We start from the raw sequence: 72089 nt of genomic DNA, 5'->3' as shown, positions 1-72089 counted from the left end.
CCCCAGTGATGTTTCCCTCACTTCCCTTTATATTATGAGGACCTGTGGCAGGTGAGGTGTCTTTCTGATAGTAGGCAAAAGGCCATCACTCTGCCAAGGTATGCCTGAGAACCTCATCTAATGCAGCTTTGAGGACTAATGTTAAAATTTTCTACAAAGTAATGTAATAATTCCACGAGAAGCTCAACCAAGTAGACAGTGCATTGACTAGAGTTCTAATAAATCAACTTTTAGACAGAATAAATACAAAGCTGATTGATTGGATTTTGTTAGAAACGTATTCTTCTATTTAGAAAAAGTATACCTTGGCTATTAAAAATAAGAAGGGCTATAGAAAATGTTCATGTACCGAGTCTTCCATTCTTTTGAATGTATTCAATTTTATTGGTTAAACTGTGATTCTATCAGACTTGAGTCCAGAAACAAAGGTTATTTCTTATACTGGAAATCTAGGAATAGCTATGAACTAAAAAGAAAATAATCTTAGTAAATGTGGCAAAATAGGTGGAAATATTATCTAAGAATATGGAACCAATGTTGTTAGTTGCCCTTGGCAGACATGATAGCCTTTGAGTTTGTCATATTTAATTAAATGTACATAAAAGTGAAATTGATATCTTGAACACTTTTGTATTTTGAGATAGTATCTCCAGTGGTTAAACCTGAAGACTAGATGATTTTACTATTTTCTCATAGTCATGAAAGACATGATTCTTATATCTGATAACAGACCAAGTCAAACCAAATTATGGCATTTTCCCAGCATAAAACTCTCTAAAGCGGTCAAGTTTTAATTTTTAAAAATTAACAATGCTTTGCAAATAAGTTGGCACAGTAAATGCATATGCATAAACAATGGTGAATGGTTATCTTTCTTCCTTTAACTTACTTTTCAATAAACATGAATAAAGAAAATTCTTTATAACATGCCTTTTTATATATCATTATGCCTATAATAATTTGAAGTTATTCATTTTTATACCACATGAAGGTATTTACCATGTTATTATAAAACAGATGAGTAAGTAAAAACTAAAGTAACGAATAAAATACATTTTCAGAGGTTTCTTGAAGGTATTTTCATGGTGTTGATTGCCAATGGAAAGCAACCAAAGTCATGTAGACTTATGAATCAGTAAGTCATAATTATTGAGTATTCATGAAATGCCAAGACAGAGCTACTTCTGTTTAAAGATATTATAATCTCCCTTAGATGGCCACAGTAGTAAGGGACGCCAGGGTTATGCCACAAACTGAAGATCAATAGTAAGGTATTATTTGCCAAATTAAATAGCTTTAAAAAGCAGAAATGATTCTTAGTTAAATGCATGTTTAAATTATAAACATGTTAATATTAAAAATAAAATAGGATGATGCAAAAATGAATTATCTTTTAAAAGAGATAGGGAAAGGGGAATAGCAGATAGAATAGTAAAAAAGGAAACAGTGAAAGAAAGAGTATATTGTATAACTTGGAATTCGTTTTCTTTGTGTTTGCATTCTTTTAATTCTATTTCTATCCCTTGGTCTAACAAAGCAAGCCAAGGGCAGACTTTAAACAAATTCTGAAAAACCAGAAATGGAACAGGAAACCTGGTTTGATAAAGCAAAGGCAATTTGTTCAACATGTGGGAGAAGTGCTTCATCTTGTTAATAGATGGTCTGTGAGCTGAATTGTTACGAACAGATAAGCTATTAATTTGAAATAGAAATTGAATTTGTCTTATGGGATTTGCAGAAGTAATGGTTTTTCTTACATATTCCTTTCCGGATGTTCTTTTTATAACCACAGGCAATCTTAATTTTCAAATATTCCAAATATATAATTAAAGTTTCACCTCAAATTTAAAGTATTAAATCTTGAGTAAACTTGGATAGACTGTTGCTTTGGCAAAACGAGAAACGTGTCTTGAATTCTTCTGATTCCTCCTTCAGTCGTCCTGTCTGCCATCTGGATAACAGCCATTCTTCACATCTCAAAACACGCACACCTACCTCTTCCTGCCTGGCACCAGTACGACCCGACTTTTCAGAACATAATTTCCTTTATATAATATTGTTGAGGGCAGAGAGCCTTTGTACTTCATTTTCCCTTTTCCAATATCAAGAAATATGTCTTGCCTTGGATTTGAGCCTATACACTTCCTGTTGTTTATTTCTTCAGTAAATTGAATATACTTCTTGACCCTTCTAAACTCAACAGTCCTGCTCGGGATTGAACCAGTCTCCCAAGGCTGTTTTTCTATAATGTAGAAAAATATGATATTTAAAAAAATGTAACACTATTGTTTCTTAAAATATAACATTATCCTGGGATTGACTAAAACAAAAATTTGCCTAATAAATTTTCAAATCAAGAAATTCTTTAGAGGAGTAATACAGTTCTGCTAAAGAGGAGCAATCTCAAATTCTTGAAAATTGTGGAGTTTCATGATATGACCTTTCACCTACCATCTGCCTGTTACTCTTATCCATTAGATCACATCTATAGCACTACTTATACATAGCGTGATTTTGTTAAGATACATCAATCAGCATTTTGCCAAGGTTCACAAAAATATTCTCATATGTTAAAAGTCGCAAATGAGGGTATTTAGCCATGCACAAGATTTAGAAACTTCAAAACAAAATGTTTGGCACAGATATTCTCTATTAGTTTGCTACTCCTTATCTCCTGTTCCCTACTACCAATTTTTGCATTTTCAAAAGATTCTTTACTTGTACCTGAAAAAGAAAGGGGCAGAGGGGGCGGGGCAGGTGTGGTGACAGTAAGAGGGAGGTTGTGGTGAGCACATTGGTCTTGAGGAAAAGATTTATTATCATTCTGTGCAAGTCACTTAATCTTTCTGAACCTCAATAATATATATTTCACAGAATTGTTATTAATGTGGGTACATTAACTATGAAAGTATTTACAGCACACAACAAAACCCTAAGAGCTTTTAGAAATATTTACTTCTAAATAAATCTGACAGGTTGGCTCTGGTCTTGGCTGACCTCACTTGGACTAGGCTGGACTCCAAGGTTTAGGAACTAAAAAAGCAACAGCTACCTGGGGATGCCCTTCTCAAGACAGAAGGCAGAAGCTCCAAAGGGGTGGGTAGAAATTACCAAGCCCCCAAAGGTCTTAGCTTCTACCTGCATTCTACTGAGCAAAGCAATATGGACAAGACCAAAGTCAATGGCAAGAGAAAGATTTGTAGGCAAATAATTCAATCTAACACGAACTAAAATATGCTAGGTTTTCAATGAATGCTTTAAAAAAATGAGAGATGCTTCCTTAAAAATGTCACATTTTATACCTAAAATGTCACATTTTTCACCTAAATTCTAGCAGGTACATATTAAATTTCATTTTGCTTATTTTGAGTTTATTTTGACTTTAGATTTCTAAGTATTTCTTCTAAATAAAAGGGGTTTATATTTTAAAGATTCTAATATCTGGATCACCAGTGTAATGAACCCTTCCACTTAAAAAATAGGCCCTTTTCAGGTCTAAAAAGCATGTTTTTTACTATTAACACTGCCTTTCCTTTGATGTTTTCAGATATACAGAGATTTTAGAGTATAGATAGAATACTTCTATATGAGGACAATTAGGATGATTTCTTGGAAGAATTAGGATTCAAGACAAAACCTTGAAAGAAAGGGGCAGAGATATCCACGCAGTAATCGAGAACAATGCTATAATTTGGGGAAGAATTTGGGCAAAGGGCACGAAGGCAGTAATATTTAGGAGGCAGTGAGAACCAAGAATGGGTACCCAAGTTAAGGGCACAGCATGAAGCCAGACAGGAGCAGAACAAAAATCACTTTGTGTAAATGCAGTTACACAATATTGAGGTTACGAAAGTTTCAGATTTGTTTTTGAAAGCTGTTTATTTCAGCATATTTTTTATTTGCCCCTGTGCTCTATTATTTATAAAGTGATTATTTGCCAAAGCCTTCAGCTTGTTTAGTTATTTAATTGTTTCAGATCAAAGCATTTGTATAATCTATGTTAATTCTTAGCTTTATACTCAGGAGAATAGTCAGAGGTAACATATAGCAAATGAAAAGTTGCACATTTTCTTCCATATTTCCAGTGTTTTCCCCTACAACTTATCTACTTAAAATTAAATTTTCTTCATTTCTCCCATTATCTAGCAGAATAATGTGTTTAACATTCAGGTACTATATATATATATGTAAAATTTTATATATATATATAACATATATATAATATTTAGGTACTATATATATATACTTTATATGTGTAATTTTTGTATTTCATAATCATATATATAATTTTTTAATTATGGAGAGTATGTATTTGCAGAAAATACTAGACATTTCAATTGTTTCAATTTTCTTAAATGTGATTCTTTAAAATTACCATTAAAAGTGGACTGCAGGGTTTTTGTTAGCTAATGATAGTGGAGAATGTTTTCATTCTCCTTATATTAGGATGAAAAGCTTGTTTTTGACATTAATTCTGTAGATGAAAGTGTGAATACTTTTCCTTTTATAATGCTCACCTTTCAACAGCCCTTCCTGGTAAACCTGAAATACAACCTCTAGCCCAGGCACATAGTGAAGCACTTCTGTAGATCTAGAAAGAAAGGTGATTATTAAAAGATGAAGCTGCATCCCTTTGAATTAGTGTTTTTGTATTCTTTGGGTAACTACCTAGTGGCGCAATTGCTGGATCATAGGGTAGTTCTACAATGGCCAAATTATGGAAACAGCCCAAATGTCTGTTGACTGATGAATGGATAAAGAAGATGTAGTGTACACACACACACACAATGGAATATTACTCAGCCATAAAAGGAATGAAATCTTGTCATTGGCAATGACGTGGGTGGAGCTAGAGAGTATTATGTTAAGTGAAATAAGTCAGAGAAAGACTACCATATGATATCACTCAAATGTGGAATTTCAGAACAAAGCAAATGACCAAAGAGAGAAAAAAAAAAAGAGAGAGAGGGAGGGAGGCCAACCAAGAAACAGACTCTTAACTATAGAGAACAAACTGATGATTATGAGAGGGGAGATGGGTAAAATAGGTGATGGGGATTAAGGAGTGCACTTGTCATGATGAGCACTGGGTGCTGTATGGAAGTGTTGAATCACTATTGTACACCTGAAACTAATATAACATTGTATGTTAATTACTGGAATTAAAATAAAGATTTAAAATACAAAGATGAAGCTGCAGCATGATTTCTTAGGCTAAATGCACTTCAGAGACACTTCTTTATTTTTAAAAGTTTTTAGCATTACCTACTATTCTGGATATTCTAATTTAAAGAAATTAAAATATAATATTTCAACCAGGCTGGACAGTTTTATATCAATGAATAGCTCTTTCAGTTTCACATCTCTGGCTCCTGCTGTAATTTACAATGTTGCAGATGCTAACAATACACAGGTGCCAGGTCTTCATATAAGCTGTAAAGAGACCTATGGAAATATAAAAAAATCCATCAGTAGGTAAAACATACATAGTAGGACATCAGTTAAGTAGGGTATCATTCTGAAATATGGTTTTTAAAAAATATTTGACCTGCTTCTCTTTACCTTAGCAAACATCATTTTCCTATGGATGTTTAGAAATGATATATTGAAAAGAATGCATGGCTTAAATGTGCATTCTTTTTTAGAAAACGTTACACCATGCTTGGTTTTCATTTTAAAATTAATCTGAATTGCTCATCTGCTTTGTAATTCATTTGTGACATAAACACTTGTTTCAATATGTTTTCCCTCAAAAAAAAAAAAAAAAAAAAGAGCTCCAAGTGAAAATCATCTCTAGTATGATGTGCTTTGTTTTGTGAATTCTAGTTCTCCTGCCAACAGGCTTGTATGCCCAGGGATATGTGTGTACCATTCTGAGAAATACTGAATATTCCAAAAATCCAAATTCATTTGTTTATATAACATAAATTGTAAGTAACACAAAGTCACATAAATATGATCTCCCTTCTCTAGCACTGTTGGAGATAAGACAAGTACATTGATAAGAGTTTGAGGAAAACGAAACAACAGAGATAATGGTTGGCTGGATTAGTTAAAATCTTTGTGGAGAAGGATGGTTAGAGAGTGGGTACTCAAAAAGAATAAATGGAGGAGACTTCAAGCCATGAAAACAGGATCAAGAAAGGCACAGAAGTATTTATGGAAATTATTAAAATTTTGTTTTTTTCAGATAATGTAGGACAGCACTGGTGGTAAAAGAAGATATTTTAAAAATGAATCACTGTACTTAGTAACTGTAGATGAGTCAAATTTCAAATGGATGACAAAATAGGTTCTCTAAAAATCTAAAAATAAGCTTAAAATAATTACTTTCCTAGACCTCAAGAAACAGGTTAAAGAGTTTTCAGGTTATGGCATCAATATACATCTCGGCATTTATGTTTTAAATAGTCTGATCAAAGCATCATAGTGACTCCAGATTTCAAGAACAATGACATTTTTCTATCTTTTCATTCTGAAACTTACGCTTTTTTCCAGAACAAATTCATAGCTTTATAGCGATGACTACAAGAAATGCAGATTTGAATATAATCATTGCAATCTTTCTTTAAAAATTCAGTTATTCCCTTGACATAGCATAACACAAAAATCCATTCTGGGTGGATCAAAGAGTTTATTGTAAAGTGTAAAATAATAGAGGCAGAAGATAACATAAGAAAACTTTCTTCATGACTTTAGGATAGGCAAATATTTCTCCAACAGGTTACACACATCACTTACCAAAAGAAAAAGATCGATGAAATGAACTCCATTAAAATTAGGACATTATGTTCATCGAGAGACATGATTACAAGAGTGAAAAGGCAATGACAGGAGAGAAATAAGAAATGTATATTTTATATCTAAAAAAGACACACGCCCAACACTTACAAAAGATCAATAAGAAAAAGGTATACAATCCAATTTATCTACTGAAATTATACATAAATATGCATTAGGACTCACTAGTTCTACTCCTAGCTGTATAGCCAATAAAAAAAGTATAAATATGTGCATAAAAAGACATGTACAGGAATGTTCTTAGCAGCATTATTTTTACACTCCTAAACTGGAAACAACTCTAATATTGAACAACAGAATGGATAAATAAGTTGCGGTATGTTCACTAAAGAAAAAGAACAAATTATGGCTATCTACAACAACATGGATGACTCTTGCAGACATACTGAATTTGAAAGAAACAAGACACCAAAGAAGCCAGACAATGGAAGAATCTACTGTATGATTCCATTTATGTATAAATTAAAAATAGGCAAAGCTAATTGTAGATAAAAAGTAAGAATATTAGTTACCTTTAGGGGGGATGTATCATGAAAGAGGCACAAAATAGGCTTCTAGGGGATGATTATGTTCTCTATCTGGATCTGAGTGGTTTTCACACAGGTGTGTTAACTTTGTAAAATTCCATCAAGCTGAACACTTAAGATTTCTTCATTTTAATATATGTATATATGATTTTAATATATGTATATATGATTACATGCTTGCAGTTAGAGTAGAAAGGCTACGTATGGCATTCATTAAAAGTGTGTCATATATATATGAAAGACATATACATATATATATGAAAGACATATGCATATACATATATATATTCCAGATCTTGAGCAGAGACAAAGGGCTGCTTTGAATAAGAATGGAGACCGTTTCCTATGGTAAGCTGAATTAAATACTATATGAGCAGTGAGAAGAAAATTGGTTACACATTGCCAGAAATATTATAGATTGTCTTCATCATGTCTATGACTTGTCTTCGATTTAAAAGTTAAACCTCTAAACTGCACAGTACTTTGATTAAACCCCATTGAGTTTATAAAATAGCATATATAAAGTCTCTAGTTTAGTTCTTATAATAATATTTAACTCTTGTTGAGTACTTTCTATTTGTTACTGTTTTAAGTACTCCCAAGCATTAACTCTCTCTCTCTTTTTTTAAAAAGATTTACCTAGGGGCGCCTGGGTGGCTCAGCCGTTAAGCGTCTGCCTTCGGCTCAGGTCATGATCCCAGAGTCCTGGGATCGAGCCCCACATCGGGCTCCCTGCTCAGCAGGGAGCCTGCTTCTCCCTCTCCCGCAGTCCCCCTGCTTGTGTTCCTGCTCTCGCTATCTCTCTCTCTGTCAGATACATAAATAAAAAATTTAAAAAAAAAGATTTACCTATTTATTTTAGAGAGAGAGAGAGTGCACGGTCTGGGGGGGGGTGGGCAGAAGGAGAGGGAGAGAGAGTCTCAAGCAGACTCTGCACTGAGCATGGAGCCTAATGCTGGCTGGATCCCATGACCCCAAGATCATGACCCCAGCCAAAACCAAGAGTCTGATGCTTAATCAACTGTGCCACCCAGGCGCCCCCGTTAACTCATCTTAGTACACAAAGTGACAAAGTTTAAGATAGCTACTATTATTATTTCCTTTTAAAGAGGAAGGATCAAGGGCTCAGAGTGGCCAAGTAGCATAATCAAGGTCCCACAACTAGTAACAGGTCATGGCGCTCACTCCAGCATCTTAATTTAAAATTCCACACTTTAAAACATTGCACTACACTGATTCCACCTCTTAAAACAAGACAGGAATTCTATTCTTATATTCCCTAGTGGAGGATGGGTTTATCAATGATGTGCTACCAGAACAACCAGTGCCTTGCCCTGAGATCCAGGTTTGAGGGTCATGAAACCATACCCTGGATGAAATGTCTATAGGAGAATATGTACAGATGAATATACACAGGCATGCCTCATTTTTTTTCCTGCTTTGTTTTATTGCACTTTACAGATGCTGAAGTTTTTACGAATTGAAGTTTGTAGCAACCCTGTGTCAAGCAAGGCTATCGTGCCGTTTTTCCAGAAGCATTTGCTCACTTCTTATCTCTGCGTCACATTTTGGTAATTCTCAAAATATTTCAAACTTTTTCATTGTTACTGTGTTTGTTAATGATGATCTGTGATCAGTGATCTTTGATGTTACTACTGTAATTCTTTTAGGGTGCTATGAACCATGCCCATATAAGACTGTGAACTTAATAAATGTTGTGTGTGTTCTGACTGCACCACCTTCTAAATGTTCAAGTGAAAGAATAATCACCATCTCTCACTTTAAATAAAAAAACAAACAAACCAGAAATGATTAAGCTTAGTGAGGAAGGTATGTTGAAAACAGAGATAGATCAAAAGCCAGTCCTCTTGCGCCAGTTAGCCAAACTGTGAATATAAAGAGAAGAGGTCTTGAAGGAAATTAGAAGTGCCACTTCAGTGAACACACAAATGATAAGAAAGCAAAACAGCCTCGTTGCTGATATGTAGAATGTTTTCATGTTCTGAATAGGGGGTCAGATAAGCCACAACACTCTGTTAAGCATAAACCTCATCCAGAGCAAGGCCCTGACTCTCCTAAATTCTAAAGGCTGAGAGAGGCGAGGAAGCTGCAGGAAAAAAATTTGAAGCTAGAAGAGATTGCTTTAAGAGTTTTATGGAAGGAGCCATCTCCATAACATCAAAGTACAAGGTGAAGCAGCCAATGCTGATGTAGAAGCTGCAGCAAGTTCTCCAGAAGATCCAGCTAAGATAACTAATGAGGGTGGCTACACTAAATAACAGATCTTCAATGTAGACAAAACAGCCTTCTATTAGAAAAAAAGATGCCATCTAGGACTTTCATAGCTAGAGAGGAGAAATCAATGCCTGGCTTCAAAGCTTCAAAGGACAGGCTCACTTTCTAGTTAGGGGTTAATGCAACGGATGACTTTAGGTCAAAGCCTCTGCTCATTTCTCATTCTGAAAATCTTAGGGCTCTTAAGAATGATGCTAAATCTACTTTGCTTGTGCTCTATAAATGAAACAACACCTGTATGATAGCACATCTGTTTACAACATGGTTCACTGAATATTTTTAGCCCACTGTTATGACCTATTGCTAAGAGAAAAAGATTCCTTACAAAATATTATTGCTCATTGACAAGCATCTGGTCACCCAAGAGCTCTGATGGAGATGTACAATGAGATTAATCTTGTTTTCATGCCAGCTAACATAACATCCACTCTGCTGCTTATAGATCAAAGAGTAATTTTGACTTTTAAATCTTATTATTAAAAAATACATTTCATAAAGTTATAGCTGCCATAGATAATGATTTCTCTGATGGATTTGGGCAAAGTTAGTTGAAAACCTCTGGAAAGGTTTCACTATTCTAGATGCCCTTAAGAAAGTGTGTGATTTGTGGGAAAAGGTCAAAATATCAACATCAACAGGAATTTGGAAGAAGTTGATTCCAATCCTCATGGATGACTTTGAGGGGTTCAGGACTTCAGTGGAGGAAGTCACTGCAAATGTGGCGGAAACTGCAAGAGAACTAGAATTAGAAGTGGAGCCTGAAGATGTCTTTGAATTGCGGCAACATCATGATAAAACTGGAATGAATGAGGAGTTGCTTCTTATGGATGAGCAAAGAAAGTGGTTTCTTGAGATGGAATCTACTCCTGGTGAAGATGTTGTGAAGATTTTTTAAATGACAATAAAGATTTAGAATATCACATAAATTTAGTTGAAGGCAGTAGCAGGGTTTGAGAGGATTGACTCAATTTTGAAAGAAGTTCTACTATGGGTAAAATGCTCTCAAACAGCATCACATGCTACAGAGAAATCATTTGTGAAAGAAAGAGTCAATCAACATGGCAAACTTCATCATCGTTTTAAGAAATTGCCACAGCCACCCCAACCTTCCATAACAAGGTGTCAGCAGCCATCAATACTGAGGTAAGTCCCTCCACCAGCAAAAAGATTATGACTCACTGAAAGCTCAGATGGCCATTGGCATTTTTTAGAAATATTTTTAAATTAAGATATACATTGTTTTTTAGACACAATGTTATTGCACACTTAATAGACTACAGTATAGTATAAACATAGCTTTTATATGCACTGGGAAATTAAAAAATTCATTTGACTTGCTTTATTATGATATTTGCTTTATTGCAATGGTCTGGAAATGAAACCACAATATCTCTGAGGTATGCCCATACCTACTTTTGCAAGGGCAGGGATAGAAAAACACATAAGAATGTATTTAAAGATAGCACCTAAGTATGCACCATAGCAGAAAATGATAGCAGCATAGACAAAATGACATTGCCAGAGGAAGGTATCTTCTTTGTGGAATATGTCTGTTAGAATACTTTGAGCTGCAAGTAGCTGAATACCCAAGTCAATGTGGCCTACATAATACATTTATTATCTCTCGTAGGCAGGTGTACAATGACCGGCCAACGGCAAAGAGACTTAGCCACTATCTGTCCATCCATTCAGCCAAGCTGATAGGTCTCTGCTCTCAGGCTTACCCCTCTTCTTTGCACAATAACAGCTATATCTTTAAATTTCACAAACTTATCAGCACCTGCAGGGACATTTTCTTGTTTTGTATCTCTTTTTATCACAAAAGAAAACCTTGCCAACCCTTCTCCTCATACCTAAGATTTCTTCCATCCTTTCTGTAGCCAGGGTTGCATGTCATGTCCATGTGAAATCAATCACTGCCCAGGGATAAATTGTGATGATTGGCTTTAGTTAATCAACATTCATCTCAAGGATGCTAGCTGGACAGCATGTGAGAGGGTGACCACCCTCAGTAAACTGCAGGCTTGGGAGAAAAGGGTGGAAGGCTGGTTGTTGGTTAAGCAATCAACAGCGTCTGCCACAAGAAAGTAGTAATGCTAACATTATAAGTAACATCCTTACCCACAAACCAAAGTGCCATTTTTATATGAATTCAGCATGGAGAAGATGTTTGCTCTGTCTACATACAGATTTCTCAACCACAAATAAAAATGTGTAGAGTATCATCTTTAAGTATTCAAGAATATTGTCACTTCTCTTCAGAACATATATTCTGGCATATATATTATGCCAGGCATATATATTAGGCATAATATATAAGGCATATATATTAAATCAGATATGATAAGCTGTATTATCAAAATGTTAATATTTAATATAATGAATGTTTGAATCATTCTTTTACATAAAAATATGACCTGAAGTACCAAATTGGAGGCCAATTTAAATGCTGAGCCAAGGGATAAAAACTTTTTTTTTCTTGTCTGGAGAGTTTGGAAATAAAACCTTAAAGCCAAATCTTATTTTCTTTAATGTAAGCCTTTAGGTGTCTGATTTGTATATTGTGTAGGAAGGCTTATGACGGAAACATTCAAGAGTCAATGCATTTCACTTCAGTTCCTTATCATCTTACTTCCCTTCTTCCCAATTTAAATTCACTTTGAAAATGTTTCAAGTGATGTTATTACTTTTAAGATTTTTTTATTTGATACTCAGCATACTTACTTTTCAATACTACATTAAAATTGTAGTTTCCAAGAGGGAAAGCCAGTTTTCTGAACCCTGTGCAGAAGAGTTATAAATAACTGTTTGAAAAGTACAAAGCAACAGTCTTTTTGTGCTTAAACTGCTATGAAGTTGCAAAATTACACCTTCTATGGAAGTCGTATGTGCACCAAAACTTTTCACCTTCTGTGCCCTTCTGATAGGTGATGCTTTCCTTTTCTTTATTGTGAGAGGAAGCAAGGTCTCAAGTGCACTTGAGGCTTAAATGTCAGTTTTTAGGTTTGATAAAGTGTAACTGCATTGTGGAAAGAGACAGGTAGCAGCTTGGGATGATTTGGGAGTTACTATCAAAATGTTTTACTTCATTTGATTATATGCTATACACTGTAGCATTTAGAAATAAAGAATTAAAATCATGGCTCACTACAGAAGGGAAGCAAAGGTAAATGAATTAAATTAATTAATTAAAAAAAAAACCTATCTGTAGAAGCAGTACCACATTCAGTAGGGTGAGCCTTCCTGAATTTAAAGATAGTTATTTTCTTACTCCAGATTATAACATGGACTACAGGGAAACTGGTACTCATTTCACTATCAATTCTAGGGCTGGGTTTTGAATTCCTGTTAATATAGCACTGATGAATTAATTTAGGGCACCCTTTATATATCAACTCCAAAAATATATACATCATCATAAAAGAAAAAAAAAGTGCTCTCGTCCCCTTGGGAAGCGAATGCCACATATTTTACAGATGAAGTGAGACTGAACTGTCAGACAATCCCAAGTGACAGATCATTACATCATTCTATGAAACCCCTTGTCCATCTGGTCATCATAAAGTTTTAATGGAGCCAAAAAGAACAACTTCTCAATTCTAGACACTGGGTCCTGGAAACAGAAGTGATCTGGAGAAAATAAAAGAAAAAGCCTTTCCTTCCCCATCCCGTCCCCCAGTACCTCTTCTGCATCTCCAAGATGTGATGTGTTAACCCATCCCTACTCCCTCTGCATGCTCTCTGGGGCGCCTCCTTTTCTGTAAGGGTTGTTAAAGTCATTGTAGCATCTCGTCAGGAAGCAACTAGGAAGAAGACCTCTGGAAGCAGAGGAGCTGTGAGGGGCGGGAGGAGTTGGGGCCCTCCTTACACACGCCTCCCCCAGGGTCCTGACCGGCACGCCGGGCCTCTGAAGCCCAAATCACGCCCACAAAGGCCAAGCGTCCAGGCTTCGCGGGGCCGGGGGAGAAGCAGAGCGGCTGCTCCCTGCTCCGCAGCAGGCAGCGGGCCAGGCTGGGTAGAGGTGGGGGTGGGCGAGGAGGGGCGCTCACGTCACGTGCGCGCGCAGGGACCGCAATAAATGCCCGGGAGCTCGCGGGAGCGGCGGAAGCGCTCGGCGCCTGCTCTGCGCACCGCGGCTGCACCGAGCGGGAGCGCGAGGTCGCCGGCGGCCTTCGCTTCCCAGCCCCGCTCCTGTCCCCGCCCCTTGCTCCTGCGGAGAGCGCTTGCAGGAGCTCGGGCACCCACCCTGGCTAGCTAGCCGGGCCGCTCCCTTTCAGCCCGAATTTCAGGCTCTAACTTCGGAGCGCTTCGCCTGCTGCAGGACCTAACGAGCCGCGAAGGCCCAGGCTCGCGTCCACCCTCAGTCAGCGCCCTCGTCGCCCCAGGACGCGCCGCGTCCCGGTCTTTCCCGACCCGACTGTGTGTGTGCAGTCGCGTGCGGAGGCTGGGGCGGCTGCGGGAGGCCGGCCGTGGTGTTCTGCTCCGCTCTCGTAGGGAACTTCACGCTGGAGAGGTAAGGGCATTTCTAAAACTCATCGCCGAGTCGTCAGGCTCCCACCTTTTCCCATCTACTTTTTTCTTTTCCCAAAACCCCACTTAAAAAAAAAAAAAAGCCAACTTGTAGAGAATGGGCGGACACGGAGGGTGAGTGCGCTGCTTGGAAAGCTGCAGCGATGGAGATCTGCGGATGCTTGTGCTTTCAAGTGACTGTGGGTTTCACCTCCTCCTCCTCCTCCTGTCGCGCGCTTTCCGTTTGGGTTATGAAGAGTGTGCGCCTGCGGCGTGTGGGAGGAAAAGCTGAAGTTAGTGGTGAACTGTTAGCTCTATCGGGTGCGGGCCACAGGCTGGGCTCACACTTCCCAGGAAATAATGATTGAATTCTTCTTGCCCTGCGCCTGGTTAAGAGGAGACTTCCTCCCAGACCATTCTTTGGCATTAGTTCCGTGGGCCCTCTAGATGTACCCATGGATACATGAATGAATGACATTTTGTACTTTAAAACATGCACCTCAATTTCAGCATGTTGTGGACATTCTGACTGTCTGCGAACTGGATATAGGACACTGGTATAAAATAATACCTTAGTACAGAGAAACATGGACCTCTAGATTGGTAGAAAACCCTGTAGGTAGATAATACCCTTTGCAGGCTGTATGTAATATATAGCCATCTAAAGCCTTTCAATTCAGAAATTGATTTCAGACTTGGACTCTTCGGGGCTACTTTTGCCATTTATTTTGGCCTCATGCATGTTATCTTGGTACATATAGTTGCTTATTTTGTGAAAATAACGCAATGTGAAAAGTCCTCTGGAGGAAAAATGGATTGGAGATAGGTATTTCAAAAAGTGCATGTTCATTTGTTGGCATTATAGAAACAAATCAAACTGTCACACTTCCTTTGTAACTGTTATTTTACTTTTGTTATTAGAAAATTAGTATCTGCCTCGATTTTCGCCTTAATCACACTGCATGTCGTGATAGCCAAAAGGAGTGGAAGAGCCTGTCTTGGAGATTTTCCCGGGGAAATCCTGAGATCATTCATTATGAAGTGTACGGCGCAGGAGTGGCTCAGAGTAACCACAGTGCTATTCATGGCTAGAGCAATTCCAGCCATGGTAGTTCCTAATGCTACTTTATTGGAGAAACTTTTGGAAAAGTACATGGATGAGGATGGTGAGTGGTGGATGGCCAAGCAAAGAGGGAAAAGGGCCATCACAGACAATGACATGCAGAGTATCTTGGACCTTCATAACAAATTACGAAGTCAGGTGTATCCAACAGCATCTAATATGCAGTATATGGTAAGGAAATTTTTCGAATGGTATGTACAAAAAATGTTTATTAATGCTTTCAGTCTTCCTGGTTAAATTCCCTCATGCTATTATTTAATCTTGTCCTGTATGAAATTTTTAAAAAAAGAGATTTTCTTGGGGAGTATCTTCCTCTGCATATTTTTTTATCAGTGTTCCCTTTATTCTAAGAGCTCTTTGAATTTCAGAGTAGAATTAAATATCTTCAGATGCAATGTTCCTACTAAAAGTCCTAAATTCTACTCTTACCAGGAAGATTCCTATACTGAAAATGCTGAACAGCTGACACATTTGCTTTTAAGTGACTTAGTAGAACAATTGCTTCCTAATTCCTAACTGATGGAACTTACGAATGGTGGATCTGAAAAAATCAGGGACCAATAATTTAAAGCAGTTTTCTGGATTGTTGATAACTTTCCAGTGGGTCCTTGCTTCTTACCAATATGTAAATGACCCACTGTAAAGGGTATGTTTCTGTGGTTGCTTTATGTTAAGCAGTGCTTTGGCAATGACTTTTTTTTCTTGTGGGTTTATTTGTGCACTTTGACATGTGAAAACAAGCCTGGACAAAGATTAAAATAAATATGTGACTTATCCATAATAACCTCATATTTATTTTTAGAATAAAGTAACAAATTTGGGAAACAAACTTACATTATTATTATTATTTTTATTTATTATTATTTTTAGAGAGGTAGGGAGAGGGAGCAAGAGAATCTTAAGCAGGCTCCCTGCCCAAAGTGGAGTCGGACGCGGGGCTCGATCTCATGACCCTGAGATTATGACCTTAGCCGAAATCAAGAGTCAGACACTTAATCAACTGAGCCACCCAGCCATCCCACAAACTTATTCTTTAAAGGCTATTAGGATGTTACTCATTAATGTATTACTCTATACCTTAAATATGGAGAAAAATTTTCAAATATCTATTACACTAAAATTAGGAATGTACTAGCAAAAACTGATAAGTAATCATTGGTGATAGCAACGTTTATACAGTGAACCTTGGGAATCGCATTTCTCCTTTGGATACGTTGTAGGGTATAGTTAATTTTAATGCATTCTAGTTTTCTTCTTTCTGTATTCACATTAGTGCTGATGGATATTCTCTAGGCAACTTTTATGATATATGGAAGTTCTAAGTTCACATTACCCATTACAAAGTATAGCTTATTATTTTAGCTTTCACTAGAAAAATTTACCCTGAAGAAAGTAGGTAGCACTCAAGAGAACTCATCAGAGGTTAAGAATTAGGGCCTGGCAATCAGGCGGTCTGGGTTTAAATTCTGGCACTGATACCCATTAGCTGTGTGACTTAGGGCAACTTAATTTCTATTTCCGTTCCCTCATGTCTAGCATGTGTACTCACCTCAGAGGGTTGTTGTGGGGATTGAATGAGATGACCTATGTAAAGTTTAGCTCATTATCAGGCATATTGTAAGGTCTTAGTAAATGTGACTATGACCGATAGTTAATTTTACGTCTTCCCATAGTGTTTAAATAAAATACCTAAGGAAATTGTTAGCTCTTTTAAAAATTCTTTGCAGGCTGTGACATCTGTAATGTCTCACATTTCGGTTTTTTTTGTATTTTAAAGCATTTGTCCAAAGTAAAAAATTCTATGACTTCTTCATTTGTGAGCTTTCAAACAGCATGAGCTAATTACGGAGCCTTTCCAAGTAGGCCACCTTATGCTTATTCCATGTGGATAGGTATTCCATTGCTTTATTTAAAATAAGGAAGAACTTGGGAGTTTGAACCCACAAAAAGAAACCTGAGAATATTTGTGTGTTTTTTAAGTAATATGGAAATAATGAAAGAACAGTTCTGTGATTCGTTTTCATGTCTTACTTCCAAAGAAAATAACTGCCTATTGTATGATGTCTAGTCTGGGGTGTTTATAGGAGTTTCTTTTTAGTTTCACTGGTTTCATTCTATCCTTGAAATGTAGATTTAGAAACCAGCCAGGGTTTATGTTGTGTTGCCCTTAGATACTATTAGCACTGGAACTGTGTCTTGGCCATTAGCTGGGCTGCAAAGGACTTCATTGCCCAACTGTACTGGAACACGTTTTCTAGAATACACATTTAAGGGGAAGGTCTAAAAGAACAATACTATATTATGTGAAATATTGTTGACTTATGTATTACATAGCAGTAGAAGTATGGATGTTGATCAACCTTGTGAAAATGTTACTTATTCAAATAGTTATTTAAAAGTGTATTTATTCTGGGGCACCTGGGTGGCTCAGATGGTTAAGCATCTGCCTTCGGCTCAGGTCATGATCCCAGGGTCCTGGGATCGAGCCCCGCATCAGGCTCCCTGCTCAGCGGGGAGCTTGCTTCTCCCCCTCCCTCTGCTTCTCCCCCTGCTCATGTTCTCTCTCTCTCTCTCTCTCTGTATCTCTGTGTCTCAAATGAATAAATAAAAAAAAATCTTTAAAAAAAATAAAAGTGTATTTATTCTGAGACAGCAAAGTTAAAATTTGGCTTAAAGAGCTATTTCCTGTAAAATCTGCAATACCCTAGAAGTGCCACCACTTTGTCTACTTGTACACTGCATGTCACTAGCCAGTTACCTTATTTACGCTTGGTGCTCATGTTAGTGTACTCTTTGTACTTGAACCAATGGCAGCCAACCACATCCACATTTGTTAACATCACATCCCTACCCCTACTCTTATCATCATTTAACTAATAGGGTTAAAAATTGACTCTGGAACACCACATCTTCCCTTGAAGAGCTTATAGGTTGATTGAGAAGAAAGAATAGACACATTTGAAAATGTTCAAGTAAACAAGGGCATAAAATTCTCTGCTAAAGTGTGTGAATAATACCAAGGGAGCACAGAATAATGGAATATTCCTAATGGTGAGAGTTAATCAGTGGGGAGGATGGGGTTTATGTTATTCCTGGAAGGTGGTCAGGACCCTGAATTGTGGCAAAGAGTGGAGGGCGTATCTCAACTAGAGGAAGAGAAACAGGCAAGTGCTGCTTCCAGGGAAACTTCTAGAAGAAGAGCAGGTTGAGGAAAGCACAGACCTGGGGCAGAATCAGGAAGGGGAGAAATGAATTATTGATTATTGAAACCAGTGATGCTTGGAAAGGCTCCCTAATTGGCTTTCTTTTTGAAAGCTCATAAATGAAGAAGTCCTACAAATTTTTACTTTAGACAAGCCTTTAAAAAGAAAGATTACCCATATTTAATTTTGGGTAAGTTGAGAAACTAGAGCTCTTAGGTCACCAAGGGAAACTGTTGCTGAAAGAGGCAATGGATTTTTAAAGGAAAAACTAGCTTTGGCCCTCGATAGCAGCAGGTTCACCTTTGCCTCTGCTGCTTGCTGGTATGTGAACTCTGTCAGTCAGCAACCATTCTGGGCACTGCTTTTCTCAATGGTAAAATTGGTGTAAAGAATAAAACTACAAGCTGAAAGGAGATAAGACATTTGACTGTTGCACATACTTTCTTTTTTTCAGGTCTTTCCTTTCCATGGGTTTTCTTTCACCTTATCATTTGGTTGTTTTATTTTTCTGGTTATTTCATCAACGTGTTCTTGTTTCTAGCTCGTCTTGTAAAACTTTGTTTCCTAGGTTTTTCCTTTTGGCCTTCTCCTTTCCTACAGGATGTTATGTACTCCTTTGACTTTAAATACCATCCGTATATTGATGGTGTATAGTCCATAGCTAATCTATATCTCTATGTAACAATCTTCTCTTTGAGCTTCATTTTCATATTTCTTACTGGAAATATGGGTCATCTCCTTGTGGTATTACTCCACAGTTACTTCAAACTTAAGATGTCTGAAAAGAAAATGAACTGCCTTACCTTTTTCCCTCTACCCTTGCCCGTGATCCTACTTCTTTTCCTGGATTCTTAGTAGATCTCATCAACATCTGCTCAGTTTTCTGTAAGCAAAGCAAAACAAAACAAAACACCCCACAAAACAGAAAATTGGTCCCATCCCCCCAACTCTTGCCGTGCTCTCATTCTTTCTTCCCACTTTCATATAACATATGCACGCAAACATAAATACACAGTTACTTGCCAAATTCTGTAGCTCCTGTCTCAGAAATGTCTTTTGAATTCATCTCTTCCATTTCATCCTAACCTTTGCTCATTATCTCACCTCAAGATTGGTACTACAGCTTCTCACCCAACAGACTATACCAGTCTGTTCCTACTTTATTTTTACTTTAGTCCACCTTCCTCATTGTTACTAAATCTGTCTTTTTCCTCAAACAAATCTGTGGTTGTTACTCAGCTGTGCAAAACTTCTGTTAACTTCTGGAAGCTCACAAGTTGAAGCCCACCTTGATTAATGTATAAAAGGAGGCACATCATGTCAATTCTGCCCATGGCCCTCAACTCCCTTGTGTATATCCGGATCTGTGTTCACACTGAACTATTTTCACTGTTCTTCTTTTTTTTTTTTTTTTAAAGATTTTATTTATTTATTTATTTGACAGAGAGCGGGAGAGAGACAGCGAGAGAGGGAACACAAGCAGGGGGAGTGGGAGAGAGAGAAGCAGGCTTCCCGCCGAGCAGGGAGCCTGATGCGGGCCCGATCCCAGGACCCCGGGATCATGACCTGAGCCGAAGGCAGACGCCTAACGACTGAGCCACCCAGGCGCCCCTATTTTCACTGTTCTTAAAGATGGTTGTGCTTCCTCATGTCTCTTTGCCTCTTTGCTCATCAGTTTCTTCTGTGCCCAGAATATCTGTGCTTCCTGTCCCTTCCTCATAATCTCTTACTCAAGACTAAGCTCAAATGTTGTCTTTCTGCAGAGCTTCCTCTGGTGTACCCATTCCTCTGCTCTAAGGAAGGAGCACCGCTTCTGTGCTCCTCAAGTATTTTATTCAAACTTATTGAAAGTATAACCGTTTTGTTGCAATTAAATAGTTACATGTCTCTTTTCCTTTCCAAGATTTTAAATTTCTAGATAGGTAAGCATCCTACCTTATTGTTTACAACTCTGTGCCTGATGCCTAGAAGTGCTTAGTAAATATTTTTTTTGATTGAATATTGTTGATGGTTCAACAAATGTGTTGGATGAAGGGATGGGTGGAAAAATAAAGATTATATATGAGATAAACGTGAGGACAGGTAAGAAAGAGGAATTAAAATAATAAAATTTCTGGAAGGTAGGATATCAGCAACACTGGAGATATTGACATAGAAACTGGAAATGCTAGAGATGAAGGAATGAATGTTTCAAATAATTCAATATTTAAAATATTGATAGTACATTAAAAATTATCCTGTAATATGGAGCTACTGAGATAATTATAAATATATTCAAATATTCTGGAATTCAAATACTAAAATGAGTTAATGGGTATTTACCTCTTGCTACAAATTTTTAACATAGAGCCCCTAAAACACTATAGACTGAAATCCCAAGTAGTTCACTGTGATGCAAAGTGTACGTAAGTCTAGAATGTGCTTTAGCAGCCAGAACAATTTACCTGAAAAAGGACACATGGGCCAATTATATAAGCCATTTTCCGCTATTGTAACTATTTCCATGTCTTTTAGGGAACTGTTGACAGACACTCTGCTGGGAGGTTTGGTGGCTGTGCCGGCTTGTTCTCACCTGACATATGGGCGAGACTGTGGGCAGAACCTTGGCATAGCACTTTCCCGAATGTAGAACAAAATACATCTGAATACCTCTCCTTTTGCTAGGCAACCGGAGGCTCTGAGGCAAACAACCAGTGGTACTTTTGGTCCATGGTGCATGTTGCAATAACTTGGTTCCTGTTTGTCACTTAGATTTTTTCTGAGGCCATGTTTAACATGGGAAGTTAAGTTGTTAGTGGTCTTGTTTTTTCCTGTACTTTAGTATAGCAGATAATCATAGAAACTGGACATGAGACAACCTAGTTTGCTAAACAGGGTGAAGCTAGTCTGGTTTCTGCCCTATTTCTGTCTGTAGCCTGAATCCAAACCTGAAAGAGTGATCTTTGTCTTGTGAGTTGCTCTGTTTATTCTCATAAATCTATATTTTCTGGCATTATTTGCCACCTGTTACATATATCCAGAATAAATACAGGTAATGAAATGATGGCCTCATAACTCACTTACCCAAAGTTCCATGTTTGCATATTTTTTATCTTGCTAAAAGTGGCAGAAAGGAAAGAGAAGACAAGTAGTTTTAGGAGGAGAATGGAGCACTCAAAGCCAGAAAATGCCACAAAATTTTGAAATTGTTGTTGTTATTTATTCCTTCATTCAGCAGATACCAGAGGTTTACTCTATGGCAGGCACCACTAGGACCCAGAAGTAAACACAACAAACATTCTTCCTTGCCTGGAATAGGTGTGAAGACCCTGAATCACCATACTCGACAGATTGCCCATGTGGCTGACACAGAGTGAGGGTGGGAAGTAATGTAGGAAATGAGATCAGAAATTTAACTGAGAAGGACAGATTTAGATCATTGTAGAAACTCACTTTCAGTCTGAGCAGTAAGAAACCATTTGAACTGTTTAAACAGAGGAATAGTATGATCTTGAACTTACACAGAATCATCTGGCTTTGTTGAGAACAGAAATTAGGTGGTGCAAGGTGGGGCAAAAGTGTGAGCAGGGAGGCAAAGCTATTGCGATAATCCATCTAATACTGATAACTGGTAGCCACGAAGGTGGTGAGAAGTGGCAAGAGTGTGAATACACACTAAAACCCCTTTGTAATCATAACATCAATCTTGAAAAGTTCAAGGAAGCCTTGTTGCAAGATTACTGAAATTGCCTTGGTGAGCTAGGCAGCCAGTAGGCTGGGAGTTTCTGCATCTAATGCAAGATCTAAATCCAGTCAATTCCTGGCTGCAGTTTTTTGAAAATGGATGGTGTTTCTATTCTAGTTTAAAGATCAATGGGGAAGATTCTGTATCTTTCAACTTGTAGTGGCTTCCTAATGGTTACAGAGATCCCAGAAGTCACCCAGTTACTTGATACCCATTTTGCCAACAAATTCCAAGAGATTAGAGGAGGTGAAACCAACCTCTGCCTTCTCACTTCCCAGGATAAGGATGCCTGCTGTTTTCCCACATAGTTTTCTCTCCTCTCTTCTCCCAAAAAGCCAGTCTACTCTTTCACTCCCTCTATTAACAATGGAAGATGAGACCTTTAGCATGAGAAGCAGAACAGGACAGTGGCCTCGTTCTTGTCCAGTAATCACCAGTTTCTTTATAATGGGGTATATCATTAGGATTTTATTTCATTTTGGAGTTAACAGATTTTGGATGTGGTGTATGGCTGTATAGTTTTTGCCTGAGGAACTAGAAGTATTGGAGTTACCATATTTTTAAGACAGGGAAGAATGTAGATAGATCAACTTTTGGTAGAGAAAGCTTGGGCTCAATTTTGGACATATTAAACTTAAGATTTAGCTTAAATATCCAAGTGAATTTGTCATGTATGCAATTAGACAAATGTGGTATAGTCTAATATGGAACATAAAATTAGCATTTATCAGCATTTAGATAGTATTTAAAGCCATGAAGAGAGAGGAGATCATCAAGGAAGTGAGTATAGATAGAGATGTTTGAGAAGTGAGCCCTTGACACACTTTATGGTGTAGAGTTAGAGAGGTGGGAGAAACAGCAAAGGGAATTGAAAATTAGGAAAAAAAAAAACAATAACAACAACAAAAACACCTGGGAGCATGATGTCCTAGAAGCTAAATGAAGAAAGGCAGAAATGATGATCAGCTCTGTTAGATGACGCTTATAAAAATTAAGTAAAATGAGGAGCCTTGAATTTAACAATATGGAGGCGACATTGAAAGTCTGATAAAACAGTTTGGGTAAAGTCATAGTGGTCCAAGGGTAGCTGGGCAGAATGGGATGAAAAAAATGAGCACGCACGTTCATTCACTCATTCATCAAACACGTGTGTTTCATTTTCTATGGGCCAGGTGGTATCTGCAGTCTTAACTGTTTTCTAACCAAAAATTTTTAACTTAGTTTTAGAAGATGCAACTCAATAAACATGTCCCACACTTAAAATGATGGTCAATAGGAAAATGCAATTTCTTTGAGTATTTTTTTTTACCTTTACTAAATGCCTTCATTAAAAACAAAATAATCATTTATAATAATTTATAATCATAATTGAGTGACATTGAGTTCAAGAACATTCTTTGCTATCATTCAGCTGTGTCCTCTTACACAGTCCTTTTAGGAATTTATACAACCAAATAATTATACATGATTTAAAATTTAAATTCTCATTTTTTTTTTTAAAGATTTTATTTATTTATTTGACAGAGAGAGACACGGCAAGAGAGGGAACACAAGAGAGAGGGAACACAAGCAGGGAGAATGGGGGAGGTAGAAGCAGGCTTCCCACAGAGCAGGGAGCCCGAAACGGGGCCGATCCCAGAATCCTGGGATCATGACCTGAGCCAAAAGCAGACGCTTAATGACTGACCCACCCAGGTGCCCCTAAATTCTCATATTTTTAATGATTTTTACTAATTCAATTAAAGCCAGATATTTATAAAACTGACATATATGTCATATATTATTATGTACAATACATACATATAATATCTAGTTAATTGGAAGAAAATGTACAAATTCAAGTGGTAATGAATTGTCTGGTTCAGGTATTACAGTATGTCTAAGTAACCCTTTCCTTCTTTTCCTATGTATCTGTTGCCTTCAAAATTTTAAGAAGTTACAGGAAAGCTTTTATAATTGATTAAACCAATTTGTTATTGATAACCTTGTGTTTGAGAAAGCATTTAATTCAACAAATACTGATTGAGCATTTTTGTGTCAGGCACTGTTCTTGATGCTGGAGGATACATAAAGTTCAATAAGTTAATGAAAATAAGGAGAATGAGATGATTGAGAAGGATAGAGATGGAGCTAATCCTGTTGGATAGTTGGGGAAGACTTCTCTGAGTTGGTGTCTCTTGAGCTGAGAGCTAAGTTACAAGAAGGAGTCAGCTAAACAAAAATACAGAGATCTGGGCAGAAGGCATACTGGATACAAAGTCTCTAAGTCAGAAGTGAAGTGGGGTTTTCAGGGGTCATAAAGAAGGCTAGTGTGACTGAACTTTATTCAGTAATGAGGGAAGTGTTAGAAAATGAGGTAGACTTATAAGCATGGGCCAGAAGCCCTTTTGGGTTATAGGTGAGGAGAAATTTGGATTTTATGCTGAGTGAAATGGAAATCCATTGGAAAATTTCTTGCAAGGGATTGACCTGGTCAATTTCCATTTCAGAAATTATTCTGACTACATTATGGAGAGTGGTCTGAAGGATAGCTAAGGCTGAAAGCAGAGAGGCAGTTAGGAAGCCATTGCTATATTCTGGGTGTGAGAGAATGGTGACTGGGACCAGGGTGATCGTGGTAAAGATGGGGAGAGGTGGGTTGTTTCAAGGTATGATTTGATGGCATTTAATGTGAAGGGTGAAAGATAAGGAGAAATCTGGGATGTTCACAGATTTTACTTAAGCACATTGGTGGATAGTTGAAGCATTTTCTGAGAAGCAGACAGGAGTAGGTGAGGATGAAATCAGGAATCTTTTTGGCCAAGCTTCATTGTGATGCCAAATGTCATCTTCATTTGGGTTTTAATGGTCATTGGGGAGGTGGGACTCGAGATAAAAATGTGGAAATTACGTAGATGTTATTAGGAAACATCTTAACTGACCGAACAAAATCATCCAAGGAGAAGATTTTTATGGACAAGAGTCATAGGCCTTGGATTGAGCCCTGGGGTCCCGCAATATGTAGAGGTTGAACAGAGAGGAGCAATTAACAAAGAAAGCTGAGAAAAAGTGGTCAGCAGGATTGGAGGAAAAGACAGGGTAGACTGGTGTCCCAAGAGCAGAAGAGAGTTCAACAAGGGAGAAGTTAGTGTTTCAGTATTGTTGAGAGGCTGAGTAAAATGAAGAAGAAAAGCCAACAATGGTTTTGTTAACATGGAGGTTGTTGATGACCTTGATATGAGTAATTTCAGTGGTGGGATCTGACTGGAAGTCTTACTGAAGTGGGAAGAAGAGAATAGGAGAGGTAATAGGGAAGTTACTTCAAGTAACTCTTTAAGATGATGTTGCTGTGCAAGAGGTTAAAGAAAGGAAACTACCTATTGCTAGAGGGGAATATGGGCTTTTTTTCATTTTTTTAAAGGAGTATGTTTGTAGGTTAATGAGAATGAAGAAGTTGAGAAAGCACTTGGCAATGGGAGGGAGAAAATATAACTACAAAGTCACCTCATTTATTGTAACAGGAAAGACTGAGGCTGTAGGTTCAGAAGCAGACAGTTTGGTGTATTCGATGAGGAAGAGAGAAGAGAATTTTCATGTGGATGCTTCCAATTTTTTCCCAGTGAAATTATAAAGCAAGATCATCAGCAGAGATTGAGAAGGTGGGAATGAAGGGTATGAAGATAGGACATTACGAGGTGGTAATTTTGGACATACTGCATAAAGATCCATATGGAATCAAATGTATGGGATGTTTTGAGATGTTTTCAGCTCATTTCGTTCATAATGCTTTAAGTTTAAAAATCCAAGAGATATAGAGAAGATTTACTATATAGTATGTTAAGATGTTTCTAAAAAACAGGGAGATTTAAAGTAATGATTCCTGCTCTGACTTGCCATAGGTCACATTGCTCTTTTTCAGCCACTTTATGTGATGTCACCTGCTTGAACTTTGAAGACATTTGACTAGGCATCTTCTGGAGATGAGAAAGAGATGATTAAAGGCAAGTTAGTGGGGTTCAAGTTTTGAAATATTCAGATACTACATAATACGGATCAAGTACAGATACAGACCAAATAGTATATTTGGGGTTCAGATTGCAAACTGAATGCTAAATACAGATAGTTGTATGGGAAGTCCAAAAATTAAATTATGGGACCAATCCAAATATGTGACTTGGAATAGTGGGTAACTAAAACTTACCAAAGATAAGAACCCGGAACTATGATCTGGTGAAACTTACTTTTTTTCTTTTAAGTAGTTAACAGAATCAATAAGGTGTGGTTAAGTCAACTACTTACATCTAGCTTATTGGAGAAATGGCAGCATATTTTCTATATTGGTAGCTGATCAACCTCAAAAGCAAAATATGAATATGGACATAATCTATTTAGTAGGCTATGCTGCTTTATATTTTAAGTTTTTAATCGAAGAACATTTTGAAATCAATCATCAGGAAATTAAGGAGAGCAAGTGTTTTCATTAGAGAAAAGCCATTAGGTATGATTTTGGGAATAGGATGCTTTAGTCCAGCATTGCTGAAACTTTAATGTGCATATGAATCCCCTGGGAATCTTGTTAAAATACAGATTTTGATTCAGTAAGTCTATGTAGACCTCACTATTCTGCAGGCTCCCAGGTGATGTGGCAGCACTATCTGGGAACCCCAGTTTGAATAGACTCTAGGCTCCCTGAAGGACATGAAACATTGACTCTGGAATTCAGATTCTTTCTTTTTCCCCTCCTCAACTATTATATTCACCTTCTTCCTTTTTATAAGATAGCAGCTGTAACTACTAATGCAGGACAACAGAAACTTTTCACTCTCTTTCAAGAAGTACTTAGAAACCAAAAAGATAAAAGCATTTGAACAGTAAAATCCCCCAATGCCTAATGTTTAAATCAGTGTAATTGGAGGAGAAATGGAAAATGAAATCTTAAAATTAGCTAATGGCACAGTTTTGTGGGATAGTGACAGGAGAGGTGTAGTCAGTGATAGGATAAACAATAAAGGGCATGTGAGTGAGGAGGGAGGAAGTGGAATTTCAAATTGGGCAAGTATGGAGGGGCAACTAGGAAAAAAAGGGTAATGAGCTATTAGATAAGACCCAGGAATGAGCACGAGAGTTCCTGTTCATAGACTTTCCCATGTATGTTGTTGTACCTCAGACAATATAAAGTAATCCCACGAAGGGGGCAATCCCATAAAGTTTCTGGGAGTAAAACATAAAACTGTATCTTATATTTCCTCAAGACATGGCAGATCCATATCTGAAATACTGAATGATTGACTGTATATGGTGAGATCAGATGTTATCCAGAGAAGGGAAACCAAAGCGCTAGAAGTATGGGTTCCCGGGAGGGCGTGGCTCTGGATTGAGATGGAATAAGAGCATCAGAACTCCTGCCTAGAAAGAGAGAGCAGAGAGGTCTGTTCACCAAGAGTTCTGTGAACACAGAAAACTAAACAAATAAAAAGCATCACTAATTTCACGTGAGCATCTATGCCATGATTCCATATACCTTGGGTTTTTTTGATGCTGTACACATCTTGCCAAGCCTGATCACCTTTGCACATGTTGGAATGCCTTATGCCCTCCCGGTTTTCTCTCTAACAAATTTCTCCTCTTCCTTAAGAATCTGCTTTTGTCTGAACCCTTCCATACAGAGTTGGGTGCACGCCCATGCACTGCCCAAGCTCCCATAGCATTTCATATCTGCCTCTGACCCTGGTATTTGCATCCTGTCTCTTTCCCTAACCTTCCATTCATTTATGGGAAGGACCTGTTCTTTAGTAATTTTTGTATTCCCCAGCTGAGTGGCTGACAGATACTCCACGCTCAATTCATGCTAGTTGGAATGGGAAAAAATGTAATGAATAAAGGAAAAACGAAAAGATGATTAGGTCTTCAACAACAGTTCTAAAATGGGTAGAATGCAAAAGGATTTGATTAATTTTGTTCTGACAAGAAAGTGCTCTTAAAAATTGCAAAAACATTCTTTTTAATGAAGTATGGTGTTTATGTTTTATTTTATAATTTTAAGTGCAGTGCATTTTGGTTAGGTAAAATCATTCTTTAATAAGTATGACAGGTGGCTAAATTGGCACTGGATTTCAGTGACTTTGAGAGTTACATTGGTTTATGGACAACTCTATCTCATGAAGGGAGGATGTCTAGACCCCTCAGCAAGTATGGAGACTCTTTCAGGAGATATAGGGATCAGAGTGCGAAGACTTTTGCCAGAGCACTGTTTTTGAGATGTAAATCACAATGTGGTAATAAGTACAAATTAATATATTTTAAAGTGCATGTAAATCTTAAAGAATTTCAGAATAGGGCACCTGGGTGGCTCAGTTGGTTAAGCGACTGCCTTCGGCTCAGGTCATGATCCTGGAGTCCCTGGATCGAGTCCCGCATCGGGCTCCCTGCTCGGCAGGGAGTCTGCTTCTCCCTCTGACCCTCCCCGCTCTCATGTGCTCTCTCTCATTCTCTCTCTCTCAAATAAATAAATAAAATCTTTAAAAAAAAATTAAAAAAAATAAAAATAAAAATAAAAAAATAAGAATTTCAGAATAAAACAGTAATCAAGTAAGCCTTCTTAGAAGAGGTACATTTTGAAATAGTATTTGGAAGAAGTTATAGTTGTTGTGTGGTGGGGATTCTGGAAGAGAGCATTTGGATGATGAGAACCTTCTTAGTAAAGAGGTTGATATGAGAATATGTGTACAGTTGATTTGAAGGCAAGTACTTAGCAGCCACGATCCTATAAACTGAGGGTTGCAGAAGGGGAGGTGGGTGGGGAGATGGGGTAATTGCATGATGGGCATTAAGGAAAGCACGTGATGTGTGATGAGCACTGGGTGTTGTACACAACTAATGAATCATTGAACACTACATCAGAAACTAATGATGTACTATACGTTGGCTAATTGAATTAAAAAAAAAAAAAAAAGAACTGATCCAAGCCTCTATATGGAGATATTTGGGGATGTATTTTTTCTACATATAATGAAAAGAACCTTGTTCAAGTGCAAATCAGACAGACTAGAGCATCATAACCCTACTCATCTTTCTATTCATATCTCAAAAAGAAAAAAATGAAAAGAAACATTTCCTTTGACAAAATTTGACAGTATTCATTTGATTTTTGTAAGTGAAAGTTATTACAATGGATTTCTAAACTTGAGGTTTGTGAAAACTTTTTAAATTATTCCTCTATGTATTTGTGTGTGTGTCATATATATATATATATATATATATATATATATATATATATATATATAATAAATGATACACACACGTATCATCTTACCTAAACTTTGGAGGTAGTTGGGAGTTTCAGTGGAAATATTATCTTAGAAATTTAATAGGAAAAATGGTCTTTAGGTTTGAAAGTTTATTGCTAATAGACTCAAAGCAAAGCTAGGAATAACTTACTCTAAACTTTGTATAATTAATATTGTGTTGAATTTGAATTGTAAGGGGATTATTTACCTTTCCATTGGGACTTTAGGTGGCAATGATTGATTATCTTGTGTTTCAATCATTCAAAATTTTGGATTTGAATTTCTTCCTTAGTCACATGAATATCAGCAGTGTTCCATTAAAAGGCTATGCAAATCACAGCAAATTAAGCAGATTCTTAAAGGAACAATGAAATAAGAAAACATTTATTAAGATCTAATAGGTATCAGGTAATATGTTAGGCAGCTTGTAATATAAATTCTATGAGATATTTTTATTCTCAAATACTATTTTTTAGCAGGAAACAATGCCTCAATAATAGAGTTCACCAGGAAAAAAAAAATGAGGGTCTATATGCAGAGTTGTGGACAGGACTAAAGTGAGCCATAAGGGATGGGGGGCACCCAGGCTTGAATGGTGATGTCACAGCCTGGTGAGGACTATTGCCTGAAAGAAGGGCTGTGTGACAGGTTACTGTCACCATCACAACGAGGCAGAAGATTCAAAGGGAATGCATAGGGCTGGTGAGGGGGTAATACAGACACCTCACACCCTCTGACTTCCTGTTTGTGTCTCCCATTAGCCAAATCCAATTGGAATCCAGGGGCCAAGAGAGCCTGAAGTAACTTGGTATGTAGGATTGAGCCTTTTGGGACATAGAGAATGGTACTTAGGGACCAAGAATGGCTTTGTGGAAACAAAGAATATTGAACACAATAGTCTTTTGCAGATTTTCAAATAAGGACTTTTGAAAACCGTATTTCTTAAAATCATCATCTTAGTCATTGTTTAATTATTGAAGAAGAAAAAGTTAAAGGCATAGTACTAAAGGACACCTAAAAACCTGATTGCTGTGGTTATTAAACTAGCTTTAAGTTTCCTAGCAGCCAAGGAAAACAGGAAACCATGTTTACATAGCTCCAATTGACTGCTGGGAAGGAAAACAGTTTATCATTCTTGAGATAGGAATTCTTAGTGAAAAGTTAACACAGAATTCTCACTATAGGAACAATGAGCAACTTACTATAGCAGTTTCATTAAAACTGTGTAAACATAATCATTTAAATATTTCTGGTTTTAGCGTTTGGTTTAAATTGAAATTAGGGTTTTAAATTATAAGTTTTGGTTTCTATGTGTCCATCAACTTTTTCTATTACTAATTTGCCTAAGAAGAAGTTTTTCATTTGTTAACCCATCTCTTTCTTTCTGAAAACTAGAAAAGCATCCCTAAGTACAATAAATAAAAGCAATTAATATTTTATTTACTTTCAGGGTACCTGGGTGGCTCAGTCAGTTAAACGTCTGCCTTCAGCTCAGGTCATGATCCCAGGGTCCTGGGATCGAGTCCCATATCGGGCTCCTTGCTCTCTCTCTCTCAAATACATAAATAAAATCTTAAAAAAATAATAAAAATATTTACTTTCAAAACCCAAGTTATATTGAAATATAAATATAAACTAATACATAAGTAGATAATATAGAGTGACTTATTATGAGAGTTTAGCTTTCCTATCATATATTCTTCTAGGCTTGACTTAATGATCAATCTTGCATCTATCTAAATTGTATGAGCTATAAATAAATTAAAACCCGGGTGTTAATTCTTATAAATTGACCCAGTGCTATAAATGGAGACTTAAAGAACTGATAGATGGTACTTTTCAAGTTACTAAAGGATTTCCTTAAATACTGAATCTCCTCAAACATCTAGAACATAGTCTTGAAGATTATTAGCTACTCCTCTCTTAAATGACAATAAAAATAATGAAGGCGTCATCACCTTGGATTAATCACAAAGTTAATACAAAGATACGACATTTACAAAAGTAATCCAAGTTTAGCTTTTTAGAGGTTTACCTTTTGTTTAGCATAGGTACATTATGACTACCCTTTCATTTGAGTTTATATCACACATGTATGTTTGAGGCAGAGAACTTAGGTCCTGTATCTTCAATCCAAATTATTGATTGTTTCCAGGCCAGCTGTGAGACAAGCGATAACTGATTAGTACATACTGGTAATGTATGTTATGCTATGTTTTATATTAGATGCCATGGAAAACACAAAAAAGTGTGAGACACAATTTTTATTTTGAATTCTAGTTTGGGAATTAAGATGCAAAACAATGGATACAGATCAAGGGGAATATATAGTAATTGGTAAATTGCATGTTTAAGAAGATTCAGAGAAGAGTATGATAGATGGAATATTGTAGTTGGAATGACTTCCAAAAGGAGAGAGATTGTGAATAGGACTTTGGTGAAAGGATGAAGTTTAAGTAACTAAGTAGGAGAGCAGAAAAAGGACAGTTCCTTTTGGGGAAAATCTCTAATGGATTCAATTGACCAAGAAACTAGACAGGTGCTAGAACCTTGCAACTCTAAGTGTGGTTTTTCAATGAATGGTCCTAGCACCAGATCTTAGAAATATTATAGTTTAGATTTGTCTCCTAACCTGCCAAATCAGAATCTGCATTTTTTTAAAAAAAGATTTTTTAAATTTATTTTAGAGTGCGCATGCACAGTGAGAGGGGGTAGGGGCAGAGGGAGAGGGAGAGAGAATCTTCAAGCAGACTCCCTGCTGAGCAAGAAGCCCTTCTCAGGGCTCGATCTCAGGACCCCAAGATCATGACCTGAGCCAGAATCAAGAGTCGGCCACTTAGCTGACTGAGCCACGTGAGTGCCCCCAGAATCTGCATTTTAAAAAAGATCTTCTGGTGATTCATAAACTCTTTAAAGTTTCAGAGAGTCAGCTGTTGAGGGTCCCTGTTGAATAGAGGTGGGATATAAGTGAGCTAGTTAAGTTATGGTCAGACTGGGGAGGGCATTGGCAGTGAGATGAGAATGAGATCAATCAGTAGACATTTCTATGTAAGGATTGAGTTGAATTAATGGCTCTGCTGTCTCACAAGGGCAATCTTCCCTGCGTCATGCATTCAGTATCTCTGTATAATATTTAAACTGTGGGTTTATTGAAATCATCTTATGTGTTTATCTGCACGTTAAATTTCCATTTCAAAAATATTTCAATTTTAAGGAAATGAAGAGGCAATTCCCTAAATTACAGGTTGCTAGGGATTTAGTTTTTTTTTTAAGGTTTTAAGGCATTGTTTTAAAGTGTTTTAAGTAAAATACTGCCACATCTGCCTCATATCTCTGTAACTTGCAGGAGACCCTCAGAAGTGCATTGCCTGGAGGTAATGCTACTTTCTCAGTACCTGGCCTCTTTGTGCAGTAACACAGGTGTTCCCTTTGAAATCTGAGCCTTGTACATTTTCCTTGGTACTACAAAGTCTTTTCGAGACAGGTGAGGCACAGTAGTTAAACACCTGAGGAAATTTCTGAGTTGTAAGGAATGTGTTACTGCAGATTTCCATAGTGCTTTCTATACCAGATGACTTTATCACAAAAAACATCATACATTCTTTCAGCATTGATCGACTTGCTTCTTTATTTCACTGATGTCAGTTTCTTCATTGTAATTCTGAATAATACCACCAACAGGGAGCAAAGAAGGTGGCTTAAAAAATTTATAATGAGGCATTATATTCGGAATTTAAATCTGAAATCTTGTGAACTGTCAAATGTGTGACTTGCTTAGAATAACATTCTTTTTGGAAGGTCAGGTTATTGCTATCGAGAGGATCATGTTGACAGCTTATCCTGTCAGATTTTTGGATTGCACTTTCTGATTCAAATAGGACACAGCAGTGATTTGGGGAGGGATTTAGTTTTGACACATGATGGATAATTTATAAACCTGTTTTTCCAGAAGTGAAGGCACAGCAAGAATTATCTTTTATAGGTGGTATTTAGAAAGATGTAACTCTTCATGTCTTTGGTTTTCTTCAACAACTATGTTCATGAGCTGGCTAAAAATCCTTGTTCCTTTTAGCTGTGCAGAAAATTTACATGTACGTTATATTTTGGAAATCCATAAAACTATATCAGTTTTACAAAAATGTGTTAGCTGGCTAAAAAATCCTGTTCCTTTTGGCAGTGCAGAAAAATTACATGTAGAAGTCTATGTCTTATTTCAAAGGTTTTACCATTGTGTTTTCGGGATTAGTTGAAGGGAGCCTGGATTTAACTTCTTACTGAAAATATATTCTTGTCACATTCAGTTAAGTTTCAGTTTATCTGTCTTGGACAATATTAAAACTTTCTTTAGTAGGGATGATTCAGAAATAGTTGAGCTCTTCTCTAGACTCATGATTGGAAGATCTGAAACCTTTTTGGTTTTGCAATCTTGTAAGTTGCAATACAGCTTTAATTCTTTTTTTTAATTTAAGAGTAATTGGTATACAATGTTATATTAGTTTCAGGTGCACAACAGCGATTTGACAATTCTATATGTTAGGCAGTGCTCACTATGATAAGTATAGTTACCATCTGTTACTACACAATGTTATTATGGTTTTATTAACTGCATTCTCTATGCTGTACTTTTCATCTCTATAACTTCTTTATTCATAACTGGAAGTTTGTATCTTTTAATCCCTTTCAATTATTTTGCCCATCCCCCCTACCCCACCCCCCATCCCCTCTGGCAACCACCAGTTTGTTCTCTTTATTTGAGTCTGTTTCTGTTTCTGGTTGTTTGTTTAGATTCCACATATAGGTGAAATCATACGGTATTTTTCTTTGAGTTATTTCACTTAGCATAATATCCTCTAGGTTCATCCATGTTATTGCAAATGGCAAGATCTCATTCTTTTTTATGGCTAATATTCCATTGTATTCTAATAATGTATCTTTATTCATTTATTGATAGACACTTGAGTTGCTTCCATATCTTGAATATTGTAAATAATGCTGCAGTGAACATAGGGGTAGATATATCCTTTTGAATTTGTGTTTTTGTTTTCTTTGGTTAAATACTCAGTAGTGGAATTACTGGATTGTATGCTATTTCTGTTTCTATTTTTTTGAGGAATCTCATTGTTTTTCACAGTGGTAGCACCAATTTGTATTCCTACCAACAGTGTAGGAGGGTTCCTTTTTTTCCACACCCTCTCCAACACTTGTTATTTCTTTTTTTGTTTTTATGTGAACCATTCTGATTGGTGTGAGTGATATCTCATTTTTGTTTCAAGATGCATTCCCTGATGGTTAGTGATGTTGAGCATCTTTTCATGTTTCTGTTGCCCATCTGTATGTCTTCTTTGGAAAAATGCCTATTCAAGTCCTCTGCCCATCTTTTAATCACAAAATAGCTTTTGCTTCTTAGTTAGAAATGCCCTTAATTGTCATCAGAAAGATTATTTTACAGTTTGTAAGTTCTTATGGGGTTTTATAAACAATGCAGAGCATTCTATAAGAGACTATAAGTGCAAAATAATAGAATTTTAAAGCTGAAAGAAATTGAAGGACTTTATTCTAGCTTCCTGTTGTTACAGATAAGGAAACAGAAACCAAACTTGACATAATCAAGAGACAAATTTGAAAGTACATAATTTAAATAAGAAAGAAAACTCTTCCAGGGTATATCGTGTATTTTAATTACTCACTGAAGTACTTTGAACAAATGCAAGCTTATTTTTACTCTGTCTATACAAGAAAATGAGAGGAAAATTTATGACTAATAACCTTACTTGCATATGTCCAGAAGACATAGAACTAAGGAAAGGGTGTTTTCAATACCATTGAAAGCTATCATGCTGTTACTATTTCTGACAGCCATTGACTGCTCAGGACTGAGGTAGGTTTGGAGATATAAGGGTGGTATTCCAAGTTAGGTATGCAGATATATATGTCTCAAAACAAGAATGTTTGTGAAATTCATTTTGTCAAAGTTTATTGCAAATGCTAAGATAATTTTTAAAAATAATTTCATCATGCTATTTCTAGTTTTCAGTGGTAGGGAGTAGACCAGAGTTTCTAGCCTAGACTGGACTTTCAACACAATTGTCTTTTCAAACCACTGTGTGTTCATAATATTGTTACTTTGCCAGAAAGCAGTGCAGGTTTTAAAAGTCCATATTAAATTGCAAATTGTATCATGGACAGATGCTTGTCGTTTGATTAGGCTACCTAATAGTATGATAGTCAAAGACCAGTTTTGTCTTTTGCATTTATCTTGGAAGTCCATTAAAACTGTATCAATTTTGCAAAAAGGTGTAATGAATTAGTACATTATTTCTATATTATTTAGATATTCTTTTCATTTTTAGATAATTGCAACATTAATTATATTTCCCAGGTGTTTTGGAAAAAGTTTATCTTCTTTATTTAAAGACATTTTTCTCAGCATGTCTTTGAAAAGACCTATTGTAGCTTTATCACACTTAGGTAGAATTTCATAAAATTTTAGAAAATCTTACAATCCTATTTCTTTCTACTTAGAATGACATTTAACAATTATGAAATTAATTGAGTTTCTAGTCAATAATTTTCTTGTGCATTTAAAGGTGTCAGACCATTTAAAGCTGGTCAATTTAAAATGTCTTTAATCATTTATATATTTTCTTTGTTGGTGAATATAAGTCTGTAAAACTACTTTAGTTCAGTGTCACCTAGGGTATTCTCTTTGGTAGACTAATTATCATGATACAATTCCCAGGACATGAATTTTCAAATTTTATTAATCTGGAAAGAGTTGTAAATTTACTGTGGTCAAGAACATATATTTGAAAATACTTAATCATTCTTAAGAGACAAAACTATTCTCAGTATCAAAGAGAAAGGAAAAGTAATATCACTAATGACAAATTTTACCTAATGTACAGTGATAGAACTTACTGGTAGCCTACTAATATTAACTCTGTTAAAAACTACATCCTTAAGTGGTTTCTAGCTGTCATCACCTATTATTAGAGCAGGATTGCAGGTATTCTGGTAGGAATATGAATTGTATATGTTCACTCATGTTTCACAGAGGATAACAGTCAATGGAATTTTCTGTACATGTCTAGATAGCTACATACTTTCCAATTTCTACCACTATAATATTTTAGTACTAACATTACTTTGTATTTCTAGGCTTACTTTTGACAGTCCTTTGTCAACATTTAGGATTTCTCATACAGTCACACACATACACAGGAAATGATAAAGCCTCCCTGTTGAACTGGCTTTAAAAATATCATTGGAGACAAAGAATTTAGTAGTATTCTAAATGTTTCTTTGTAATAAAACTTCATTGAACACTTCACTGTGGTCTAAGAAGGAACAGCTTACAGATGTAATTGGAAAATAGAGTGGTTTTCATTTCTACACACCTCAAGTACCCATTTTATAAAGAAATGGTAATTTTAAGTGTGGTTTGGCTTTAAATTATTGCTGGGTGAATAGTTCAGAGAGGGAAAAAAAAGTCCATCAGGCCATCTTGATTTTATTTACAAACCTGAACTTAAAAAGAAATGTGTAGAGAGTGACTTACATTTAAATAGGATGGGTATGAATTATTGGTGGTCTTAAAACATGTAATATAATGTTGTGGCATAAAAATATACATTCCATGCTGTTTTCACAATAATATTTCTTCTAGGACAGCTATATTTTCATTAAGTTTTTTTAAAGATCCTCTCAATTCATATTGTTGAACTTCACCTAAACACCTATGCTTGATTACATTCTTTAAATAGATAATTACTTTAAAAACTATCACTAATTAATATTTGTTAAATATTAATAGTAAATTTTAGTTGCATGCTCCTTTGCTTCAGTTCTTATATTAAAATAATGTGTCCCTATTTTAGCCTTACTATCGTTCATTTGATATGGTTTCCCCCTTATTTTTAGTGCATTACATGGAAAACTTGCCATGCCATAAAAAACAGCTTATCCATAGTACATACTCAATAACTGAATTTTTTAGTTCTTGAAGGGACCTGAGTTATCTTCTATTTCTCATTTTGCAGATAAGAAAACTTAGCCTAAAGCATTTGAATGATACATTTTAAATTTTATTTCAATTTCTATACAACAGATATGTAAGCAGACTTTTGCAATATAACATATTTGTGAATTTGTGAATTTGGAGCTGATTGTTTATCCTCTTTAAAAAGCATCCATCTTGGGGCGCCTGGGTGGCTCAGTCGTTAAGCGGCTGCCTTTGGCTCAGGTCATGATCCCAGGGCCCTGGGATCGAGCCCCGCATCGGGCTCCCTGCTCCGCGGGAAGCCTGCTTCTCCCTCTCCCACTCCCACTGCTTGTGTTCCCTCTCTCGTGTCTCTCTGTCAAATAAATAAATAAAAAGCATCCATCTTCAATTTCATTAGAAAAACTAACATCTGAGATTGTAGAATCATGTATAAAACAAGAGATTGGCCTTGAATAAGGGTCCTATGATCTCTTTTAAGGGCTAAGTTTGGTGGGTCATACTTGGGTCTCTCACATATTTGCTTGCAGTGACCTGGACTTGCAAACTAACAGCCTCATGCCTGGGCTAGGAAAGCCCAAACAACCGAAATTCCTCCTGCATCTCTTGCTCTCTGTGTGATCTCTCTACAATATCTTTCCAGCTACGTCTTCAGGGCAGCCAGACTATAATTTCTTGGCTCAGGTTTGTTAAGATGTGTATGGAGGGGCAGAAGGAGAGGGAGAGAGAAACCCAAGGAAACTCCACGCTGAGCATGGAGCCTGGGGCTAGATCTCACAACCCTGAGATCATGATCCTGAGATCATGACCCTGACAAAGAGTTGGATGTTTAACTGACTGTGCCACCTAGGCGTCCCAAGATGTGTGTGTTAAAAGAGAAAGAACTGACTGAATAGAGGCTGTATTTCATAACCTTGCCTGAGAAATCTCACAGTGTCATTCTATGTATTAGAAGGGAGTTACTATATACTGGCTAATTGAACATAATAATTAAAAAAAAAAGGGAGTTACTATCCAGCTCAGATTGAAGGGAGGGGGAGAGAATTCAACTCCACCTTTGTGGGGAAGAGTGTTTTAAAATCACCACAATGGCTTCAAGCCATTATTTTATTTTACTTATTGTCTTCTATTATTTATTATTATTATTATTATTATTATTATTATTTTGGTGCTTCTTTTTCCCTAGTGTGCTTTCCTTTGGCCTATAGTCACGACTACAAATTCTCCCTAGAACCTGGCAGGTTACTTTTTTTTTTTTTTTTTAAGCTTCTGCATATCTCTTTTTCTTTTCTGAAGTCTTAACAAAGTAATGCACACTTGCCTTCTCCAATTTCTCCTTCCAGTCAAGTATGTGCCCATGTGTTCTGATTTTCTCCCTAGCATTGTTCTGAAACTGTTCTTGATCATGAATTAGCACTTAGCAGCTCTTGTCTTTCTGGACTTCTCTGTGGCATTTGATCTTTTGCCTGCTCTCTATGCCTAGAATCCTTGTCCCGTTGCTTTATAATTTAATCCTTTTACAGTTTTCCCTTTACATTTCTGATCCCATTTTCCCTGGTTTATTTTACTAATTCATTGTTTTTTTCTCCCTTTTAAGGTTGGTAGTCTTAGAATTTTGTTTTCATTCCTCTTCTCATTCTATATCATCTTCCTGAAGAAAGTCATCTCTGGGTGAATAACATCAAAATTCATATCTTCAGCACAGATTTCTTTCCCCAGAATCCCAGTCATCTATTTCCACCATCTCCTTGGCACACATGCTGCATAAATCACAGACATCTCATGCGGCACCCTAGAAATTTGCACTGAGATACATTAAACATATTTCCATGGCAACAATCTATTTCTCTTCCTGTATTTTCCTTCTCCCAATTTGGTAACCTTCATCATCTTCATCTTTTTTTTTTTTTCCCCCCTCATGACCTACATTCAGTCATCCATCAACTTCTAGGAATTTAAATTCTGAAACATGATTTCAGTCTGTCTGCTCTTCTCCAGCCTCATTGCTATCACCTTAGGTTGTATCCTTGTGTTCTGGTTCCAGGACTACTCTCCTATCCTCTGAACATGCCCGGAGTTCTGTGATTGTGCCAAGACTGAACCCAGCTCTGCCTAACTCTTATGTTTTTACAACCACACTTGCTACTACACTCCCTGTTTTTCAGATTAACAAATTGAACATTAAACCTAGGACATACAAGATAATTTCAGTAATAATTTTGTAATTTTAAATATTCCTTTGTAAATTATTTTAGAAGTACAAATTAATCACCCTCATTGAATGTTATATATAAAAATGCATATGTATTTTTATAGGAATCAGATTCATTCATCATTCGTATACTCAATAAGCATTTATTAATCATCTTGTCTATATGATAGACAGAAAACACAAAAAATAGGCCAAAGATACTGGTGTGAATTAAATGACTGCCTCCAAGCAATGCATAGTCTTGTGAAAGAGACAGACGTGTAGATGAATACTAACATTTCATTGTAATAGCTGCTAAATGAAAAAGTATTACAAAGTTTTAAGAGCCCCAAGGAGGGAATAGCCTACATCTGAGAGAAATGGAAAGGTTGTCTAAAATGTATTATCTAAAGCTGGGCTGTGAAAAAAGAGTAGGGGTCTGTGTGACAAATAACAGGTAGAAGGATGTTTTAGACAGAGGAAACAATGCCAGCAAGAGCAAGGAACAGCATGTTTTATGATAAGGAACAGTGAGACCAAGGCTCTTGGACTTTATGTATGTGGGAATTTGTTGGATGTGTTTAGATGGAGCAATCCGCTAAGCATATTTGTGCTCACTTAGGTAATTCTAAACACTTGTGGGGCAGATTGGAGGGATAAGAGATAGGGGCAAAGAGACTAGTTAGGAGACTAGTGCAAAAATCTAGGCGAGAGATGGTGAGAACCCAGACTAAGATGTTGACTTTGTAAAGCAGTTAAGAATGGAAGAAACTGAACTGAAGCATACTGTATTCTGAAGAAATGTCCAAACTCCAAACAAATACATTATCTGTATCTGTATGTTGTTTTTGTTTTAAACTATAGACATGGGATGTAGAGCTGGAAAGATCCGCAGAATCCTGGGCTGAAACTTGTTTGTGGGAACATGGACCTGCAAGTTTGCTTCCATCAATTGGACAGAACTTGGGAGCACACTGGGGAAGGTAGTGTAAAGTGTAACTTTTTTGTTTTTGGTAATATAAGTGCTTGAAATGCTAATTCAGCACTGAACATTTTCTAAGGGTTAGAGCCTAAAAGGAAAACAAATGGTCACACCAACACAAATAATAAAAAAACAAATGTCATAGCAGAATGACCAGCAATATTTTAGTCTTATTTTTTGTTTAAATCATTGACATAACATTACAAGTAACGTAATGGCCATAAGTATTTAACGTTAATAACTTACACAAGAATATTTCTCTACCAAACTTTACCAATCTATTTTGCAATATTTGGTGTTACATTTTCTCCCACTTTACTTACTCTTGGTGGTTATTGTCTTTCAAATAGATACAGGCCCCCAACATTTCATGTACAAGCATGGTATGATGAAGTGAGAGACTTTAGCTACCCGTATGAACATGAATGCAACCCATATTGTCCATTCAGATGTTCCGGTCCTGTGTGTACTCATTATACACAGGTATGTTTTGGGTACATTATACCTCATTTTTCTAAGTTGAGTTTGTGTAACTGTGGCAGAATTTAAGCTACTCAATGTGAGTCTTATGTAATTTGGTGTGGTTATTAAAAAACATATTGATTTATGTAGAATAGACTTACCAATTTCTATAAACAATAAAAGTAGTTACTAGGAAAAGTCCAAACATCAATTTAAAAAAGACATTATTTCAATTATTTTATATGTGAAACATTTTTAATCTGGCCCCAGGAAATGCACATGGGAGAAATTTACCATCTTCAAAGTCAGGTATCATTTTTTATTTTCCAAAGAATAAAAAATATAGTTTTATTTACCATGACACTCAGTATTTATATGTGTGCAGCATTTATATATACATATACATTTTATACATTATATATAAATACACTTTATACATTATATGTATTTTATTCAGTGTCCACAGTTGGTATTGGATAAATTGTAAACCTCTAAATCAAACCACTAAGGGTAAATACAACTAGATAAATCTCACCACAGATCTGAGTTACTAGAATCTCTATGGCTGATTATTAGTGAATATAAAGCAAATTGTTCTGTCTGCCTTTGCATGTGAGAAGATTAAGATCAGCACTGAATTCCCTAATAAGCAGTTATACTATGAAAATACACATTGTATAAGACATTTGAACCTCTACATTTTTGTTCCAGTACAGTTTAAGATGAGAAATTCTGTTCCTTTGTTAGGTAAGCCTCTTTATAGATACATTAACACAGCATTTAGGTTTGTGAGGATGTAACTTTTGAACTATTTAGTAAATGCATATTTTGAAGATGCTTACCTATTATAGCTAGATAGAGTTATTTACCTGTAGCACTCTTCTTTAAATTGAATCAAGCACTTCCCAAAGTCTCAGGAAAAATATCCTTTTGACATTGCTTTATTTCATCCTGGATGATAAAGGTTCATTTCTTAAGTTCAGTTTTATACATCTTTCTCTGAGATATGTTGTTGTCTTACTTTGTCTCAGCCTACTTTTTCTGAGCCTTTCTTTTCCTTTCTCTAACATAGGTGGTGTGGGCAACAAGTAGCAGAATAGGCTGTGCCATTAATTTGTGTCATAACATGAATATCTGGGGACAGATATGGCCCAAAGCTGTCTACTTGGTGTGCAATTATTCCCCAAAGTAAGTAGACAAAACATTACTTTTATATGTAAATTTTTCCTAACAACATGAAGAAACTTTATATTCCCAATTTTTTTCTCATTTTCAGTATGTATTATTGACTAAAGTGTATTGTTTTAATGCTATTTATTTAATATGGCAACAATTAAAATGGTTGCCTGATGCATAAAATCAGTGCTTAAGAGGAATATGAAAATTGAAAATATGATCTTTGTGAAGACAGGAATTACATTTTTATATCTTCAGTTTTACTCATTACATTATATTACATAGTTTTAATAATTTGGATTTATTAGAGATGAAAAACTATAGATTAACTGAGAAATGTATTTTCACCTGTGTAAAGACCATTGAATGATTATGTTGAAAATATTATGTATGTAGGGTCAAATCTAAGTCTAAAATCTCTCCATTAAAACAAATGGAATATGGATGAATATCCCATAACAGAGCTTAGTGTTCTGTGGAAGTTTAACTTTGTAATTTTTAACAATATACATAGCAAATTACTTAAAATATTTTCAAAAGAATGAGGCAGCAGTTCATATATAAACCTAGTAACTAAAAGGACTCTGCGATGAAAGATATAAATGTTTTATATCTACACACCAAAATCATTACTTAGAAAATAGTAATATTTCACAGTGTCTTATAAATTATGCTATATTAGACCAACTCTTAATAGAGTGGATCATCTCTTTAAGGGGAAACTGGTGGGGCCATGCTCCCTATAAACATGGACGGCCCTGTTCTGCTTGCCCACCTAGTTTTGGAGGCGGCTGTAGAGAGAATCTGTGCTACAAAGGTATGTGCTATTGTGTTATAATATTCAGTTTGATTTATATTTTAATCCAACTTCTACATTAATTTGTATTTAAAAGGCAAAAAAGCACATTTAATTATTACATTAAAATTCCCAGAACTCTATTTAAACTATTTTGAAGCCATTACAAATATTTTAAAAATATAGTATTAATAAGTCTGTTATACCAAATATGTATTTAAAGGAAAGTTTCATCATTATTTCAGATAACCACTTCTAATTCTACTTTGAAATTATCCCAGAATGATAAGTACATTTACATTTTTAAAAAGCCACCTTAATATATTATTAGACTAGAGTTATTTTTATGAGTCTTCATTTTTGAAGGATTTAGCAATTTAATAGTTTATTTTTAGCACTTTAAGAGTTTTTGCCAAAATACTTACTCATGAATCTTACTAAATGATGCTCAAAGAATTATACTAATTCTGTGCTCCTTATTGCAGAATATATAATTTCTCATGCCAAAATAACCCATAAAAAAGCTATCATATTATTGTAAAACTGTTGTAAAAGTAGTGCTCTGAAATGCATCTGATGTGCTAGAATGTACATATAAATGTGGTGTCCTGTTTACAGCACGTGAAGAGAAAACTTATATGACAAAGCTTTGTGAAAATCCTGCTCTTAATTGGGCATCCAAGTGAACATTTCTATTCTCTTGTACTTTTTTCTTAATGATGACCAAATGAAGATTAATGTAGACTAAGTGTTTTAGAAAACATGAATTAATGCAGCCCTTTTTCAGTACTCATAAAGAGATGTCTTTTTTCCCCTTGATGACTGAGTGCTCATTACTATAATGAGCAGACAAGAAGTAATGATTTATTTCACTCTGTTATATGAGCCATTTTCCATTCCTGGAAGCATTTTTCATTGTGTGTGAGTCTGTTTTCCATTTTCTCCATCCCTAAACCTCCACCCTACTTGCCCCTTCACCAGTGACCACTATTTTACTTAAAACTGACTCTCCTCTGAATTCATACTTCCCTTTTCTAGGTTCTGAGTTCTTGGACATACATGAAAATAACATACCGTTCCAAATTATGCCACTGTTAAGCCCTTGATATGCCAACCTGGAAAAAAATAAATTCTCCATTGTTAAGTTTAAATTTCTGCACATTGGATTTCCTTCTAAAAGAGAAAAACCTTTCCGTGGAAACTGACATTGTAGTAAATTAAAAGGGCATGGCAAGCCTTTAAGCTGAATTTCCTTTTGGGAGAATTTTAAATGTGACCCTTTTGAAAATTTTAAAAGCGATTTTCTTAAAAATATGATTTCATTTGGGAAAACAAACTCAGATACACTAAGCCCTTACTTCCTTAGATCACTGTGTAGACTTCATGGTACCATCATGAAAGGCAATCCCTGATACCACTCTCAAATATAAAGCAAGTTTAGAAATGACTCCATTTAATGTTAGCCAGATGGAAGCAAAGATGAATCAAGAGTTCAGAGCCTTATACATTTATTTTATTTACTCCAATGCATTACATAAGACGACCACCTTAAGCCAACACCTGTGCAAAAAACTACAGATTTTTCTAGTTTTCTAGTTTTAAGTGTTACCCAGGCATATAACGGTATATCGTTATTTGATGATTTGTGTACATTTAAGGTGGGCTCATGTTTCTTAAATCTATTCTCTCTAACAGAAGGATCAGACAGGTATTACCCTCCTCGAGAAGAAGAAACAAATGAAATTGAACGGCAGCAGTCACAAGTCCGTGATACCCACGTTCGGACAAGAGCAGACGATAGTAACAGAAATGAAGTCATAAGCACACAGCAAATGTGTAAGATTTACACAAATTTTAAGGTTTACATAGATGGCATATGCGACTGTATTTTATTAATTGGGACAGTTTTAAAATGGCAAAAGCTTGACATTAGAATATATGTTATGAACTACAGTAGCTTTTACATTATCTAAATTATTTTGGTATTTTTTTCTTTTTTCAGCCCAAATTGTTTCTTGTGAAGTAAGATTAAGAGATCAGTGCAAAGGAACAACCTGCAATAGGTAATATTTGTTATTATTCTCAAAATTACCTGACAAAATATGATGTATTTTCATTTTACACTGACATTCAGAGAAAATAAATTTGTTCCCAATTTCTTTCATTTAGATATGAATGCCCTGCTGGCTGTTTGGATAGTAAAGCTAAGGTTATTGGCAGTGTACATTATGAAATGGTAAGTACTATAAATATAATGATTTGGGACTAGGATCTTGTTACATATTGGATTTTTTAAATGCAAAAATAACAATTTATATAAGTATAGATATTTTGCTCAGATATGTTCGTTTAATTTAAAGTCATGTAAATAGTAATTAGATGTGTCCTATGGAGAACTCTTAATATTTTAATATCCTTTGCTCCCTTCTTTTTTCTCCAAGCAATCCAGCATCTGTAGAGCTGCAATTCATTATGGTATAATAGACAATGATGGTGGTTGGGTAGATATCACTAGACAAGGAAGAAAACATTATTTCATCAAATCCAATAGAAATGGTGTTCAAACAATTGGGTAAGTACACAAACGATCTTTTGGATGAGATGATTTTAAATTGTAATAATGAGTTGACAAATTCTTTCAGAGCCAAGCATAGAAGGATTTATATGGAAGTTGGTAATTGTCAAGGCTCATTTGAGCTCTGTAATTTCTGAAGACAAAAAGGAGCTGAAGTATGTGAATTCAAAGTTGAACAGTTTTACTTATAAAGAACATGCTAAAGCTCCACATTTTCTGGAGTTTCATTGAGAATGTACAAATTTACAGTTTTTCTTGATGTGAAAAAACAGATTTTTTTCAGCTATGAGAGAAAATACCCCAGAGAAAGCTAATTGATTTGCATATTCTCCCTGCCCTGCTTATGGATAAATGGTTTATTTCATGCAACAATAACTTTGTTAGTAAGATAAATTAGATTAATAGGTAAAATTACGAGCATTTTGAAAAGTTCTTTAAATATGTAATATATTATGTACCTTTGTCCATCTAAATGTAACTTAACATAAAAGCATTAACTTTTGAAATGTTTCTCATATTAAATATATGAAACATTATTTTAGAAGACTATATATTTTGATATATACTCTATAGAAATTAGAACAGTATGGCCTTTTGAAATAACTTTTTGTTAGTGTCTTTCTTCTATGTAAAAAAACAAACATTAGGCCTCATATGGAATGCTTCTTCTTAAGATATACGACATAGTTTCTTTTCTTTGTAACTATAGAATTGCATGAAACTCCACAGTAGAAGATTCATAATGATAAGAAAGAATTTATTAAAAACCCTTGCAAATTTGGTAGAATGACATTCTATGTATACAATTTTGTTCAAAGGCTTTGTGTGTGGTTTTCAGTCATTAGCAATTACTCTCTTAAGTAAAAGTTTATAGAAGCATTTATTGATTAACTTAGTAATTCTGCAGATATTTATTAATTACCTTTAATGAATAATAGAAGTCATTAGCTTTAGTAAGCCAAACACTGGGTGTTGGATTAAAGAACATTTATCCTATTTACTTTTTTGTTTGAACTTAGTTTTTGATTATGTCTATTACAAAAACTCTTTTGAAATGTGAAGGTGTGTCATTAAAATACTATCACAAATAAGCTTTATCTTTTGTAATAGATATTTTTCTGAAAATCTGGGTATAAATAAACCAATTAAAATTTTGATATATAATGGTATACCTATTCTTCTATTCCTGCTTTTTAATGATGCATGATGCATATAATAAGGAGGAATTCATTCATCACAGACACTTTATTAGATACTTGGGACAGAAAATGAATAACACACATTCCTTTAAGGTACTTATGATTTAGTAGTCTTTTTACAATACTACCTTGTATTTACTATTGTGAGAGATTAAATGGTTTGGTTCTATGGTGACAGGGGATTAGTATATTTAGAGTTTTAATTTTAATAGGAAACAAATATATAGATATAAATCTGTGTGGTTTTATGCTGTTATTTATATATTTTGAGATTGATCATGGGAAGAGACCATTTTCCAATATCAAGAATGATTAATTTGGTTGGTATTGATTTGGTTCATATTTGAAGGTAATATGGATTTAGAATAAAATAGATGATATATTCTTATACTACTACTTATTTAGATATGTAAGTAAGAATGTTTAAGAAGAAACAAAGTATTCATAGACCTAAATAATACCAGAAATTATGTTGATGATGATGCATCTAAAAAATGATTGACATGTTTATGTTTTTATCTTCAGCAAATATCAGTCTGCTAATTCCTTCACAGTCTCTAAAGTAACAGGTTAGCACTTTTTTAAATCTTATTTTCTTACAACCATGTTGCATGTTATTGTTGCCAAAGATTTGCTTATTGTTTTGTGTTTCAATTCTTCAGTCCAGGCTGTCACTTGTGAAACAACTGTGGAACAGCTCTGTCCATTTCATAAGCCTGCTTCACATTGCCCAAGGTAATGTTTTCTAAATTTTCTCATTCTTCTTGACCAGTGAACATACATGCATGGGGCTTTTACTCTGTGATAACTGTTCTTGCCTGGAATTCTGCTGTGTGAAGGCTTTGAAAGGTGTATGGTCTTGAGCTGCGAAGCGGAAAGGAGTGGTGGGTCATCACAAACTACCTGAACTCCAGGCACTCCCAGTGTGCTTTCTTCAAAGGCCAGGGTGCTTTTGGCTGTTCCATAATACCAGGGCTGTTGGGTGTATTCTGTATGTTCACATGTGCTGTGAAGACTTCTGTCTTAGTCTGCTCAGGCTGATATAACAACATACCACAGACTGGGTGGTGTAAAAAGTAGAAATTTATTTTCACCTAATTCTGGAAGATGGAAGACTAAGATCAAGGTGTGGACAGGTTTGGTTTCTTCTGAAGCCTGTCTCCTTGTTGCAGATGGCTGCCTTCTCTCTGTGTCCTCACAAGACAGGAGAGGTAGGGAGGGGGAGAGACAGAGACAGAGAGAGAAGATTCTCCTTTCCTGGGATCAGGGCTGAACCCTGATAATCTCATTTAACCTTATTTAACTCCATAAAGGCCCATCTCCAAATACAGTCACACTGGGAGTTGGGCTTCAACATATGAATTTGGAGGTACACAAACAGTCTATAACAAGTTGTTACCACAAAAACTATAATGATGTAACATATTTTTAAGCATTTCCATCCAGTTCCTAAATTGGATAAATCTAATTGCGATTGGTAAGTCAAAAAGCCCATCTTCTGCCTTCCTTTTACTTTTGTTTTTAAACTATCTTTTTAAAAATTATAATGGAGTTTATCTACTATACAATAAAGAAAAAATAGTTCATTTATCTTGACCACACTAAGGTGAAAACTGTTAGAAGTATTATGGCCATACATCATAACCATACATAGGAAAAATGAAATATGTCTTTTCACATCCATTCTTACTTCTATCCACACTTCCTCCATTAATGCAAAGAAATCACATGTTAATTCTAAGAACCAGTAGTAAGATTTAGAGGTAGAATTGTAATTGATAACCTGTAATTACTAAAAATTGAGGGAGCTTTTTATGGAAAAGTTTATTTTGGAAAAGCTTCATCACTTAGCCTTTTAAAACTAAAGCAGTGTTTCACTTAAAGAATGAGACTGGTTCAAGGTACTAAAAGACTATGATAATATAAGAAGTAGCTACTTCTTAAGGTAGGTGAAGCTAAAAAATTTTACCATTATGATATAATGAAAAAAATTTTTAGAATTATCCATGAATATTTATTAAATACCCCCTATGTACAGTATTATGCTAGGCCCTATCTCAGCCATGTGACTAGGCTTGTGAAGACCAAATAATAAGGATAATCTCTGTAGAGCACCCCAGGATAAAGCTTCCCTCTAGTAGATGCTCAGTAAATGGTTATTTTAATATCTGTGGAATAATTTATAGCAATATTGTTCCAAAAGAAATAAAAATCACTGAAGTGAAATATTAATAAATGTTTCCTATTTATTTGGTTACTCCAGGAAGGAAAATATTCCTCCAAGAGAGAAATTTTTAAAATTAAATTTAACTGGGGTGCCTGGGTGGGCTTCAGTTAAGCATCCGACTCTTGATTTTAGCACAGGTCATGATCTTAGGGTCGTGGGATTGAGCCCCATGCTCAGCATGGAGTCTGCTTGGGATTCTCTCTCTCCTTCTCCCTCTGCCCTTCCCCCTGTTTGTGCGTACACTTTCTCTCTAAATAAATAAAGAAAGAAAATCTTAAAAAAAATTAATTTTACCTTTTACTGTTACCAACATAACAAATTGGTAGAAGTAATGATTTATAAATAATTTTGACCTTAAGTAGTCTGGAACCACCCCCCCCCATTTTCTTTTAAAGACTAGTGAAACAAAGGGTTGTCTTTTCTCATACAAAATTTTTAATAGTTTCCTAAATTATGCTATAATGGTATGATTTATATAGCAGTTTATAACTTTTAAAGAACCATGTGGTTGGTACATCTGTTTCAGAATTTCATGTGACTTAAATAAGTTGAGACATAAATCTATTCCGGAGAAAATGCCAAGAACAAGTAAATGAAAGGAAATTAGCTCAAGACGAGCATGAATAAAAACAATATTTCCCTGTACAGTTGTGTCCTTAAGAGGTTCCCTAGCAGGCAGAATAGCCCCAAATAAGCAGTCTCTATTATTTAGTTCCATAACCTTGTAAATATCATGTGTTTGTGTTACTAGAGAATTTTTTTTTCCTGACCTGGGGATGGGGCATGAGGTGGAGGGCAGAAATCATACCCTGATTTACATATAATCTATAAATAACTTGATCTTTGAAACTTACTGAATGTTCAAGATGTAAAAGCAGGTATCATTAAAATGTGTCAACATTTTTATTAAAAACTTACAACTAAATTATATATAAAGGAATGCTTACCAGGTCACTATCTACATTCTCAGTAATACATAACAAGGTATTAAAACCAGAGATTAGAACACAAGCAAGTAAAAACCTCCTTCAGTCTTTCTTTGACCTGAACTTGCCTGAGTAGAAACTCAGTTTGAAGCAACCGACCTTGGCCTTCCACAAACCAAGTGCTAAATATAGTCAAGGTAGAGCCTGCAGTGTGATCCTAAGAGTAGAGCAGATGATTTTACTACCATAGGATGGGCAGTGAATGCCCAACTGCTCTCAAACACATGGGGAAAGTTTCACAGTCAATGGGGACAACTTTCCTCCTATAGAAATCCCCAATAGCATCTTTTATAAAAATCAGCTCTTTAAAGTTATAAAAACTCGGACTCATTTATTATTTATATTTAAATGGTTCTAGTTTAGATGTTATAAGTAACAGATAAGCTGTACAACATTATATAAGTTTTAGAAATAAGAAATGCAGCTATTTCTTAAGAGCTATCTTAAGGAATTTTTTCAATTGGTAAAGGTAGTTGTGATTAAAGTTTTTTTCGAATACTTTTGGGAAAATCATTGATTCCTTCATCACACAATGATTTTCATGTAGTCATTTTGTTGAGACTCTGGTGTACTATTTACTAAAATGAATTCTGTTTTTTTCCAGTTTTAGTTTTTAATTTCCTTTTAGTGCACGAGTGTCTGTGTGTGTGTGACTTGAAGAGCCCATTGCTTAAAAAAAGGTGCCACTTTATAGTTTCTTAAACTCTCAGAGTGGAGTTTTTAAACATGTGATTAAACAGTGATAATTGGACCCCATGTTTAAATAAAGGGCTTTTGGATATGTTCTTTAAATGAGCTAAGCCAATCAGATATCAGTAAGGCAATAGGCTATCTGGAGAAAGAATATTCCAGGCACAGAGAAAGATAAGTGCAAAGGCCCTAAGGAAGAGCCTATTTTTTGTATGTTTGAGAAATAACTATTAGGTGAGTATCACTGGAGCTGGGGGAGAAAGCGGAAGAGGAGGATATAGGGTCAGAAAGGTAATGGGGGGGAGGGAACAACATATGAAGGGCTTACTGGCCATTGTAAGGATCTTGTCATTTATTCTGAATGAGATGGAAAGCCCCTGGAGTATTTGGAGCAGAGAAATGTTATGATTGGATTGGCATGCTTTTATATAAATGGGGAAAAACAGGAGTGGAGGGAGCAATGTTGGAAGCAGGGAGATCACAGGGGAACCTATAGCTAGATACCATAAAGTCTAGGGTTATAGTAACTGAGGTGTTTAGGAATGCTCTGATTTTATTTTAACGTATGAGAAAGAGAAATTGCTGGCTGACTGAATGTAAGGTGTGAGAGATAAAGAGAAGGATTGAGGCTAGAATAAAGGTTTTTGGCCTGAGCAACTGGAGTAATGGAGTTGCCCTTTATTGTAGGAAGCCTACAGAAAGAACAGATTTGGGGGCCGGAGGAAGAGATTAGGAATTTGGTTTTAAACACGCTAAGTTTGAAATGATTATTAGAGTTAAGTAGAGATATTGAATAAGCAATAGGACATACAAATTTGGAATTAAGAAGTCTTAACTGGAGATATTAATTTGGAAATCAATAATTTATAGTCATGATTAAAACCATGAAATTAGAGGAGATACCAAAGATGTGAACACAGAAGAAAGAAACTGTGAGATGTGTGAGGCAATGCGTCACATTTTTCAAGTTATCGGTTTACTAAATTCTACAGACACATTGGGTACCAATTCCCAGATACTCAGAAATGCACCCTGATGTTTCTTTCTGCTTAATCCAGAAACTAGAAAGCTTCCTGATTAAGTTAAAAAAGAAAAGAACTCATTTGTGCCAAAAGCTGGAAGTGGGTAAATTAAGCAGAAGCAATTGCATCTACTGCCTGGCTTGTACCTTGACCTATTTCAGAAGAAAAAAAGATGAGTAGGATTGAGAATGCTGTTAACTTTTTTGTGTGCCTGTCTGTGGTCTTATTAGTGAGAATGACTAAAGTAACCAGCTACTTAATATTTATATATATATATTTTTTCAGAGTCTACTGTCCTCGTAACTGTATGCAGGCAAATCCTCATTATGCTCGTGTAATTGGGACTCGAGTTTATTCTGATGTAAGTATCTTAATTTATTTAGCTCTCAGTATTCATGTATATATATGTATACACACATTTAAATGTATGTACATTTATATATAGAAATAGGGAACAGATTCTATGTGGATATACATATTCTCAGAGAAGCTAGTCAGCAATAACACTACAAAATGACTATCCTTATGCAAATATGAGTGCAAATTAATTTATTTTTACTAAATTTTTCTTTATGTCCTGCCCATACATTGTACATCAGACCCCTATGAAATAGTCCAGTGTCATCTTTCTGAAGGAAAATTCATTTTGCTTTTTTAAAATCTTCCTTTTGTTTCTTCAGTAATTTATAGTGTAAACTTGATAATTAAGAAATTATCAAATGTATGAACAATATCTTTCATATTGTGGCAAAGGAGCACTTAAAAAGTAGCATAGAATCAAGGACAGATAATACATTAAAATATGTACAAAAGGACACCACTTGAGGGGATGTTATAATGGACAACGTTACTGGGTTGGACAAGGACTATTAGCTGGGAGGGCTTCCATATGGACAAGTGCTCTTTGAGCCAGGTTTCAAGTGTGGGTTGATAAATTGGATTAGGGACACATTCTAGGTGGGATGAACAGCATCTACAAAGACAGGGAGGTGACAGCAGGTGAGATGCACACATAACACATAGGTTTGCTTGCTCGGAACAGGTGAGCATTGAATCTCAAAGGGACTGCAGCCAATTTTGTGCGAGGGATGGAGGGATCCGGCTCTTGAAACATGTAAATGGAGAGTCTAAATGGATGCTGATGAGTTTAGATTTTATGTGGCAGACATTTAGAAACCATTACAAATTTCTAAGCCAGAGAGATGCAAAAACAAATTCAGGAAATACACTCTTGAAACACATATTCAATAGAATACTATGGAAATAGGTTTGTGAAAAGAGGTCTAAAATAGTATTTACCATCTTATTTCCATTGGTGAGTTCATTGAGGTCCAGGGTTTTGTTTTGTTTTGTTTTTGTTTTTAGTTCAGTGTTAGCTCTGAAATTTTCTCCACATCTGAGTCCTTCCCAGGCTTCAGCTTTGCACTATACGTATCTGCAGCTTAAATGTCTTACTGGTATCCTAATTTATTAGTTCTCATGTTTGTGCTTATCTTCTTATCCTCCTGTCTGTTAAAATCATGGTCATTCTTCACATCCTAAATTATTGCCACTTTCTCTGTGGAGTGTATTGCGGGATCTCCTAATACATGTATAACGTCGTCCTTCTTTCAACCCCTATAACTTTATTTTTTTCCTTTTAGCATGTAGCTGATTCTGTTAGTGTCATGATTGTTTCTCCACCTCTTTTATTATTTTGAAGTTCCCTGAGGGCGACAGCTGGGCTATTCATGCATCATTTTTTCATCAACAATTTGATGTGTGCCAGCCTGTGAACAAGACAGAATTACATCCTGCCTTAACAAACTTAGAGCACACAGTGACATCAGAAATTAAGCAGATAATCTTGCACATAAATATTTGTCGAAAAAATAAGTTAATAAGTGTACATGAATAAGCCTAGCTAAAATTATCAGAGATTTCAAAAGAAATTATTCTTTTTAGATTGTCCCTTTAAACACCAAACTTTTCATTTTAGTCATGCCTGGTGAAAAATCTTTCAAAATATCCTATACACTTCTATACCTGTCAGCCATCTATTTTTCTAGAGTTAATGTTTTATTAGAACTTATATCCTGAGGTCATTTTATATTCCTTAGGGCAATAAATATAGGTGATTATGTATTATTATGTAGATCCTTTTAAAAGTAAGTTGGAAATATAAGGATCACTATTATGAGGTCAGTACAGAGTCAGAGATTCAAGAATTAACTGTCAATCTTCCCACCCCCTACAAAATACATTATCTTTTTGAATACAAGATATGGAAAGATATCTTCTCTCCCTCCCTCCCCACATTTCCTTCTGTCTCTCTCTTTCTGTTTATACAGCTACAACTTGTACATTCTATTGCTTTGAACTTTTCTCATTTGTTACAAATAAAGTTAATTTCTGCATTCATTAAAAATGTTTCACTGTTTTCACAGATAAATTCTTTTTCTTTTCGTGATATATTAATTCTTACAAAGTGCGGGTATAAAAAGAAAATCTCTTCTGACCTTTGAGCTCAAATAGGAATGCCTGCTGACTGCATAGTTATGGGCAAAACAATAGTTTCAAAACATATTAAGTGCTTGGATTTAGTGAATGTTATATCTAAGCACTTTTATTGCCTTGGGGAAAATGCTGATAATACTCTTTTAACAGAGCAAGATAAATACTGAAATGTGTACAGAATTATTTTTAATTTCATCTGTTATGTACCATATTGGATACAAACATTAATTCAATGAGGGACTTTAAACTGAATAAAATTCCTCTTTAGAGTAAGGATTCAAGACTTTAGATATATGGTATTTTGTGATATAACAAAAACATGAAAAGGATTAAACAGCTTGGCATTCAGGCTCTCTGATCTAATAAGTTCTGACTGATGCCACAAAGTTCAGAGCACAGTAATAAAGCAAGGTCATGTAAGATGCACATGCTTATGTGAACTTAAAAAAAGCACATTAAGTCACGCACATGTGCATAGAGATAAAAAAAAGAACACACCAGTGGGATCAGAAGAGACCCCTCGGATATGAGGGGGATTGTTTTATACTGAAACAGTTCAAGTGTTTCATTTTGTGGGATTTCCTCAGGCTGTATTCAGCTATTGACAAATTTTGGTAGAACATTAGGATTAAAGCGCAAACATCAAAGTCTGGAGAAGACTTTAATGGGACAAAGGAAAAGAGTTGACTTCTAGAAATCCAGTTAATAATTTTAAAGTGTTGGACCTGAAAATAATTTTCTCTTCCATAGAAATACAATTCAATGCAGACTGTGTAACTGGTACAATGTAATCATAGCACTTTCCTAGTACTATGTCAGACCATTCAAACCAAAGTGATAGCCATTGCCAATATAGGTAAGAAGCTATGATTGTTCTTTATATTTTTCTCCTTGGGCAGATTTTCTCTGCATAGATTACATTATTTAATAGAAGAAAACTCCCCATTTAATACTTGTATTTTGGAAAAGGGACTGTAAAGATATACAGAACTATGATTTGTTTGTAAGTCAAAACTGAACATAAATGAGGTGCAGATAATAAGCCTGTGAACATTTGGTCAGAGTGACTCCAGTAGGGACTAGCAAAGGCTGAAATTTAAGAATGATAAATAGGCCCTTCAAGAGATAGAAGGAGCAAGTTTGCATCTGATTGCTTCACTATAGCAAAAGCCTGCTATTTGGAAAGGCAAATGTTTGTTAGGTTAAATGGTGAAGGGATTTTACCATTGTAGCTACCCTTAGGATCTGCCTCAGACTCCCTCAGAGTGGGCTTTGACTTTGTGACTTTTGAAACATTCCTTTATGCACAAAACATCCACCTGTAACTGCTGAATATCAGTCCAATGGAAGAGTAGACTGGACAAGTTCAGCAGGAATTTCCTAATAACGATGGGTTTTTCCTCGTCCCCTCAGCTGTCCAGTATCTGCAGAGCAGCAGTACACGCTGGCGTGGTGCGAAATCATGGTGGTTATGTTGACGTCATGCCTGTGGACAAAAGAAAGACTTACACTGCTTCTTTTCAAAATGGAATCTTCTCAGAAAGGTAAATTTAAAAATGTATACATATATATTTTGTATTTTATATATTTATAGTCTCTATCTTCCCCCCTCTCTCTTCCCCTCTCTCTCTCTACACCCCCCCCCCACACACACACCCCTTTATGCTTACTTTACAACCAACTCACTTTAGTATGGGTTTGGAGTTACATGGCTGCTCCAGTATGTTTCCTTTAAACCCTGTGTAATATTGGTCCTCTAGGGATGGGAGAAGCTGTGGTACCAGAGGAGCCTGTCTCCTACAGGGTTATAAAAATCAACATGAAAATCGGATTATGAGTCAGAACCACTCTTGGTTAATTGATTTTATAGTAAGGAAATTTCTTTCATCCTCTTTTGGACTTTCTAGATTAGTTCTTATATTCTTATATGTAATTCTCTCTAGGTGAGCAGGGCACTGAATATTTCTCTAATCCAGTTATATGACGAAGTATTTGCAAAAAACGAGTCTGATTTTTCCCAGAACCAAATTCTCTTTTTGATTAGAAGTTGGATACCTAGTATGACATAAATGAATGCCTTCTGGTCATCTCATACTATTCAGTCCATTATTATTATATATTTCAGTGGTTTGGGAAAATGCATATGACTTACTTTATCAAGTATTAAAAAAAGGTAAGAGCAAAGAACCTATAGTGATTTTTCAAATCATTTGTACTTGGGGAAGTAGCATTAACTCTCATGTATGTTGTATAGATACAGAAAAGTTCCTAACTTTTAGACATTTACTGGGTTCTTCAAATTGCCAATGCAAATTTCGTACATACAGTAAAGTTTCTATAAAGGACACCAAGGGATGGTCCTATGTAAGGTATCTAGATTGCCTTTCACATAACCATCTGAGTGCCATCTTTATAAAAAGACAGCTTTGCATTTAGCATCTGTTATGCATCTGGGAAATTCATAGTAGGTGCTCAAAAATAATAGTACTCTAGAGTATTGCATAAGTATCACTATCTTCTTAACTTGCAGCTAACTTTTAACCATATTGGTCAGTTGTAAACCTAGGTCTTAATATTCCCCCAGTAAAACGGAATAACGGCTGCCTAACTCTGCTTTATTAAAATCAAAGGTGGTAATACAGGAAAACATGATCTGGAATCTCTTAAGTTATATATAAAATACTATTATTACCACTGTGCACCTTAAATTTTAGTAAACTTGCAGCCCAGCATACAACCAAGATTTAAAGAATTACGTCATCCTCACTCAAGCTTTCCAATAACTATAAATTATAGTAGCCTAAGAGAGTTGGCCATCTGGATTCATAGAGCTGCTTTCTTGACTGTCATAAGTAAGCATGATTTATTTGGAGGATTATATGTGGAGATGACATCAATATACTTTCTGTATTTTTTTGCAGTTTACAGAATCCTCCAGGAGGAAAGGCATTCAGAGTATTTGCTGTTGTGTGAAGTGGAACACTTGGAAGACGATCGTAAAGACTATTCCAAATGCCATACTTCTGAAGTTTGTATAAAATTGTAACATTACTGTACAGAAGATATCAACTATTTTCAGCCCCCCAAAAAGTGCCAAATGCATATAAATCTTGATAGATAAATTCTGTAAAAATTAAACATGGGACATTATTAACTTTGGGAAAAGTAATGAATATGTAATGGTTTTAGAAATCCTGTGTTAAATATTGCTATATTTTCTTAGCAGTTATTTCTATAGTTAATTACATAGTCATGATTGTTCTACATTTCACATGTTATTTTATATGGTGCTTTGTATATGCCACTAATAAAATGAATCTAAACATTGAATGTGAATGGCCTTCAGAAAATCATCTGGTGCATTTAAAAATAATCAATTCTTAAAAAATGAAAGGAACCATAGTATCACATTTCCCCCAGCTCAATACTGTGCCATTACCTACTCCAAATAATCTGAAATTGTTTTCCGCTTAATACCTGTATAGTTTTTCTCTTCTGTTAAGTTTAGGCATATCAAATATTATGTCCTGATATTGCACTTCTTATTTTGTATAAACTAATTCCTTAATATCCAAATGAATCTATTAAAATGTTTGATTCCTTGGGAATGGCTTTAATAGTAAGTGGAATGAACTATTGTTCCATGGTAGAATAGTGGTATGAAAACATTCCTAGTGATAATATAGTAAATATAGGGTTAAGCACAGGCAGCCAGAGCTTTCTATGTATTGTTCAAAGTGAGGTCACACATTTTTCTTTTGTATCCTGGCAAATACTCCTGCAGGCCAGGAAGTATGATAGCAAAAATTTTAACAAAGATAAACTAACGTATTGCATCACCATTGCCACTGATTTTATTAATGGTAAATGGCCTTGTGTATAAATGTTGCCATATTATTGTACCTGTGATGGTGATATACTTGTTTCTATGAAAAATGTATTGTGCTTTGAGACTAAAAACCTGTAAAATGTTAATTTTGGTATTTTTTTTCCTGCTGGTGAATTTACTCTTTCCCTGTAAACGTATTAAAATTAATCATGTTTCAAAATATTTTTAGTCCCTTCTTCCTTATTTTGATTTAGAAATCATTTTACATTAACGAAATTATTGTAAGTCTTTTAAATTTGGGTTATTGACAATATAAATAACATCCTTAATACCAGAAGTCTGTAAAGTCAACTTGACTAGATATTTGTATATGAAAGAGAAGACAATCATATATTTAGGAGCATTGTATCAAGAGAAAATTTGAATAAAATGAAGAAAGAATCTGAAGGGTATAAAGTAATTATAAAAGAATTGACAAGACAGTAAATACTTCATATATTTTCAGAAAATAAATGATTACGTGTTTAGGAGCAGATAAAGGGGAGATAAATCATATGCAGAGATCTGGAAAAGCAAGAGAGCTGGATAATAGAAAAACAAGAAAGGAGAGGCTCATATAGACCATTGCTGGAGAACAAATGGTAAAGAAAATGATACCTTGATCACTTATCAAGCACTGGCCAGAAATTAAGCGATTCAAAATATGGGTAGTCAAAACTTAAGCATTTGTAGATTAAAAATATCAAAATTTAATCAGATTTGTGAGAACATTTTTTTTCCCAAAAGACACATTACACCTTCTTAAATAGCATGATTGAAATGAAAACTTTACCCAGATTCATCTTCTGCTGTCCATTGCTCCCCCCCGCCCCCGCAGTAGGGAAGCCCCATCTTTTCTTGTCAGTATAAAGATTCTCATATTTGTCCCTAGTTTAGGTATTCACCGTCAATTTTCCTGTACTATTACAGGGTCTCCACCTGGAGCCTTATTTTGTTTCTTTCCATGCCTTTTCAATCCATCTTTAAAGTTTTCACTGGAATTACTCTTTTCCATAAGTTTCCATTATTTAAGAAAACCTAATCATCTTATAAAAACATTTAAGAACCTCCATAGTCTTGCTCCATATTGCTTACCTATGCTTTTCTATACAAGGTGTGGCCTTGAGTAAGCTTCTTAACTTTCCAAACTTTAATTACCTCGCCTGAAAAATGGGATGAATAATACTTCATAGGGATTGCTCTAAGAATTAATTGAGATATTATGTATAACATACTTAAACACATAGTATGTGGTAAATATGTTAGTTCTTATTATTAATATAATCATTCCTGTTACTTACCTTGGAGAAACTATGTATCTGCCATGCTAGACTACTGATCCTTCAGCACTTAATATGAAATCCTCTAGGAATTTTCTTGCAATTCTCTTGGTAAGAATTAAATAATGCTCTCTAATATGTCCTTTTAATTTGACCATACTAATTTTTAGATTTTGCCTTGTATTATATTTAGTTCTTTAAACTTAAGGATAAGCTCCTTGAGAATTGTAACATTCTTACCTCTTTACCGCAGAGATACAATGATTTTTACATTCTATAAATGGTTGGTCAGTACTGCTAAATGAATATTCCAACAATTTTAAATTTTATTCTTGAGGACAAATGAATATTGTTGCGTACTATCAGCAGAAGATACTATAGCTAATGAAACTAGATCATTGATAAACATTCTAAATGTGGATCTAAAATAGAGGTTAATGCTTATAAAATGGTATTAACATTATTATTGCAACTTTGAAAGTTTACCAGACCATGTGTTAATTATTTCTTTAATGTTCCGCATCTAATAAAAGTGATCTGTGTATTTCAAGCAAAGCCGAATTCTCCAGAAAGATTTCTCTCCTAATCTGTTAGATAATTGGCTCATTATAATGTATGCTTTTCTATTCAGTATTGTATTTTGAAATATTGACTTCTCTAGCATTTCTAAAATGTTTTTAAAAGAACTGTAAACTCTTGAAGAACATAGCGAGCTTAACAAACAGCTATCATTTCTGCAAACATACCAAACTTCAGATTTGGGGCTTAAACTAACTTACTGCACAAAGAGTCATATTGTTTACGTTGATTTAAAACACTTATCTTAGGTGGTATTTCAACCCTGGCACCATAATTTTCAGGAGCTGAAGAAACAGTTTAGCCAAATAATGTGATCCTTTCACTAATTTGTTAGAATTCAAGGCTAAATTAGATCAGTTAGAATTTTTGAAAGGCACCAGGGGACGCCCACTTTCTTGTGGATTCAGAGTCTGGAAAGGTGATTACATCATACTGGGTAAGGTCCTGCTGACGTAAGCAATTGTAATTCACAGGTGCCGCCCATCTCCTTTAGCCCCGGTCGCCGCACTGGCTTCTGAGATCACGGGAGGTTTGGCTCTGAGGTATCGCGAGATCTGGTTTTCGCGGTTTTAACTATCCTGTTGTGGAAGAGAAGGGACCCTAGTAGCAACGGGTATTCTGGACAGGCTCTCTCCTTTGGCTTGTCTTAGCTCTATGCTCCCCAGATTCCGGAAGATCTCAGGAAGCCTGGATGCCAAGTCAGCACGAACCGCGCGTGCAGAGTTCCCTATTCCGGTGCCTTCCTTCAGGCATCCTGGAACTCTAGGCCTGAGTTAACAGGGGCCACCGCAGCCTAGCCAGCCATCCTCCTGGGGCCAGAGGTTCCTCCTACTGCGTTCCCCATGCCTAGCGTGGAAGGCCACGTGAGCCGGAGGTGCCGGGCTGGCGCATAGGGCCTTGTGGGAGTCAGGTCTCCAAGGTTCCTCATCAGCAGACATGCCGACAGTGCCTTGGATGGCAAGACTAAGGAGCTCCTGTGAGATCTGGCTGCAGGGGAACAGGCATCTCTGTTTTGGGGCATTCTGGACCTTGGCAGCTTGGTGTGTTCCCCACAAGTCCCTGCCTGTGGCCTGCTCTATCCACTGCCCAGACCCAGATTGGGGGCAGACTGGACCTTGCAGTAATAAAAATAGGCCAGATCCTGTTTTACACTTAGCTGAGAGGTGAGTGTTCATTTATAGCTGTTAAGTATAAGTGACCTTTATTTAATTCAAGGAATTCCACCAGAAGTATTTAATTGACTTCGGTTATCGTACATTAGAGGAAGAAAATTGGAGACCGTTATTACTGCCTAATAATAAGATTTTTGCTTCTACTTGGCTTATTGCTTTGGTACTGCTGAGATGTTCAATGAAAGGAAATAATTATGGTAATATTATCCAGAACAGATGTGCTGGAAATTGTCCCATAACTTTGATAGGGTTTTAATCGACAAAACAAAACCAAAAATCTTAGGCTCCTTTGAGAACTGTAGTTGGATAACCTCTGCCTATGTTGTATGTGAGTTTATGTGTGTGTATAAATTTATATTTGTCACAGATTGATGCTGTGTTAGATAAATGTCTTCGAGTTCATCTAACTACCATTTATTATCTCAGTTTGCTGATGGAAAAAAAATGGAATATGTACTACCTTGGCCAAAGTCACATAGAGCTGTGACTAATTTCAAATAAATTCTTTATATTTCCAATCATATTTTCTATATTTCCCTGAGATACAGCCAGGAATAAGAGCACAAACCAAATGTTAGAGTCCTGATGCCTAAATACTTTAAATACTTGCTCACAAATTTAAGAAAATACCAAGTCATTGCAATGTAATCCAATACTGTACATGTAAGGGTGAGTGCCACACTAATAAGAAATAAACCTAATTGGGTATTTAGATGTGTCAATTTAGGAGCATATTTATTTGTTGCATGAGAACTTATTTTTTAAAAAGTAAAATACATCTTCTACCGCATATGCACTCTCAAAGACATTATAAAGCAACAAGACAAGTAGTATTTCTGTATGAACTAGAAGCCTATTGAATGCTTTTTTTCTTTTTTTTTTTTTAAGATTATTTATTTATTTATTTATTTATTTAACAGAGATAGCACAAGTAGGCAGAGCGGCAGGCAGAGGGAGAGGGAGAAGCAGGCTCTCCGCTCCGCAGGGAGCCCGATGCGGGGCTCGATCCCAGGACCCTGGGATCATGACCGGAGCCGAAGGCAGCAGCTTAACCAACTGACCCATCCAGGAGCCCCCTATTGAATGCTTTTTAAAAATAGTACTAATAATAGCCATTTTCACATAGTGCTTATTTGTGCCAGGCACTGTCCTAAGTAGTTTTTACCTAAATTCACACATTCCACACTGTAATCCAGTGAGGAGAGTACTATTATTATCATGTTCATTTTATGGATGACAAGAGAAGTTCAGTAACTTCCTCAAAATCACCCAGAAAATAAATATTGGAGCCAGGATTCAAACTCTTAAAATATGGCTCTGGATTCTGTGCTCTAAGTAATTATTTCCCCTCCCATAGCCAGCATCTTTTATGTTAGGTGTATAGACAGTCTAATCTCTTTATGTAAATATCTTTTTTCAGAATAAGTACAAAGTGTGAAGATATTTTTGTCATAAACAAATGCCCTGAAGAAGTCATTTACTGCAGAGGAGGCTTCCAGTAACCAGACAAATGCCCCGCTGGACTCCTAAGGGACATCACTTAGACATGTAAGTCCCTTATGCAATCCCTTGGCCCCTTGATTATATTCCCTTGTCTTCTCCTCTCCCCCTGCTTTGCTTCTGATCAGTGTCATGTTGTGAGGGCTATCCCCCCACATGCAAACAAGTCAAAGCATTCATTGTTCAGTAAGTTTGTGTGTGCTCTTTCCACCTGTGGTTATATATTTTTCCTTGAAATATATTTACCCCCTATGGTTGGTATATATTTTCCATTTGCACATCTGTTTTTTTATTCATTTATTCCTCCTTTCTTGTCTACTTTTGGATGAGTCAGGTTTAATTTAATTATTCTGTTAATCTTAAAAATAAAACTGCCAGTTGGGGTGCCCAGGCGGTGCAGTTGGTTGAGCTTCCGACTCTTGTTTTTTGGCCCAGGTCCTGATCTCAGGGTGTGAGATAGAGCCCAAGTAGGGCTCTACACTCAGCGGGGTGTCTGCTTGAGACTTTACCTCCCTCTCCCTTTTTCCCTCCCCACAGCTCTCTCTAAATGAATAAATCTCTTAAAAAGTCAAAATAAATAAATAAAACTGCCAGTTATTTTACCAGAAAAAAATAGATTTTTTTTTTGGGAATAGCAGAGAATTGCAATCTGGGACAAGCAAGCTAAAAAACCATAGGCAAGTCCGCAGAACAAAGGACGTTCATAGAAGAAAGGGGGATATTGTGAGGGCTGTTATAAACAAAAAGTCCACTGGAGTAAACTGGGAGTTCCGACTACAGGGGCTTTTCATTGTCAGAGCTGGGACTGTCTCTCATTGGCTGGGCTGTGGTAGGGAGGAGAGAAGAATTTTTTCCTCCTGCTGGTGTAGTGAAGTAGTAACTCAAATAGTATGAACTTGCAACTTTCCTATTGGGTTTGCAATTAAATAGTAGGGCAGAGGAGCTCCATGCTGGTCCCTTGACTCCCTTCTAAAGTTTTTTAAAATTGATTTTCACAGATCCATTTTTTCCTTCTCCATTAACAGTTTAACTCTCTTATTTTTCTTACAGTGGTAATTTCTAGAGAACATAATATGCATTTTTTTATGTATTACTGTCTACCTTTAAATTAGCACATTTGTCACTTCTCAATGCAAGCACCTTCAAACAATTTCACTCTGTTTACCCCACTCCTGCCTTTTGTGCTTCTGTTGTACTAAATTTTACTTCTATGTTTGTGATCTGCCTTACAAGACATTATTATTTTTCACTGAAGTAGTCAATTTCATTTGCATTCACCTTTTCCAATGTTTGTCATTATTTCTGATATTCTGTGTTTCTATATAGTGTCATATTTATTCAATATGAGGGCCTATCTTTTCATATCCAGTAGTGAAGCCTACTGATTGTATATTTGCTCAGTTTTTATCTGACACGTCTTTACTTTGCCTTCATTTTTGAAGGATGTTTTTGTTAGAATTCTAGGTGAATTGTCTTTTTCTTTTTGATCACTTCAAAGATATTCCATTGTCTTTTGCCTTCCATACTAATGATGATCCTTAAACTATAAGTTTTAATTTTTTTTTTCTTTTGGTGCTCCTTTGAAAGCAAAGTGTGATTTTCTTTGGCTGCTCTTAAAATTTTTTCTTTCTCTTTATTTTTTGGCAACCTAACTAATAACTAACAAGTAACTAAAATATTGAAATCACCCATAGATTTCTCTTTTTCTTTCTTATTTTTCTTTGATTTTTGGTCATTTGTTTATTTTCCTTTTGCATGCCTCATACTTTGGACTGGATCAAAATTGTAGCAATTCAAAATGATGTTATCTTCCTCCAGGTGGGCTAAATTTTCTTTTGGAAAACAGCCAGAGCACTAGTGGATCCCCTTGGTCCTATTAAGGCTTGGTTTTAGTCTTTGTTAGAGCTATTTTATTTTTGTCTTTATTCCTAAGGTGTAGCCCTTAATATTACAGTGTTGCCTTTCTGGGGTCTCAGATTAAAGCTTTGGGTCTTACCAAAGCCACTCACCTTGGCAGGGTTTGAACTCCAGCTATTATCCCAACACCATGTGGCTGCTGTGATCTCTGCTTTAGCATTTTAGCCCCCCACATGCTGTCTCTACTAAGACTTAAAAAGATTTTTCTAAGTCTTACTCTCTGAGTGCAGTTTAGAAGTCAGCCAATGATTTAGGGGAGATTTGTATATGAATTTTTGAACTCTGTCTCTTGGGTTTTCTTCTCCCCTGGGGTTTGCTCTTTAAATGGCAGTCAGTATGGGAGCCCCAAAATCTGCTCTCACTCTGCTCAGTGCAGTAAGACTTGCACTTCCTGCCTATGCTCTATTTCCCTTGTCTGATATTTGGAAAATGACTTTAGTGAACAAGGAAGGCCAGAGAGAATATGAATCTCACATTATACATTCCCTTCTCTCAAGGAGGTTAGCTCTTCAAGTCCTTTCTATATTGGATGTTTTCCAAAACCTTCAAATCCATGCTTTATAAATTTTTTCCGCTTTTATAGATGTTTTGTGCTGAAGGATTAGTCCAAAGCAAGCTATTTTACTATGGCTGGAACCAGAAGGTCACACATGTTTATTTTTATAAATTGTACTTTATTCAGAAAGGTAATGTAACTCATGATGACAATGAAAAAGAATATAGAAGTTTGAAAGCTATATAATGAAAAATATATTACTCTGACCCCCATTTCCCTTTATAAATTCAACTAAGCTTTGTATGCATTTACAATTACAGATACGCATGTCTTTGTATGTATTTATGAATTTGTACATATATGCATGTGAACTCTTAACATTATGCTACTCTAATTAAGAAATTAACACTTCCTTATTAATTTAAACCACTTTTACCATTTTTCTTTTCATTTTTACACTTTGTATGTTGTTAAATTTATCAAATCTTTCCCTTAATGATTTCTGAATTTTGTGTCATCTGCTTAGAAGGGTCATCTTACTCCAAGCATATGTTAAAAAATATCTTCAATGTTTTCTTCAGGCACTTGGAACTTTTCACTTACTATGTTAAAATGCTGAATCAATCTAAAATTTATTTTGGTATAAGGGCTGAGGGAAGGAGAAATCCAGCTATATTTTTCCAAATGGCTATCCATTTTTTGTAACACTGTTTTTTGATTAATTCATCTTTTCTACATAAATTTGAAAATGCTGCTGTATTTGAACTAAATTTCTATAAATATTTGATATAACTATTGGCTCTATCTTCTGGTATGTTCCTCTCTTCTGATTATGTAGCTATTAGCCAGTACTAACATGTTTTATTAATTTTTTTGTAATATATTTTAATGTGTGTTGTGGCTTACTACTCATATTTAAGAATTTTCCCAATTAGTCTCACATCTTTATATTTTCAGTGTAAAAAGTCATTTTTTGTCAATTAGATAGTCCAGTTTGAAAAACACAGGTATAATGTTGAACACCCTGTGCTTTTGCTTTTCATCATAATTGCAGTTCCTGTTACCATTATTTCTATCCTTTTTATTAAACTGGATCAATTGTATCCCTAGAGCCTATGACCTGAGGTCATATGTCATATGCACTCTGTGATGTGCTAGTATGTCCCTACTCCCTCCATACACATCCCTCAGGCAGAGCCCCTTGAGAGCTCCTTTTCTTTTTCTATCTCCTGTTATAAAACCAAGCCTAGTCCATCTAAATAGGATTTTGATGACATAAATGTATAAACCACATCACAAAGAAGTACTTGATATAAATGGGCAATAAGTTGTAGTCAGTACCAAAAAGAATAGCATAGGAAAATATGTGTTTCAACATTGAGCTGTGCACTGAACTTAGATAATATTCTCGCTTAGTTCCTAGCTCTCTGTCTGCTACAAATACTCATCACATTGTTGTAAATAGTAAATACTATTTTAAATATCTGGCTATACTTGGAGAGTAATCCTCCATTCATTTGGTTGGTGCCAAACTAAAACAGAGCTGTTACAGTCACACAGGTAGGTCAGACACTTAGGACCAAAAGTCAGTGAGTCATCAAGTTTTGCTTTCATAATTTCCAGGCACTGGGGGAATCCAAGATCTGGAAGATCAAAAAAGGGTGGGGATCAGTTCTTGGTTGCTAAATTAGGCGGGAGTATGGAATACCTACAGTTAATAGAGTAAGATAAACATAACAGAAAAATAAAAACAGGGAGAATGCAGAAGAGATTAAGCGTCTGGACAGGTTTATTTGTCTGTAATGTCAAAAAGAAATGTATGTGCAGCTGCTCTGGAGGCTTGTGTAGGTTAGATACAACAGAGTTAGGTGTTAATGTATGTCTGGCACATATTCTAGGAGAGCTCATCAGTATACCTTTCCTTTGTTGAAATAGTGTAGTCCTTTGAAATGTCTGACCTACTAACTGCTTTATATGAAAAAGAGGTAGTAAAGCATTTGACCTGGTGTGGACCTACCTATGATTATCTAAGGGAATGTTAGTCCATTGCAATGCAAAGTCTACTTTGAATGTACACAGCCTTTAGGAGACATTGCAATATAAATCAGGGTTTCTTTGGTTATTGCCACATTTTAATCATTTAAAAATATTTTTTTGTTCATGGGATAGTATCCATAAATATTGGCACATTTAAGAATTTATGTAAAAGAATACACATGCATCAGTGTATACATATTAAGAACCATTTAAGTATGAACAGAAGACATAATTTATTTCTTATATATGCATTATTTCTTTTTATCTGTGCACACTCTATTGCCTCATAACACCACAGGTGATAAAGTGTTGAAATTATAGCATTTGGCATGTAATACAATAAATGTGAAGATTTTGCAAACATTTGAAAATGAGAATATGAATAAGAATTCCTTTATGTGCTCTTTACTAATAGTTATTAATAAATATAATCTTTATTGCATATGTTGAATTGTCTTTCCTCTTTATATGAGTCATCTTATTGAAACCATTTAAGCACTTTCCTTGTGTCAATTGAAGATCTATAACAATCCTGTAAGGAAAAAAGGAGTTAAAAAAAAAAAAGTAAAAAATTATACTAAGCCACAGGTAGTTTCTGCTGGTTCTAATGGCTCTTCCCCAGCTCTTTTGGTCAATATGATGTTCTGTTTGACAGTAGCTGTTAGTGTAGCACTGCCAGAGAAAGCCAGCCCGTGCATGCACCAGCCAATATTCCTCCACATCCTCACATGTTGAGTAAATCTTTGCTTACTGGCAGCCTTGCCCACTGGTTGGAGCACTTGACTGGAAAGGAGAAACATAGATGTGAAAACTTGGGTTGAGGGGGAAAGAGGAGACGTGGAAAAGTTCAGAAAAAAAAAGGGAAAAGGATTTGAGAATTCTTCTCCTTAAAAATAAAAAATAAAAATTTTAGAATGATGAATCAAAGTGGAAAATATTCATGTATAATTCATAGCCACGTAACCATTGCTCCCATGGATTTTTTTAAACTTTTTTTTCTTTTAAGATTTTATTTATTTATTTATTTAACAGAGGTGGGGGGAAAGCACAAGCAGGGGGAGCAGCAGGCAGAGGGAGAGGGAAAAACGGGCTCCCTGTGGAGCAGGGCGCCTGATGCAGGGCTTGATCCCAGGACCCTGGGATCATGACCTGAGCCAGAGGCAGAGGCTTAACCGACTGAGCCACCTAGGTGCCCCTGCTTCCATGGATTTTTAAAACAACACAATACAATGAAAGAAGTGTTTAGATAAAAGTATCAACAGTATTGACTTCTTACAAATTCTTTACACTTAGAAGGAATACAGTTCTTCCAAGAGCAAGATGAAGTTTTATTTCCAGGGAAACATGCCACCATAATAGTTAAGGAAATGCTGTCTTTATTTTCAACATTTTTGAGCCAAAATTTAGCCGATATGTTCTTGTCCTTTGTAGTCTTCTTCAGATGTCTATAGATAAATGTATGCTAGCTATCATTTCCATTTATCCATACATAAGAAACAAGTAACTTATTTCACTTTGATAAAAAGTATCAGATTGAAAGGACTGATAGTTGAACAGATGTTGAAAAATATTTCTTTCTATTTTCAAAACCCTAATACAGAATAAGTGAAAGGAAAAGTATATGTTCATTGAAAAATACTTACATTTGTTTGCATTAAGAATGTTTACTTATAGGGTAATAACCTAAGTAAAGTACAAGTGAATTCCTAAAAATAATATAAGCATAACTAACATAACACAACTATTGTAATAATAAATAAAACAAGTATTTGTATGTTCTAGGTGCATATAATTTATTCTATACCTTATGTAATAAAATAAAACCTAAAAGATTTCATTTTTGGAAAGATGACAGTGAGGATCAGAAACAAATAATTAAGCTCTTGTAATAAAAACATATTTTCAGGAGCACCATTAAAAATAGATATAAGTAAAGGTTGAAATATTTAAAGTTATTAATGTCATTTCACTTCTTACAATCATTTTTAAGCAAACCCTTTTCATAGACAGAATGTGTACAGATTAAGTTGTGTGAAAAGAGAACAATAAACCACTTTGTCTTGCAGTATCAGCAGATGAGTAGACATCTATGAATGGAGAAGATAGAAAAAACTTGCCAATATCAACCTTTCAATCAGATTTTTTTGTAAACATATTCAACAGAAGAGGATAGATATGTAAATTTTCATAAACATTGCTTGTTTAAGGAACAGTTTAGATACCTTAGACAAGCTGGATGTGTAATGTAAAAGATAAAGCAAGATAAGATATTGCTAGAAGAACTCAGAATTCAAAGAATAGGTGTAAAGTAAAAGAATACCCATGATGTAGGTGCATTACATTGAAAGCAGATTTAAAAAAAAGAAAGAGTAATCTGACAATAGAACACGTTTTTGGCAATATCTCCCCTACTCCAGTCAAACACCAACAAAACAACCACCCGATACTTATGGTTTCAGAGCAGTGCTGTACCTCACTATGCCTGCCTCATAGAAACCAGTGATTCTGATTGCCCCATTGGGTATTGGTGGGCCCAAACAGGCAGTTGACTTCCAGTCTCAACTAGTATAATCAGTAGATGCTTTGGTTTCCTTGCTAGGGTAGTGGCAATGGGGCTGCGTGGGAAACTCATCTCTATTCCCCATCCAGCAGAAGCAGGCAGTGCTTCTATCCCCCCACTACCCCACCCAGATAGTTTCCGTATGGTCCAGTGGTTGGTGAACCTCCACTGCCATCTAGCATCAAGGAGACTGAACAAGATGATGCAAAACAGACTACTCACCCCTCTACTGCCTCCTGCATCAGCAGGGCTCAGTGAAATGGTAAGACGTAGGACTAGTTTGTATTCTGCTTTTCCCTTTCTCTTCCTCTAGTAGCGTGGGGCCCAGCAGGGAAGGGCTCTTATACCTCTACTTGGAAGAAATAGTACTGCACTAGTGGGTATCCCACTTGTGTGGGGTGGTGTGGTAAGACCAAGCAAGAAGCTAGTCTTAAATACCTACTTGGCCCTTGTGCTATACCTCAACAGGAGGAAAGTCTTTTATAAATATATATTATAATTTATATAAATATATATAAATATGAAATCCCTGGACATAACACAAATATATTTATGTGTATGTGTTTCATTTTCTTATATTACAAAATCAAAAAGTCCAGGATGCAAAAAAAAATTCTATCAAGAACCAGGAAAATACCACAATATGAATGACAGTGGTAACATAGAGACAAATCAAATGTTGGAATTATCTGACGAGGATTTTAAAGTAGCCATCATAAAAGCACTTAAGCAATTTAAAATTCTCTTGAAACAGGGGTGCTTAGGTGACTCAATAGGTTAAGCATCCGACTCTTGATATCCATTCCGGTCATGATCTCAGGGTCGTAAGATTGAGCCCCATGTCCAGCTCCGTGCTGGGTTTGCTTCTCTCTCTCCCTCTGCCCCTCCCCCTGCTCACGTTCTCTCTCTCTAAAATAAATAAATCTTAAATATTAAAAAATAAAAATTCTCAAAAAAAAAAATAAATAAAAATTCTCGTGTAACAAATGAAAAAAAATAGAAAATCTCAGTTAAGGGGCGCCTGGTGGCTCAGTTGGTTAAGCGTCTGCCTTCGGCTCAGGTCGTGATCCCAGGGTCCTGGGATTGAGCCCCATGTCGGGCTCCCTGCTCAGTGGGGAGCCTGCTTCTCCCTCTCCCCTCTGCTTGTGCTCTCTCTCAAATAAATAAAATCTTAAAAAAAAATAAATCTCAGTTAAAAAATAGAACATCAAAGAAGAACCAAATGGAAATTATTGAACTGAAAAGTACAATAACTGAATACATAACTCTCTGGATGCGTTCAGTACTAGAGTGGAGATGTCAGAGGATAAAATAAATTAACTTGAGGAAATATCAAAAGGATTGACCTAATCTGAATAACAGAAAATGGACTGAAAATAAATTACTGTCTACATTAAGAAGCAAGAAAGATCCCAAATAAGCAACCTGTTTGCCATAAGCAACCAGAAGAACAAATGAACCCAAAGTTAGCAGAAGAAAGGAAATAATAAAGATTAGAGCAGAGATAAATGAAGTAGGGAACCAAAAAACAATAGAAAAGAGAACAAAAGAAACAAACTAAGAGTTGTTTCTTTGAAAAGATAAGCAAAATAAAAATTAAAAAGACAAATCCTTGGCTAGACTAATCAAAGAGAACCCACATTGACAAAATTGTAAATAAAAAGGAGACATTGTAACTGATACCTCATGAATTCAAAGGATCGTCAGACACTACTATGAACAACTATATGCCCACAAACTAGACACCCTAGAAGAAATGGAAAAAATTCTTAGAAACATAAAATTTACCAAGACTGAATCAGGAAGAAATAGAAAATCTGGATGGACCAATTACTAATCAGTAATCCCAAATCTCCCAATCAAGAAAGGTCAGGGCCAGATGGTTTCATTGGTGAATTCTACCAAACATTTAAAGAATTAACACCATTCCTTCTCAAACTTTCCCAAAAAATCAGAGGAGGGAACACTCCCAAATTCATTTTACAAGGCCAACATTATCTTGATACTAAAACCAGAAGAGGACATTACTAGAAAACAGAACTACAGGCCATTTTCCCTAGTGAATGTAGATACAAAATTTCTCAATAAAATACTACCAAACCAGGGCACCTGCGTGGCTCAATCAGTTAATCGGCCTTTGGCTCAGGTTGTGATCCCAGGGTCCTGGTTTTGAGTCCCGCATCAGGCTCCCTGCTCAGCGGGAAGCCTGCTTCTCCCTCTCTCGTTCCTCCTGCTTGTGTGCGCTCTCTCTCTGTCAAATAAATAAATAAAATCTTAAAAAAAAAATACTACCAAACCATATTCAGCAGTACATTCGAAGGATCATTCACCATGATCAAGTGGGATTTATCCCTGGGATGCAGGGATGGTTCAGTGTACACAAATCAGTAAATGTGATAAACCACATTAACAGAATGAAGTATAAAAATTAT

General features: G+C 35.8%; 1 protein-coding gene across 1 annotated transcript; it reads left to right on the top strand.

The window, feature by feature from the left end:
* The first annotated feature begins 13702 nt into the window (after positions 1-13702).
* CRISPLD1 (cysteine rich secretory protein LCCL domain containing 1) lies at positions 13703-58299 on the top strand. The gene is made up of 15 exons (XM_036090908.2): positions 13703-14136; positions 15054-15426; positions 40502-40620; positions 40970-41102; positions 42154-42269; positions 42974-43074; positions 44749-44889; positions 45056-45116; positions 45223-45289; positions 45495-45625; positions 47353-47396; positions 47490-47562; positions 52038-52113; positions 55662-55792; positions 57170-58299. The coding sequence occupies exons 2-15, from the start codon at positions 15169-15171 to the stop codon at positions 57219-57221; spliced, it is 1503 nt and encodes a 500-aa protein (XP_035946801.1). The 5' UTR covers positions 13703-14136; positions 15054-15168; the 3' UTR covers positions 57222-58299.
* The last annotated feature ends 13790 nt before the right edge of the window (positions 58300-72089 follow it).

The sequence above is a fragment of the Halichoerus grypus genome, chromosome 5, assembly GCF_964656455.1.
Source record: "Halichoerus grypus chromosome 5, mHalGry1.hap1.1, whole genome shotgun sequence".
Lineage (NCBI taxonomy): Eukaryota > Metazoa > Chordata > Mammalia > Carnivora > Phocidae > Halichoerus > Halichoerus grypus.
This window is presented reverse-complemented; position numbering and strand designations above follow the sequence as displayed.

What these genes read in the sequence shown, in the direction of transcription:
- CRISPLD1 (XM_036090908.2), top strand. Translation starts at nt 15,169, where the DNA reads ATGAAGTGTACGGCGCAGGAGTGGCTCAGAGTAACCACAGTGCTATTC. An exon ending in CATAAGCACACAGCAAATGT is followed by an intron (nt 44,890 to 45,055) that starts GTAAGATTTACA and finishes TTCTTTTTTCAG; the next exon opens with CCCAAATTGTTTCTTGTGAA. An exon ending in AATGGAATCTTCTCAGAAAG is followed by an intron (nt 55,793 to 57,169) that starts GTAAATTTAAAA and finishes ATTTTTTTGCAG; the next exon opens with TTTACAGAATCCTCCAGGAG.